Here is a 72089-nt window from a genome sequence, read left to right on the forward strand (position 1 = left end):
GCGAGATGTTTCAGGAGACAGCGTGATGTGAACAAAAAGGAGTCTTTAAATATTCAGTCAATTGGTCTAGTGTCCACTCTTGAGAGTTCCCAGAATTCTTTAACTGAGTTAACTGAACCTGCTTTGAGGGGTAACTTAAATTCTCTTGATGGAGCTCCTCTTTTGAGCAGTAAAGTGGGTGACACTCTCAAGAGTTCATGTGCTAATTTCCTGTCTGATGGTATTGTCAGTCCTCTGGACAGTAATGACAGGAAATCAGTTCAAATATATCGTGATACAGGTGCTTGCCAATCCCTTATGCTGACCAGTGTTCTAGGCTCTAATGTTAATTCCTCTGATGAAACTGTAATCTTACAAGGTGTAGGGAATAATTACTTCTCTGTCCCTCTGTGCAGAGTGAATTTAGAGTCTGGTTTTGTTAATGGTTCCGTTATGGTTGGGTTGGTTGAGACACTCCCAATGTCAGGTGTAACTTTCTTACTTGGAAATGATATTGGTGGAAGTCAAGTGTGTCCAGCTCCTCAGTTGTCTAGTGAGCCAGTGGCTGCGACCCAGGATTGTGATGTCCCTGATGTGTTCCCTGCATGTACTGTCACTAGGGCTAAGTCTAAAGTTACTGGTGATTTAGAGGATAATGATGATGATGATGTTATCCTAGCTGACACTTTTCTTGCTAATTTGGACCACTCACCAGATGAGGCAGTACCCCGTAGTGTTGATAATTTGTCTCGTCAAGAGTTGGTTGAGTTGCAGGTTGCTGACCCTGAGTTGAAAGGTCTAGCTAACTCTGCTTACAGTGAAGAAGAGTCAGCCGGTGCTTCTACTTGTTATTATGTAAAGTCAGGAGTACTTATGAGGAAGTGGAGACCCCCAACAGCATCAGCCGACTGTGAATGGGAGGTTGTACATCAAGTTGTCATCCCTCGTGTTTGTAGGCAGGATATCATTCGAGTGGCTCATGATTCCAGTTTGGCAGGACACCTTGGAGTGAGGAAGACTGTGGCACGCATTTTGAAACACTTCTACTGGCCAGGTATCTTCAGGGATGTTTCCTGGTATTGTAAGTCTTGTCACACCTGTCAAGTTGTGGGGAAGTGTAATCAGACTGAAAAGGTTGCACCTCTAGTTCCCATTCCTCCTTTTGAGGCGCCTTTCACCCGTGTGTTGGTGGATATTGTGGGCCCTCTTCCTAAGACTTCTTCAGGATTTTCTTATGTGTTGACCCTGATTGATATGGCTACTCGTTATCCTGAAGCCATTCCACTTAGAAATATCTCAGCAAAGAACGTGGTTAAGGAAATGCTAGGGTTCTTCACAAAGTTTGGTCTGCCCAAGGAGGTACAGTCAGACCGGGGAAGTAATTTCATGTCAAATGTTTTCAAGCAGTCTCTGAAAGAGTTGGGCATCACCCAGATCACGTCTTCAGCTTACCATCCCCAGACCCAAAGAATGCTGGAGAGATATCATCAAACACTCAAATCGATGCTCAAAAAATACTGTTTGGAACATCAGAAAGACTGGGATAAAGGTCTTCCATTCGTTGTGTTTGCCGCAAGAGAATCTCCAAATGAATCACTGGGCTTCTCACCTTTTGAACTACTGTTTGGCCATGAAGTAAGAGGACCCCTTAAGTTACTCAAGGAATGCTGGCTGTCGGAGGAAGATAACGTCAACCTGCTGGAGTATGTGATGAAGTTCAAAGAACGGCTGTCCACTGCTTTACAGCTGGCGAGAGAGAATTTAGGAGCTGCTCAGGAGAAGATGAAGACTTGGTATGATAAGAAGTCCAGGTTACGCCACTTTCAGCCAGGAGATCAGGTTTTGATTCTGCTACCAGTTCATGGGCAACCTCTTCAAGCCAAGTTTAGTGGTCCTTATTTCGTGGAGAAGAAACTCAGTGATGTCAACTATGTCATCGCCATACCAGATCGTAGAAAGAACAAGCAACTATGTCACATCAACATGTTAAAGTTATATCACAGGCGGGACGAAAATAATCCAGTCTGCACTGTAGCTGTTCCACCCGAGTCTGCAAGTGAAGCTCTCCCATGCAGTATGAGCCTGAGTGATAGTTTGGGGAAGAATCCTGATATCATGAATGATCTCCAGACTAAGCTTTCTCATCTACCTCCCGAGGAAAGGCAGGAGTTTTCGGCATTATTGCAGGAGTACCCGCAAGTGTTCCGTGCTACTCCAGGAAGAACCACTGTGTTGATGCATGATGTCGATGTTGGAGACGCAAAGTCAATTAAATTGCCTCCTTTCCGTGTGAACCCAGTGAAAGTTCCTCTCATCCAGAAGGAGCTTGGCTACCTGTTGGACCACAAGATGATTGAGCCCTGTCAGAGCGAGTGGAGTTCTCCTGTCACTCTAGTCCCTAAGCCAGGTGGGTCACAGCGGCTTTGCATTGACTACAGACGTGTTAATCAGATAACTAAAACAGACACTTACCCTCTCCCTCGTGTGGAAGATTGCATAGACAAGATCGGAAAGGCTAGGTACATAGGTATGTTTGATTTGTTAAAGGGATACTGGCAGGTACCTATGACTGAACGTGCTAGGGAGATGTCATGTTTTGTAACACTAGGAAAGACTTTTGCATGTTCAGTAATGCCATATGGTATGAAGAATGCACCAGCCACATTTCAGAAGCTCATGAATGTTGTAACAGAGGGTTTGGCAGGGTGTGTTGTTTATATTGATGATGTATTAATCTTCAGTGACAACTGGAAAGATCACCTATGCCATGTCAGTAAATTTCTTGAGCGTTTAGTTCAGGCTAATCTTGTAGCTAATTTATCAAAGTGTGAGTTTGGTCAAGCTAAAGTTCAGTACCTTGGGTATGTAATTGGTGATGGACATGTTGCACCACCAGGAGCTAAGGTTCAGGTTATAAGTGATCTTCCCAGACCTAAAAGTAGGAAAGAGCTACAAAGATTTTTGGGAATGGTAGGTTATTACAGGAGATTTGTTCTTAACTTTTCTATTCTTGTATCACCACTTACAGACCTACTGAAAAAGGGAGTTAAATTTGTCTGGACCGATAACTGTGAATCCTCTTTCAACAAACTTAAAGCTATTCTATTAAGTCAGCCAGTGCTCGCTACTCCAAATTTTGCTAAGCCTTTTAAGATGGCTGTTGATGCAAGTGATACAGGAGCTGGGGCTGTTTTGCTGCAAGAGGATGATCAGGGTATTGAACATCCTGTATCTTATTACAGTAAGAAGTTCACTCCACTTCAAAAGAACTACTCAACTATTGAGAAAGAGCTTTTGGCCTTGATTTTGGGTTTACAGCATTTTTCGTTTTATTTGTATTCTGGTTTTGACCCCATAGTCATTTATACCGATCATAACCCACTGAAATTCCTTAGTAAGTTTGAAGATAAAAATCAGAGATTGACAAGATGGAGTCTACTTCTTCAGGAGTATTCATTAGACATACAACATGTCAAGGGGAAAGAAAATGTTATTGCAGATTGCTTATCTAGACTTTAGACAGATTGTTTTAGAGTAATAAGAAATTTCCTTTGTAAATTTCTTTTTCTTTGTGGGGAGGTGTTACATAGCCTATGATTTCATCATCCTTTGTGTAATTTTAACGCACAGTATGCTGCATGTTTGATCACGAGCGTGTTCTGCCTCAGTTCCCCCCTTCTACCGTTATAGTAGAGTAAGTCGTCATTTCTGGAGTTCAGAGCAGGATTTTCAGCTCTTTGTCCCCATGGCTTCATTTGCGCGTCCTTCTTACAAGTTGTATCAAGCTCTGCTGGCCCCTATATAATGAGCTCAGTCTCTGCATCATTGCCACTTAGATCTGCTCCTCATTTTGTTCACATCTCTGTCCTCCCCTGTTATTATTATTATTGTGAGTGCTCAAGAAATCTCCAAACATCTAGCAGCTGTGTGTAATTTGAGTATAACTGTTGTTGCATTTTTTCTTGTACTGTGTAGCATAAGTTTAATTTGTAGGCCTAGTGAAGTTTTTGTAATTCACGTAGGGATCTTTATGTCGATCAGTTTTAATATTATTTTGTATCTGTAATAATTTATCTTGCATTAACTGAGCATTACCTGGTGTATTTTCATTTTATCAGGGCTGACTTAGATAAATTTACTCTTGCTAATTTCGTGTTAATAGAGGCTATTGCAGTTAACCATATATTTAACCTGTTTATTTGCCATTACATTATCCTTATGAGTTCTGAATGTTTTGTTGTTAGTTTGAGCATTAAACTTTAACTTGTAATTTTACCTAACTCTTTTGTTTTGAACCTGGAACTTTACGGGACAGTAGTGACTCTTAGTATTCTCACTTAATGTGTACATTATCTTTCTCTGTTCCGTAACAATATATATATGTGTGTGTGTGTGTGTGTGTGTGTGTGTATAATCCGGACCTCCTTTCTCACCCTAGGGCAGGGAGAGGAGTGGTAACGCCCAGGCAGCCAAAGTTTGCCCAGTTCAGTGGGCCATGCTTCCGTTCATTCATCATTCAAGCCCTTCAAATCCTAGCTCCATCTGATAGACCAAAAAAATTCAACATGCTCTTTAGCTTGACGTATACCTATCTGATAGAACCAATTCGAACTCTATCACGTTAAAATGGGGGTGCCAAATCCCTGGTCGTGCACTTCTCTCACAAAATTCATCCAGCCAGCTTGATCTCTTGTCAGTCCTTTTGCCTGTGCAACTTCCATACCTCTCTTCCCCACACTCACTCACCATATCCCTCCACCTCCTTCTTGGCCTACCTCGCCTCCTCCCTCCATGAAATTTGCTCAGATATTTCTTTTTCACCACTCTATTGTCGTCCATTCTCTCCACATGACCATACCGTCTCAGTACAATCTCTTCGATTCTGGTGGCCACAGTCTTTCACAAATCACATTATTCTGTATCTTATTCATTCTCTTTACTCACCACACATTCCTCAGCAGTCCCATCTTCACTGCTCTTACTCTTGACTTTTCATTTTCATAACACACCGTAGTCTCACATCCGTATGTAAAAGTTGGCACTAACACTATTTCATGTAGGCCTCACGCAGCTGCAACACTCAAGCCTCTGTTTCTTATCAAGGCCTTCATAGCACCAGCTATTTTCTTTCCTTGTGTCACTCTGTTTTCCACTTTTGCACATTTTCCTCCCTTTTCTATCACTGTACCCAGATATTTCAACTATCTCACAATTTCCAGTCTCTCTCCATTCACTGTAACATCACAAAAGGAGTAACATTCTCTCTCAGTAACCATCACTTTACTCTTTTCTATATGTACTCTCAAGGCACGACCTCACAGACAGTAGCAAAATTCTGCATTAGTCTAACAAGCTCTTGTCCGGTATTTGCAAGTAGCGCTGCATCATCAGCTTACAACAAATTTGAAATATTCCATCCATCACGTTTCATTACCAACGCCATCACTCTCTCCAGTACTCGTGTTTTTATTTCTCTTATCTCCATATCCATATACAGTATATATTGAACAACCATTGAGGCATCACACAACCTTATCGCACGCCTTCACTGATCGTGAACCATTCACTTTAATGTCCATTTACCCTAACACATGCTTCACTACCATCATAAAAACTCTTGACGGCACCTAGCAGCTTACCATCTACACCATACATGCGCAAAACTCTCCACAATTCTTCTCTGCCTGTTTTTTTTTTTATACTTTATCCAGATCTATAAATGCCATAAATAGGCTACCTTATAGTCGTTCTCACAAACCTTGTTCATTATCTGTCTCACTGTAAATATTTGATATACACGTCTTCTTCCTCTCATGAGCCACCATTTTCGTCACTCACTCCGACTTCTGATATCTCTCTTACTTTCTTTATAATATTTCTTCCATATACCTTCCATACAACGCTCAATAGCCTTATGCCACGATAATCCTTGCACTCACTTCGCTCACCTTTATTTTTGTACAGGGATACAATCACTGCCTTTTTCGACTCTACTGGCAGTTTCACTCACCCATGCCTTCTTACATATCTCCAACAAGCACTTCAGTCAGCTCTCTCCACCACACTAATTATCTCTCCATGCACCTCATCAACCCCAGTTGCTTCCCCATTTTTCAGTCCCATCACAGCGTTCCACACCTACGCGAATGTCACGTTTTCTGTCACTGCATTCCTTCTCTGGACATCCCCAAAGCCAATCATGTAAGCAGTCACTTTTCTCTTTCCATTCCCATTCATCAGACTTTCAAAATATGCTCTCCTTCTTGTCCTTACTTCTTTCCCATGGGTTAATAATCGACAACTTACTACCTTCACACTTTCACGTTTCTTTTCACGGTCACTTCTACATTCTCTAACCTCTTTCCTGAATAACTTCCTATTTTCAGAGGAATTTGCATTCATTTTACTCTCTAGAGCATCACTAACCTCCTTCTTCTACCTCTTCACTAGTCTCTTTACGTTATTCTTGCTCTCAGTATATTCAGTTCTTATTTCAACTGAACCCCGGTCCTGGATCCACTTTATCGGCTTTTCCTTCTTTTCTTCCACTGTTGTCTTAACCTTTTCATCCCATCATGCCGTGCCTTTCTTGTTTGTTGTTTCTCTTGCCATACCATACACCATTTTAGCTTTTCTAACTAAGCAAACCCCATATGCATTCCACAAGCTGTCCAGACCTATTTCATTCCAATTCACTGCTTGTAACTCCTCCCCTACTTTGGCCCTGTATTCATCTGCCATTTCTTTGATCCTCAGCTTCTCGACTTTCAATCTTTCTCCCTGACTGCTCCTCTCTCTCTTGGTCCACCTCACTCTTTACAGCTTGATCTTTCATACCACAACCATATGACCTGAAAACTCTCCACATCGTCCTCTCACTGCTCTCGTATCAACAACACTTCCCAGGATCGATTTCTCTACGAGCAAGTAATCAATGAAGCCCCTTTCAACACAATCTCCATTCCCTCTATACCATGTATATTTATGTGCACCTTTGTGTTTAAAATAAGAATTACAAATGCACAACCTCCTTTCCTGACACATGTTGTTCAGTCGCTTCCCATTATCATGTTCTCCTGGTACTTCATTTTTACCCATTATATCATTCACAGGACCAGTGCCTACTCTCCCATTCATATCGCCCATGACAAACACTATATAACTCCTGGGCATTTAAATCACTGCCACTTTCACTTTCTCAGACTTGAACTTGACAGACATACAGTAGATCTCGAGCTGACACATTTGTAGTCTTTCGTTCCACTCTGTCACACTTCATTCATCAACAAAGCAACTCCTTCTTTGCAGCTTCCTCTCCCATTCATGCCTGATCTCACACATTTCACACCCTCCCGCTCCTCCACTTCACACCCTTTCATCTATGTTTCACACAATGCCATCACGGCATATCTTGCACTCTTGAACACATTCGCTGTTTCCATCCTCTTGTTCTCCTCTTTCACACCTGTCACATTCCACATGGCCATGCGAATCTGCCCATTTGGCTGGGGCCCTGGGCAGGTATTGGGCCCTCCGAGGCTCTCCGAAACGTCTGCCATGGTTTTAGCTGAGGAAATCTGGGGGACACGTGATCCGGCCAAAAACCCCGGTTATATGGTTGCCTCCCAGCGTAGTAAATGGCTTCCTAGGTACAGGAAACCATTTGGTTTTCACTCAGTATAGAGACCATAAAGCAACACTACACTGACTGAGTGGATGATTGGCGCTCCCACCTACCGCAAACATTTATACATACATTATATATATATATATATATATATATATATATATATATATATATATATATATATATATATATATATATTCATTCATCATCCAATCCTATGTTGCCCCATGAGGAGCGTAGGAGCCTGGGGCTAAGCAAGTTGATCCTGACATTTAAGATAAAAGTGACCAGCCTCACTCATCCCTGAGTGGCATTATGTGAGCAATAATCCCCAACCCCCCTTTGGACATATACCTTCACAAGCTCAGTCCGACTCGAGCCCTGTAATTACCCACTAAACCACCAGGCGCCAAAATTTGGTTATATGGTTACCATCCAGCGTAGTAAATGGTTTCCTGGTGTACAGGAAACCATTAGGCTTGTCACTCAGTGTAGAGTCACCCACAGACAGAAGGAAGAGGAAAGAGTGAAGGAAAGAAAGACAGAAGAGGGAGCGTAAAGTCACCCGTAGGCAGAAGGACGAGGAAAGAATGAAGGAAAGACAGAAGAGGATGGAAGGAAAGAAGGATCAAGGAGATGAATATATATATATATATATATATATATATATATATATATATATATATATATATATATATATACAGTATACTATAGGCATACATACGGAGAGAGAGAGAGAGAGAGAGAGAGAGAGAGAGAGAGAGAGAGAGAGAGAGAGAGAGAGAGAGAATTATGAATCCGATCCAGTTTGTTTTCCTTTCTTTCTGCCTCTCTTTCTGTTTGTCTGTCTGTCTGTAGGTTAAAGGTCAATGACTGAATCAACTCTGTGATTATCCGAGTTTGTCCTAATTTGGTCGAAGGGTCGAAATGCAGGAATTACTGAAATGATCCCATTTTGAGGACAATCCGATTTTTTTTTTTTTTTTTTTTTTTACGTGTCCGACTCTGGGAAAAGGCTCAGGGCCTATTTCTTGGGGGCAGTGGCCTATCCCAAGGCCCAGTAGTCCTCCTACACCTCCACATGTCACCACTTCGGCGCTAACACCCACGTCCCTATTGAATACATGCTAGGGCTGTCTCATACATGACTGGTGTACTGGTATTAGCGGGGGTACTTTTACGACATGTTGGCGGGTCATCTGGTAGATCAGGAAAGTCTGCTTTTTAGGAAATTCATATCCTTAAACTGTTCCTTGCCCCAGCTGGGATTCGATCCTGGGTCCATTAGGAGTGCAAGCCGCGTGTCTACCGATTCAGCCTTTCTTTCAGCCTTCAATCAATTGGGATGAAATCTGGTGTGTTTAAGGTATGTTGAAGATGACAGTATTATATTTTCAGAACAACAGGCGTATAGGATAAGGCAAACACAAACAACCTTGTTCTGATTTGACCCACACTTGGTGAACTGGTCACAGGTTAAGTAAGAATGAAATAATGCAATTATGAGAGGAACCGGTTGAAGGTCAAGAGCACAGGGAAGGATCAAAGGTTCGGCCTTAAGATATTCAACACGATTAGTGCCCACGTGTCGTGTCCCACCTGGATGCTCTTCAGTTTCGCACCATGGTGATGAATCACGCTGTTTAAAACAGATAAGAGACAGTGAAGGCACTGCTGTTCTTCGTGTCAAATCGATTTTTTTTCCAACTTTTTCATATTACCATATTACAAAATAACAGACCCCCACTGGTTATGTGTAGGGCAAAGCCCTACACATATCCCTATACTGTACATGTGGCTGAGCTCGGCGGGGCTGCTGCATTCATATCAGTGCTTCCTATTGTCCTTGTTCTTTTTTTTCTTACTTCTTTGAGTACACTGCTGCAAGATTAATAATATCAAGTTTGGGTCATTTCTTGGGGACCATAATGTCTATGTGGTCTGTTTAGCTATGTTGTCCCCCCCCCCTCTTTCTCTCTCTCTCTCTCTCTCTCTCTCTCTCTCTCTCTCTCTCTCTCTCTCTCTCTCTCAACAATATTTATGCACTTGATCCCATCTTCCGATAAAGTTATATTCTTTGGCTCACGACTCTGCGTTAGTCAATAAAAATGACCTCAAAGTGGTACTAATCACGCGCCCCAGCACGAAAAATTAATAAAAAAATATTATCACTTTCCTTGTACACGTCCATCGAGATAAAAGAGCCAGTGTTCATGCCACTTTCACCCTCGGTTGCAACGCTAATTTTTCCCCCTGAAATGGCTGCACAGCTTCAACTGCAGGATAGTGAACGGTCCATTCCTAGCACCACACACACACACACACACACACACACACACACACACACACACACACACACACACACACACACACACACACAGGAACTCCCCCAACATGCACGTAAAAATAATACATACAGTCCCTTTCCCTTTTGCTCCCGAATCCAAATCTCTCCCAATCTTCTCTGCTGCCTTCTGTTTCCCTTTATCTTTTGTAATCTTCTTTCAGCCTTTCTTGTAAGCCTTCGTCGCCCATTTTTATTGCTGGAATTTCCATATAATTTTGTTTTTGCATGTTTAGGCTTCCAATCTACTTCGCTTTTTAATGTTGTTTTTATAACATGTAAAAGAAATACATAATCAATTTTCCACGAATTAAAAACTGCTGTCTCTAAGAAAAACTGAGAAAATTAGTCCGACAGTTTTGTGAGATCATTATCATCATCATCATTATCGTCGTCGTCGTCGTCGTCGTCATTAAGATCCTTAATCGGGTCTAAAGGTGGTAAGAATTAGGATTCTTAAACAAAGCAAAAGTGTGATAAATATCGACAGCATGGCTAGTGGAATGGGCTGCACAGTCACTCACAAGGAATTTTAGTGTTGGTAATCATGGTTCCAGCTCACAAGCATATCTATCTATGTTTATCTTATTTATACTTCTATTTTATTTATTTATTTATTTTTTTTTTTTTATACAGATGCAGGTCACACTCCTCCCAGAGAGTCTTTCCGTCAGGCAGCAAGAAGTGTCAGATCCCTGTGAAGAGCTTCTCCTAACATACTTTATTCAACTTATACATGCATCTTCTACAGTGCCGGTAAATTTTGTTTCCACCGTCTTGATCCTGTTAAAAAGCAAACAGGATCTTGCTGACTAAAAACGTTCAGTCCAAGGATGTACTTTTTTGTAAAGCTGTCAGATTTTCTTCTTTAATCTGCTTAGTAGAAACTTTTCGAACAGGAGGGATCAAATACAACATTTGTTTTGCCTCTGCACTGCAAGGGACGTCCCCTAAGCTTAGTGATGTTGTGTGGAGGCGGCTGGAGGGAAACAGATATATCTCCTGCACTAACACTGAAGCAAAATTGAGGGGATGAAACTTCGTTTTACAAAACCGGAATCCTAGTGATGTTAAAGAATTATTTACTGTCACTGTAATTATAAAGGGTAGTTCCTGTATTGCGCCCCCCTTGTCACACCTTGAGGTATCTTGTGTGATACGGGGACGGCTAACTCTGCTTGTGGGAGGACTGCGAATATTTTGGCTTCCTCATGAAATTAGCATTCAACCATGCAAGCTGTGGACGTAACAGAGCAGACACTACAGAGCATGAAAAGGATTATGAGATGTAGATGACGATGCAAGGTGGACTCTGGTATCACTGGGTGAGCCATCCCATCAGCATGCAAAAGTTCGTCAGCAAAGAGGCAAACGGGTGCAATATGAGGACCACCTTCTATATCTTCACTTTCCCTTTCTCGATATTTCTGAAATACACTTCCTTGAACTTTCAAAGTATTTCCTCCAACAAAGGCCACTTCCAATATACGGACCTCGAGATCAAAGAAGAAAGAAGCCGATAGCGTTATCGACAGTGTAGCCGCCGGATTATATACACTGTGTTGCCCTTCTACCCACTGATGAAAATCAAGTTGTCATGGAAAAAGATAAGTGATAAAGACTGTATGCACATTATTCTAGTTCCACTCATTGTTTTATAAACATTGGCAGTTAAACAAGAATAAAGGGATAAGTAAAATAAAATTTAAGTCCTTTCTAATATCTCACCTTCAAGATATAGGCTGTCAAAGTTAGGTTACCTTAACAGCGTACATTCAAGAGCAGGTGACCAGACAACTTTCATTGGTGATATCCATGATCGAAAACCTCCAGTCACCTTGTGGGGATAAGATCTATGGAAGGCTGTCATTCCGACTATGGAGTTCTAACTCCTTTAACGAGTCTAACCTGACGAAAAGCCCTAACCCCCTTCAACTGAATTTTTGGGTTGATTGGCTAGGAGTGCAGGGTCAATCTGACTCATAACCAAGGAGACTCATCAGTACCCTATAATTAAGGTTCATCGATGTTAATATCACTACATAACATTCAAGTCGTAGGAGTGGACCAGTTCAGTCAGGTAAGCACAAACCGCCTTAATACCAGAAGGCCTAATATGTAATTGTCAGAAAAAGTAAATAATGAAGGCTTAGATTCATGGCTATCATCTTCTCTAGGGGCATTATAGCAGACAGTCAATTTTTGGAAAGTCTCTGTTTTAAGCGTATATTAGAACACGACCTCCAGTATTAGGATTACATTAACACACCAGTACTATACTGGTGGGTAATGGGACCAGAAAGGGAACATAACTAACACGGGGAACACCAATCGAGCAGGGCAGTACTCCCAAGGTGGATGGAAAGCTGATGACTGGGAGAGCTGGAGCTCCCTTTTCATCAGCCCTCGGGACTAGGTCCCGACCATCCCCCTTTGCTGAACTTTTTCAGTGTCTCAATAACACAGAGGGTAGGCCAGCATGCTCTCCAATACAAGTTTCTCTAACTATCAACACCAAACTACATGCACAGTACACACCACACTTACTTTAAAAAAAAAAAAAAAAAAATGGCAACAAAAAACGTGGCCTGGGAGTCCCCAGGGGGGGGACTATAAATGTCCCCACCTTCCGCTCCTCTCCCGGTGACGACTCCAGCTGGCTGGAACCACTGTCTGACTCCTTCTTCATTTCCGCAACATTCGCGGCCTTTCGTCTAACTTTCGCTTTGTTGAGCACCACCTCTCCTTCTCTAAACCTCACCTTCTTTTTCTAACTGAGACTCAGCCGTTTGAGGCAACTGACAGCAGACCCTTTTCTGTATCCACCTGCTTTCTCTATACTCATTTCAAAGCCAAAGGTGGCTGTTGTGTGTATATTCGCAACAACTTATCTTGCTCTCGCGTTCCTGAACTCGATCCCTCTAAATTCTCTACGCTCTGGCTTTGGCTTTCCTGTCATTCTCTGACTAATTATATCTGTGCTGTTTACTTATCTCTTAATTCTACTGACTATCACAAATTCTTTGACTATCTCACTTCTACGATGGAACCCATTTTATCCATTTCTCCTCTCTCTGAAATCTCCATTCTAGGAGATATCAATGTTCACCATCATCTTTGGCTCTCCTCTCCTTTCACTGATCCACCTACACCTTTTCTATCAATGATCTAGAGCAGCTTGTACAGCACCCTACCCATATCCCTGATCACCTTGGAGAGAGCTCCAACATACTTGAACTCTTCCTTACAATTAATCCTTCTGCTTACGCTGTTAATTGTTTCTCTCTGTTGGGCTCCTCCGATCACAACCTTACCACCTTAACCTGTCCTATTGCTCCGGTACGGCCTGCGGATCCTCCAAAAAAACGTCGTCTGTGGCACTTTGGAGCTGTGGATTAGGAGGCCCTCAGGCAGTACTTCTTTGATTTTGCTTGGAATTATTATTGCTTCCATGGCCAGGAGCTATCCGGGCGTGCCTTGCGCATTACAGAGGTTATTCTCTCGGGGATGGAAGCATACATTCCTTTCTCATATCCTTCAACTAATGCAAGAAAGCTTTGGTTTAATCACACTTGTTCTAATGGTATGTGCAACAAGGAGAGTGCCTATAAAAGGTACCGGAGCCAACCCAATCCTGAATCACATCTTTTATATGTTTCTGCCCGGAATTGTGCTAAGTCTGTTCTTCGCTCTGCTAAGAATATTTTCATCCGTACTAAATGCTCTCAACTCTCTATCTTGAAATCTTCCCACTCCTTCTGACACTTTGCCAAAAACCTTTCTAACACCTTTACCTCATCATCCTTACCTCCTCTTTTCTACTCCGATGGCTCTGTAGCTATTTCTTCTACCGATAAAACAGATCTCATCACTCAAACTTTCTCCTCCAATTCCACCTTAGACGATTCCGGTGCTGTTCCTCCATCACTTCCCCCCTCTGACTTCCTCATGGCTGACATCAAAGTTTCTTCAGCTGATGTATTTTCTGCCATCACAGGTCTCAGTACTAACAAGGCATATGGGCCTGATGGAGTCCCTCCTGTTGTCCTCAAGAACTGTGCTTCTGTGCTTACACCCTGCCTAGGCAAACTCTTTCGCCTTTGTCTATCAACTTGTACCTTTCCTTCTTGCTGGAATTTTGCTCTCATTCAGCCAGTCCCAAAGACGGGTGACCATTCCCAACCCTCTAACTATCGTCCAATTGCTTTAACATCCTGTATTTCAAAAGTTTTCAAGTTAATTCTTAACAGAAAAATTTTAAGGCATCTTTCCTATCACAACTTTCTTTCTGATTGTCAATATTGGTTCCGTCAGGGACGATCCACTGGGGATCTTCTCACCTACTTTTCAGACGCCTGGTCATCCTCCTTTCGGGACTTTGGCGAGAGCTTTGCCATTGCACTTGACATCTGAAAGACTTTCGATCGAGTCTGGCACAAATTTTTAATTTGTGCCCTCTTACGGTTTCTATCCTTCTATCTGTGCATCCATCTCTAGCTTCCTTTCTGGTCGTTCTATAGCGTTGTTGTAGACGGCCATCGTTCTTCTCCTAGATCTATTAACAGTGGTGTTCCTCAGGGCTCTGTCTTATCAACAACTCTCTTTCTTTTATTCATCAATGACCTTCTAAGCTGTACATCTAACCCTATCCACTCATATGCTGATGACTCCACCTTTCTCCTTTCCATTCGGTTCCCGCAACGTCCATCTCAGCAGTTACTTCAACAAACAAGGAATGAGGCTATGGCACACCTAATGTCTGACTTGGCTCATATCTCTGACTGTGGTAAAAATAATCTGGATGTTTTTAATGCATCAAAGACAGTTTTTACACCTATCAACCTGACAAAATCTTCCACAGGGAAACCCACTAATGTTTAATAATATTCAGCTTGATCCAGCATCATCCTTGAACATGCTTGGAGTTTCATTTACTCGGGACTTATCTTGGAAAGATCATATTATCACTTGTAAAATCTGCTTCCAAGAGATTAGATGTGATAAGCCGACTCCATTCCTTCTTTATCCCTGCACAATTCTTGACTCCATACACGGATTTTATCCTCCCCCATGTGGAGTACAACTCTCATGTGTGGGGAGACTCCCCAAATACAGCTCTTCTCAATAGGGTAGAGTCAAAGGCTTTTCGCCTCATTAACTCTCCTCCTCTTACCGACTCCCTTCAATCTCTGTCTCTTCGTTGCACTGTTGCATCTTTATCGCTTTTCTGTCGCAACTTCAATGGTCACTGCTCCTCTGAACTGCCTGCATGCATTTCTTCACCTCTACGACGGGTGCGTAGCACCCGTCTAGCAGCAAAAAGTTTCTAGAGAAGGGAATGAAGTTGTATGCGGCCTTCAGGGATTTGGAGATAGCATATGACAAGGTGGATAGACAAGGATTGTGGAAAGTATTAAGAATATTTGGAGTAGAGGGAAAGTTGTTGAATGCTATGAAGAGTATGTATGAGGGTGCTAAGGCTGCAGTGTGTGTGGATAGTGAAATGAGTGAATATTTCTATTTGAAGGTTGGATTGGAACAGGGATGTCATGTCTCCATGGTTGTTCAGTCTGGATATGGATGGGGCTATACAAGAGATACAAGGTAGGGCAGTGGATGTTGGAGTGGCCCTGGTGAGAGAGGGCAGTGTTTGGAAACTCCCTGTACTGTTGTTTGCAGATGATACTGTGTTGTTAAGTGAAGACGAAGGGGAGCTACAAGGCTTGCTGCATGAGTTTGGGAGAGTATGTAAGAAACGGAATCTAAAGGTGAATGTAAGGAAGAGTAAAGTTATGGTCTTCTAGAAAAGTGAAGTCAGTGAATGTACAGTGAGGTTGGATGAGGAAATGGAAAATGTGAGTGCGATTAAGTACTTGGGTAGTGTGATGAGTAAGGATGGAAGTTTAAAGGATGAAGTGCTTGAAAGGGTACAGCAAGGAAGAAAGGTTGCTTGTTCCTTGAAAGCAGTGATAAGAAACAGGGAATTGAGGATGGAAGTGAAAAAGCTACTACATGACAGCAATGTGATACCAGCTCTAACGTATGGAAGTGAAGCTTGGACCTTGTTGGAGGGACAGAAGTCAAGAGTGAGAGCAATGGAAATGAGTTGAGAGGAGCATGTGGAGTCACAATGAGAGACAGACTGACAAATGAGTACGTGAAGGAGCGTTTTTCTGTGGATGTGATAGGAAGCGTTAGGTGAAACACATTTAGGTGGTTTCGCCATATGGAGAGGATGGAGAGTGAGAGACTAACGAGGAGAGTGTATGTGAGTGAGGTGAATAGGGGGAAATGGAGGGGGAGGCCAAGGATGAGATGGAGGGATGGAGCAGAGAGGTGTATGAGAGATGGGAATGTGAGCTGGGAGCCTAGCAGTGAAATGGCGTTGGACAGGGCGACATGGAGGCGATTTGTTTGTGATCACTCGTTACGGGATTTACGCGTCTGGCAATAAAGAGATCGAAAGATAGATAGGAGTCTCACCTTACTCTACGCCTTTCTGGTAGGTGCAAATGTAGTCTTTTAAATCTAACTTCATACGAAAACTTCATTAAATCAAATTCATCAGTCTTCTCTGTACATTTTCTGCCGAGTTTATAAACACTATATAGTAAGGACACCAGAATAGTGCAGTAAAGTCTAAAGGTCGCCTAACTAAACTTGTAGTATGGGCAGGGAAGATCCAATTGTCATGGTCCAAGAAATATATCCGAGTTCCCTCTTTGCTTTATTTCTCGAATTAATACATTGTTGCCTTGATTTAAGGGCTTGACTAACCATGACTCCTTGATCTTTCTTGCATTCCTATTTATTAGTTTCATAATTCTGTACGATGAATATAATATTAGCGATGATCTTGCCCAAGTTAAGCACTTTTCATTTTTCCCCACTAAATTCCATTTCCCAATCCTTAGACTCTTATTACAATATATCAAGGTGCTTTTCAATGTTCACACTTTCATCAGCTGAATTAATGCTACGTCCAGTTTTTCGTGTGATCATTATATTTATAATATATAACAAACGGCCGAGTCCTGATCCCTGAGGTATACAGCTGGTTACTAATCCCTAGTCCGATGCAGTGTCAGTTATTAAAACTCGCTGCTTTCGTCCCTTCAGCCAGTATTCTATCCATTTTATGATGTCACCGTCTATACCGTGTGCTCAAACCTTCCCAACTAACCTTTCGAAAGCCTTACAGTAGTCGAGATAAATAATACCGAAAGCTTTACCGCTGTCTACTATCTAACAGACCTTCGAGAAAAATTATAAAATTGTGAGGCAGGATCATCCTTGCGTGAATCCGTGCCGGCTTTCATTTACAAAATTAAATCTTTTTAGGCGTTCTATAATTTAGTTTCTAAAACTTACTCCGGAATTTTTTTCTACTACTGATGTTAGACTTATCATTTTTGTAAAAAAAAAAAAAAAAAAAGTATGTTCGCTTCTTTCATCCGTGTGGAAGTTCTTCTGATCTTAAATTATTAAATATGTTTGTAAGTGGCTGACATAATTCTTTTGGTTTCCTTTATAATATTTCCATATATATCAAGTGGCATTGAAGATTATTGATGTTTTAGCTTATTAATTTCTTTCAGTACTTCCTCCTTACAAATGGTTATCTTATTACAAATATTGTTCTTATTACCATCGTAAATGTCTGTTTTTCGAGGGACTAAGTCTAGATTTTCCTTTGTACTGTATATACCGATATGAAATAACTACTTAGGATAAAGCACATTTCTTTATATTCACTGGTAATGTCATCTGATTTTGTTCTAAGGAGACCTATCCCATATTTATTTTTCGTACGGTATGATCGATAAAAACTCTTGTGGTTTTCTTACATTTCTGGGGCAAACATAATTTCATAACCTCCTTATCTCCCTCTTTACCTTCCTACTCAAAATCTCATATTGGTTTCATAAGTGCTCCTTTCCTCTATTTTTTTTTTTTTGTGTGTGTGTGTGTATTCCATTCATTTGGCCTATGAAAAGTGTTAATCTGCTCTTTAACCATGTTGGCTATGAATTATTCATTCTAAAAGCTTTATGAAGCAATATGTTTACCTTGACCTCTCTGTATTATATTTACTAACTCAACTCACCACTTTTCTCGCTGACTGAAGTTACTTTGTACCTGACCTGAAATAATCTCAAGGAGTTGAACTACGCCCCCACTTATATCCTGTCCTTCACCTATGACCTGAGCTACTCCTGTTATCTCAGTGGCCTGACGTACACTCCCACCCAAATCCTGTTGATCACCTATTACCTCATTTTCTAATTGACCTTACTCTCTCTAAAGTAACCAGTCTGTCCATGGTTTATGGTTCTGAAATAAACTCTTAATCTATTAAAATCCGCTAGACAAAAATTCAAAATGGTCAAGCATTTTTCAGTAGAACAAACATTCCAACTAAGTTTGACCTGTATTTCTTCATGATGACTATTACCGAATCGTCCACCAACTTCTCTTACGACTGACAATTTCTCAATTCAATAAAACCAAATCAAGTCTATTATTACTTCTTTGGATCTCCCTGGTATACTGATACAGGAAATTACCCGACACTAGAACACCCTCTGATTCTGCAGCCCCTCTCTGATTCTGAAGGTCAATCTCCTATAATAAATGCTAAGCTGGACACTAAGGCTTTCCTAATTTCTGTCAAAAGGTATTAGCTATCTGCTCTGCTTAATTATGGAGATTTGTTAACAGCTCATAAAACTAATTTCTCTCTGTTGTTACTATTTTCTTCCAAGGCACTTCCCGAATTCCGATTTACTTTACTGACAGTTTTTGTGTAACAATTTAATGAATCCTTAACATAAATAACTACCACACCTCTCTTTCTTCCCCAAAATATTATAATCTTTTACATGATACTCTGAAAAAAATTCAGTTGTCACTGTATGCGTCCATGTTTAGCTAATAATGGCCACGTCTACTTTCTCTGTGCAAATTCAATCCCTTAGTTCATTCATTTTGTCATGTAAGCTCCTGCTGTATGTATAGCACACTTTGAGATTATTTTGCTACTGTTTTTGCTAATGATAAGGAAACTTTTCTTTACTATCATAACTATTTTTTGTACTATCACTTCTCGCTCCTCTTACATTGCTTGTTTATTTTGAGGGGCCTGGGTGGATGTATCTACAAAAATGGTTAAACTTTTCTCCTAATTTCTGAAAGTTTCGATGCATGCATCAAAATATAATGCTAGTGATCCCTATTTCGAGTTGTTACAAATTACATGTAACGCTTGACCTAATAAAAAAAGCTCCTAACTACGTATCTAACATCCTAGCTAAAACAGTAACCCCCTGTCTACAAATATGAGTCCTACCTCGGCTGTACAAGGAACTCCATCCAAAAAATCGGTCCCATATATCTACGAAAGATATTGCCTCACCCTTGCAACACCTTTCCAGATGCCACTTACAACCTATCGCCATGCTCAGCCTTTCACTCCCAACCCCCCTTCTGGGCAAATACTGAAAACTTCTGGGTTACCTCCCCTCTCCCTAACCTAATTTAACATATACTTGTACAGCTACATGCAGAGTACACACTACACTTCCTATTCAAAATTCACCATAATGGCGTCGACTCACCAAGTCTCGGAGTCCCCGGGGGGGGGGACCATAAATGCCCCCGCCATCTGCCCCTCTCCCAGTGACGACTCGAGGTGCCTGGAACCACTGTCTGACTCTCTTCTTCTTCATTTCTGCAACATTCGTGGCCTTTAATCTAACTTTCGCTCTGTTGAGCACCACCTCTCCTCCTCTAAACCTCACCTTCTCTTTCTAATGGAGACTCAGCTGTCTAAGGCAACTGACAGCAAACACTTTTCTGTATCCTCCTACTTTCTCTATACTCATTTCAAAGCCAAAGGTGGCTGTTGTGTATACATACGCAACGACTTATCTTGCTCTCGTGTTCCTGAACTTGATTCTTCTGAATTCTCCACACTCTGGCTTCGGCTTTCCTGTCATTCTCTGACTAAATATATCTGTGCTGTTTACTTATCCCCTAATTCTACTGACTATCAAAAATTCTTCGACTATCTTACTTCTACGATGGAACACATTCTGTCCATTTCTCCTTTCTCTGAAATCTCCATTCTTGGAGATTTCAATGTTCACCACCACCTTTGGCTCTCCTCTCCTTTCACGGATCCACCTGGTGAACAAGCCTACATCTTTTCTATCCTTAATGACCTAGAGCTGCTTGTACAGCACCCTACCCGTATCCCTGACCGCCTTGGAGAGAGCTCCAACATACTTGACCTCTTCCTCACAACTAATCCTTCTGCTCACTCTGTTAATCTTTTCTCTCCGTTGGGCTCCTCCAATCAAAACCTTATTACCTTAACCTGTCCTATCACTCCGGTACGGCCTGTGGACCCTCCAGGGAAACGTCGTTTGTGGCATTTTGGAGCTGAGGACTGGGAGGCCCTCAGGCAGTACTTCTTTGATTTTCCCTGGAATGATTATTGCTTCCATGGCCGTGAGCCATCTGAGTGTGCCTTGCGCATTACAGAGGTTAATCTCTCGGGCATGGAAGCATACATTCCTTTCTCATATCCTTTGACTAATGCAAGAAAGCCTTGGTTTAATCACGCTTGTTCTAATGCTGTCCGCAACAAGGAGAAGGCCTACAAAAGGTATCGGAGCCAACCCACCCCTGAATCACATCGTCTTTACGTTTCTGCCCGGAATCGTGCTAAGTCTGTTCTTCGCTCTACTAAAAATAATTTCATCCATACTATAGTCTCACCAATCTAAAACCAAGGTTTGGGTGGAGTCCAGCCGGGGATTTCCCTACGTACAGCGTTGCCTTGTTTCCTATACTCTAATTGGCTAGTGGCTGACCTGACACCGTTAGAGTTAGTCCTCTCACATCTCGCCACCTGGCCTGACATGACTTCACCCACTTCTGTGTGTGTGTGTGTGTGTGTGTGTTTGTGTGTGTGTGTAAAGACAAACTAATTTAAGTTATAAATATAATTTAAGTTATATATATATACATATATTGTAACGGAACAGAGAAAGATAATGTACCCTCTCAAACAACTGAAAATACTTTGTTAAATCAGATTCATTAAAAGGAGGGACAAGTTTAACATTTTTAGCCACATCAAAATCATCAGAGCTAGATGATCCAGTTCCACCTTGTTTCATGCGATACTCATGGTCTGCCTGAATCCTAGCAATTTCAACTTGTGCCTCAGCCTCTTTAGAACGGGCCTCCGCCTCCTTAGCACGAGACTCCTGCAGGGCTAGCTGTAACTTAGCTAATTCAATCTGCGTTTGCTCATTTGGAGGAGTTACATTAAACAAGCTTTCATTAATCATGGCAACAATTTGATCTTTAGACTGATGAGAGCGAACAACAAATCCCAATTGTTGAGCAACAATCTTAAGTTCATTCTTTGTTCTGTTTTCTATATCACACACTCTTTGCACATTTGACAAAAAATATTTGGCTTCATCAAGTGTAGTAATAGTAGACATAATTAATAAGTAACGGTCACAAAATATCAAGCAATATCCTTATGATAATATCCTGAATATCCTGATATGAGGTCGCCAAATTTATGTTACGGAACAGAGAAAGATAATGTACACTTTAAGTGAGAATACTAAGAGTCACTACTGTCCCGTAAAGTTCCAGGTTCAAAACAAAAGAGTTAGGTAAAATTACAAGTTAAAGTTTAATGCACAAACTAACAACAAAACATTCAGGACTCATAAGGATAATGTAATGGCAAATAAACAGGTTAAATATATGGTTAACTGCAATAGCCTCTATTAACACGAAATTAGCAAGAGTAAATTTATCTAAGTCAGCCCTGATAAAATGAAAATACACCAGGTAATGCTCAGTAATGCAAGATAAATTATTACAGATACAAACTATTATCAAAAATGACTTACACAAAACCCAACACCAATCAAAAAACCTCACTAGGCCCAAGAATTAACCTTATGCTACACAGTACAAGAAAAAAATGCAATAACAGTTATACTCAAGTTACACACAGCTGCTAGATGTTTGGAGATTTCTTGAGCACTCACAATAATAATATCTGTACAGGGCAGAACAGAGATGTGAACAAAATGAGGAGCAGATCTAAGTGGCAATGATGCAGAGACTGAGCTCATTATATAGGGGCCGGCAGAGCTTGAAACAACTTGTAAGAAGGACGCGCAAATGAAGCCATGGGGACAAAAAGCTGAAAATCTCACTCTGAATAACAGAGAGAACGACTTACTCTACTATAACAGTAGAAGGGGGGGACTGAGGCAGAACACGCTCGTGATCAAACATGCAGCAACTGTGCGTTAAAATTACACAAAGGATGATGAAATCATAGGCTATGTAACACCTCCCCACAAAGAAAAAAGAAATTTACAAAGGAAATTTCTTATTACTCTAAAACAATCTGTATATGGCATTACAGAACATGCAAAAGTCTTTCCTAATGTTATAAAACATGAGATCTCCCTAGCACGCTCAGTCATAGGTACTTGCCAGTATCCCTTTAACAAATCAAACTTACTTATGTACCTAGCCTTTCCGATCTTGTCTATGCAATCTTCCACACGAGGGAGAGGGTAAGTGTCTGTTTTGGTTATCTGATTAACACGTCTGTAGTCAATGCAAAGCCTCTGTGACCCACCTGGCTTAGGGACTAGAGTGACAGGAGAACTCCACTCGCTCTGACAGGGCTCAATCATCTTGTGGTCCAACAGGTAGCCAAGCTCCTTCTGGATGAGAGGAACTTTCACTGGGTTCAGACGGTAAGGAGGCAATTTAATTGGCTTTGCGTCTCCAACATCGACATCATGCATCAACACAGTGGTTCTTCCTGGAGTAGCACGGAACACTTGCGGGTACTCCTGCAGTAATGCCGAAAACTCCTGGCTTTCCTTGGGAGGTAGATGAGAAAGCTTAGTCTGGAGATCATTCATGATATCAGGATTCTTCCCCAAACTATCACTCAGGCTCATACTGCATGGGAGAGCTTCACTTGCAGACTCGGGTGGAACAGCTACAGTGCAGACTGGATTATTTTCGTCCCGCCTGTGATATAACTTTAGTATGTTGATGTGACATAGTTGCTTGCTCTTTCTACGATCTGGTGTGGCGATGACATAGTTGACATCACTGAGTTTCTTCTCCACGAAATAAGGACCACTAAACTTGGCTTGAAGAGGTTGCCCATGCACTGGTAGCAGAATCAAAACCTGATCTCCTGGCTGAAAGTGGCGCAACCTGGACTTCTCATCATACCAAGTCTTCATCTTCTCCTGAGCAGCTCCCAAATTCTCTCTCGCCAGCTGTAAAGCAGTGGACAGCCGTTCTTTGAACTTCATCACATACTCCAGCAGGTTGACGTCATCTTCCTCCGACAGCCAGCATTCCTTGAGTAGCTTAAGGGGTCCTCTTACTTCATGGCCAAACAGTAGTTCAAAAGGTGAGAAGCCCAGTGATTCATTTGGAGATTCTCTTGCGGCAAATACAACAAATGGAAGACCTTTGTCCCAGTCTTTCTGATCTTCCAAACAGTATTTCTTGAGCATCGATTTGAGTGTTTCATGATATCTCTCCAACGCTCCTTGGGTCTGGGGATGGTAAGCTGAAGACGTGATCTGGGTGATGCCCAACTCTTTCAGAGACTGCTTGAAAACGTTTGACATGAAATTACTTCCCCGGTCTGACTGTACCTCCTTGGGCAGACCAAACTTTGTGAAGAACCCTAGCATTTCCTTAACCACGTTCTTTGCTGAGATGTTTCTAAGTGGAATGGCTTCAGGATAACGAGTAGCCATATCAATCATGGTCAACACATAAGAAAATCCTGAAGAAGTCTTAGGAAGAGGGCCCACAATATCCACCAACACACGGGTGAAAGGCGCCTCAAAAGGAGGAATGGGAACTAGAGGTTCAACCTTTTCGGTCTGATTACACTTCCCCACAACTTGACAGGTGTGACAAGACTTACAATACCAGGAAACATCCCTGAAGATACCTGGCCAGTAGAAGTGTTTCAAAATGCGTGCCACAGTCTTCCTCACTCCAAGGTGTCTTGCCAAACTGGAATCATGAGCCACTCGAATGATATCCTGCCTACAAACACGAGGGATGACAACTTGATGTACAACCTCCCATTCACAGTCGGCTGATGCTGTTGGGGGTCTCCACTTCCTCATAAGTACTCCTGACTTTACATAATAACAAGTAGAAGCACCGGCTGACTCTTCTTCACTGTAAGCAGAGTTAGCTAGACCTTTCAACTCAGGGTCAGCAACCTGCAACTCAACCAACTCTTGACGAGACAAATTATCAACACTACGGGGCACCGCCTCATCTGGTGAGCGGTCCAAATTAGCAAGAAAAGTGTCAGCTAGGATAACATCATCATCATCATTATCCTCTAAATCACCAGTAACTTTAGACTTAGCCCTAGTGACAGCACATGCAGGGAACACATCAGGGACATCACAATCCTGGGACACAGCCACTGGCTCACTAGATAACTGAGGAGCTGGACACACTTGACTTCCACCAATATCATTTCCAAGTAAGAAAGTTACACCTGACATTGGGAGTGTCTCAACCAACCCAACCATAACGGAACCATTAACAAAACCAGACTCTAAATTCACTCTGCACAGAGGGACAGAGAAGTAATTATTCCCTACACCTTGTAAGATTACAGTTTCATCAGAGGAATTAACATTAGAGCCTAGAACACTGGTCAGCATAAGGGATTGGCAAGCACCTGTATCACGATATATTTTAACTGATTTCCTGTCATTACTGTCCAGAGGACTGACAAAAACCATCAGACAGGAAATTAGCACATGAACTCTTGAGAGTGTCACCCACATTACTGCTCAAAAGAGGAGCTCCATCATGAGAATTTAAGTTACCCCTCAAAGCAGGTTCAGTTAACTCAGTTAAAGAATTCTGGGAACTCTCAAGAGTGGACACTAGACCAATTGACTGAATATTTAAAGACTCCTTTTTGTTCACATCACGCTGTCTCCTGAAACATCTCTCCGTAGTATGACCAAGCTTACTACAATAAGTACATTTACTTTTCTGAAATCTAGAGGTGAAGCTAGTATTTACTTCCTGAGAAACATCATCTTTATTCTCTTTCCTGTTACCTGTACTCTGAGTAGAGGCAACGTACTTACTCTCAGCTTTCCCTTTTTCTCTAGAATATCTCTTGTGAGTGAGAACATACTCATCAGCTAAAACTGCAGCATCAGACAAATTATCTATTCTTTTCTCATCAAGATATAGGCTTATATCTTTATAAATACACCTTTTGAAGTCCTCCAGCAAAATCATCTGCTAAATTTACCAAAATCAGAATCCACATTCTTATAATTTAACCACTGCTCTAACAGATCTTCTTTGATTTTTGCATACTCAACATGGGATTGCTTATCTTGCTTGTAAGTTGTCCTAAATTTTACTCTATAAGCTTCAGGAACAAGCTCATAGGCCTTAAGAATCAAGCTCTTAACTACATCATAATTATCAGATTGATCCTGAGGCAAAGATGCATAAGTTACTTGAGCTTTACCGGTGAGAACAGTTTGAAGGAGTACTGGCCAATTCTGTTTGGGCCAATTAAAACCTGTAGCTACCCTCTCAAACAACTGAAAATACTTTGTTAAATCAGATTCATTAAAAGGAGGGACAAGTTTAACATTTTTAGCCACATCAAAATCATCAGAGCTAGATGATCCAGTTCCACCTTGTTTCATGCGATACTCATGGTCTGCCTGAATCCTAGCAATTTCAACTTGTGCCTCAGCCTCTTTAGAACGGGCCTCCGCCTCCTTAGCACGAGACTCCTGCAGGGCTAGCTGTAACTTAGCTAATTCAATCTGCGTTTGCTCATTTGGAGGAGTTACATTAAACAAGCTTTCATTAATCATGGCAACAATTTGATCTTTAGACTGATGAGAGCGAACAACAAATCCCAATTGTTGAGCAACAATCTTAAGTTCATTCTTTGTTCCGTTTTCTATATCACACACTCTTTGCACATTTGACAAAAAATATTTGGCTTCATCAAGTGTAGTAATAGTAGACATAATTAATAAGTAACAGTCACAAAATATCAAGCAATATCCTTATGATAATATCCTGAATACCCTGATATGAGGTCGCCAAATTTATGTTACGGAACAGAGAAAGATAATGTACACTTTAAGTGAGAATACTAAGAGTCACTACTGTCCCGTAAAGTTCCAGGTTCAAAACAAAAGAGGTAAAATTACAAGTTAAAGTTTAATGCACAAACTAACAACAAAACATTCAGGACTCATAAGGATAATGTAATGGCAAATAAACAGGTTAAATATATGGTTAACTGCAATAGCCTCTATTAACACGAAATTAGCAAGAGTAAATTTATCTAAGTCAGCCCTGATAAAATGAAAATACACCAGGTAATGCTCAGTTAATGCAAGATAAATTATTACAGATACAAACTATTATCAAAAATGACTTACACAAAACCCAACACCAATCAAAAAACCTCACTAGGCCCAAGAATTAACCTTATGCTACACAGTACAAGAAAAAATGCAATAACAGTTATACTCAAGTTACAGCTGCTAGATGTTTGGAGATTTCTTGAGCACTCACAATAATAATATCTGTACAGGGGAGAACAGAGATGTGAACAAAATGAGGAGCAGATCTAAGTGGCAATGATGCAGAGACTGAGCTCATTATATAGGGGCCGGCAGAGCTTGATACAACTTGTAAGAAGGACGCGCAAATGAAGCCATGGGGACAAAAAGCTGAATATCCCACTCTGAATAACAGAGAGAACGACTTACTCTACTATAACGGTAGAAGGGGGGGACTGAGGCAGAACACGCTCGTGATCAAACATGCAGCAACTGTGCGTTAAAATTACATAAAGGATGATGAAATCATAAGCTATGTAACAATATATATATATATATATATATATATATATATATATATATATATATATATATATATATATATATATCAGAAAGTGAACCGTGGAAGCACGTGACAGAAGCTTAAATCTCCCTCCAATGGGTCAATTCCCAGTATGGGCCTGGATGTTGCCGCTAGTGAGTGTTTTAACTTATTTATTTCTATTAAGAAAATAGCGTATGTTCTACTGATTCCTTCAAATTATATTATAAACGTAATTGTTACATTACTTATCCAACTTAGAACTACCGTGAAAGTCGGTAAAAGTAACTACATTTTTTTCAGCACCACTGTAAAATATGTATGCCACGTTTCTTTATTGATGTACAAGAGCCATATGCATGACAAGTTTACCTTCCTTTGATATGCTAGAATACTTACGTTTATATTGTATTAGTATGTGTGTACCTATCTGTGATGCCTATTACATATATAACAGAATCTACTCCTCGCTCGTTTAGGAAGTATGGCATGGCTGCACCCAGCGCCAGACCCCACCCAAACCTTGGTTTTAGATTGGTGAGACTATAAATGCTCTCAACTCTCCATCTCGAATTCTTCCCGGTCATTCTGGCACCTTGCCAAAAATCTTTCTAACAACTTTACCTCATCATCCTTCCCTCCTCTTTTCTACTCTGATGGTTCTTTAGCTATTTCTTCTACTGATAAAGCAGATCTCTTCGCACAGACTTTCTCCTCCAATTCCACCTTAGACGATTCCGGTGCTGTTCCTCCATCACTTCCCCCCTCTGACTTCCTCATGGTTGACATTAAAATTTCTTCAGTTGATGTATTTTCTGCCATCACTGGCCTCAGTACTAACAAGGCATATGGGCCTGATGGGGTCCCTCCTGTTGTTCTCAAGAACTGTGCTTCTGTGCTTACACCCTACCTAGGCAAACTCTTTCGCCTTTGTCTGTCAACTTGTACCTTTCCTTCTTGCTGGAAGTTTGCTCTCATTCAGCCAGTCCCAAAGAAGGGTGACCACTCCCTCCAACTATCGTCCAATTGCTTTAACGTCCTGTATTTCAAAAGTTTTTGAGTCAATTCTTAATAGAAAAATTTTAAGGCATCTTTCCTATCACAACCTTCTTTCCGATCGTCAGTATGGGTTCCGTCAGGGACGCTCCACTGGCGATCTTCTCACCTACCTTTCAGACTCCTGGTCATCCTCCTTTCGGGACTTTGGCGAAAGCTTTGCCATTGCACTTGACATCTCAAAGGCTTTCGATCGAGTCTGGCATAAATCTTTAATTTCCAAACTGCCCTCCTACGGTTTCTATCCTGCTATCTGTGCCTTCATCGCTAGTTTCCTTTCTGGTCGTTCTATAGCCGCTGTTGTAGACGGCCATCGTTCTTCTCCTAGATCTATCAACAGTGGTGTTCCTCAGGGCTCTGTCCTATCACCAACTCTCTTCCTTTTATTCATCAATGATCTTCTAAGCTGTACATCTAACCCTATCCACTCATACGCTGATGACTCCACCCTTCACCTTTCCATTCGGTTCCCGCAACGCCCATCTCAACAGTTACTTCAGCAAACAAGGGATGAGGCTATGGCACACCTAATGTCTGACTTGGCTCGTATCTCTGACTGGGGTAAAAATAATATGGTTGTCTTTAATGCATCTAAGACTCAGTTCTTGCACCTATCAACCCGACAAAATCTTCCACAGGTATACCCACTAATGTTTAATAATATTCAGCTTAATCCTGCATCATCCTTGAAGATGCTTGGGGTTTCATTTACTCGGGACTTTTCTTGGAAAAATCATATTACATCTCTTGGAAAATCTGCTTCCAAGAGATTGGGTGTGCTAAGCCGACTCCGCTCTTTCTTTACCCCTGCACAATTGTTGACTCTATACAGGGGTTTTATCCGCCCCTGTGTAGAGTACAACTCTCATGTGTGGGGAGGCTCCCCACATACAGCTCTTCTCAATAGGGTGGAGTCAAAGGCTTTTCGTCTCATTAACTCTCCTCCTCTTACTGACTCCCTTCAACCTCTGTCTCTTCGCCGCTCTGTTGCATCTTTATCTCTTTTCTATCGCTTCTTTAATGGTCACTGCTCCTCTGAACTGTCTGCTTGCATTCCTCCACCTCTAGGACGGGCGCGTAGCACCCGTCTGGCAGCAAACTCTCATCCCTTTTCTGTCCAAGTCTCTAATGCAAGAGTTAACCGTTACTCCCAGTCTTTCATTTATGCAACAGGTCAGCTCTGGAACTGTCTCCCTCTGTCTGTATTTCCTGCTGCCTATGATCTCCAGTCTTTCAAACGCAGTGTGTCCAGGCATCTCAAAATGGTCGGATCTTGAGTTTGGCTCTCTGTTGTGTTTTGTTTTTCTCTTGGAGGGAACTGTTGCTGCGGGCTCGTGGCCTTTGGTTCCTTCTTCCTCGCATTAAAAAAAAAAAAAAAAAAAAAAACTGTCACAGTACTCTTCTATGCCTACCAATATTGTTGCCTCCTATACTTAAACAATGGGTTCATCTCCACTGTACTTAGCAATACTATAAATTTTTCCTAACTCATTAGACTTACCCACCCTGGCCTCCCAGAAGACAGATTGGACTTTGTTGGATGGACACAAGTTAAGGATGAGAGCAGAGGAAATGAATTAGTTAAGAAGAGAGTGTGGAGTGACGCGGAGAGACCCAGAGACAAATAAGGTAGCGAAACAGCAGTGTGTTGTTGATGTGGATGCGCTTGAGACTGATTGGCTGTTTGGAGTGGATGAAATATGATAGACTGACTAATGGAGAATCAGTGGGAAGGATGGAGGAGGGAAAGATGGAGACATTTGATTTGATAAAGGGAGGATTTTGGAGAGAAGAGGTTATGAGTTAGAGGTCAGTCTGATGCCAGAGGACAGAGTGGCATGGAGGCATTTTGTTTGTGGCCTACCCTCACAGGATTAAGGCGTCTGGCTACAGATATGAGGATAAAATAAATTTTTTTACATTGTATAGATACTTTGTGAAAAGCTATTGAGATCTTTGATATTCCACTCCCTTACTGATCCAAATGGGATGTAGGTTTCCGGAGACAGATTCAGACATTTGAAACGCCGAGAGGTTTCGTATGAGCAATAAACCCGAACCTTTTCTCGAGTGTAAACCCTTAATGGACCACATCCTTCTGTAAAGCCTTAACAAAGCCTTACCAACAAGACAACCAGGTGTCCAATTGGGAATATGAGTAACACACAACAGTGTTTATGGTTAATCAAGGGCTACAAGAAACCATGTGGCTTTCAGTCACTTATTGTTGAGTCACCTGACCCCAAGTGATGGATGTTTCTGCAATAACCCGTAATAATCAAGGCGTGTCAGAAGGATTCAAAGTATTAGCTTCATTACCTCGGAACCCCAGACGTGTAAAAGGATTATTGGCCTTAACATTATGAATACATGCCGCCCCGTAACCACAATGTTTATTAACACTGCATACTAAAACAAAAATTGCAAAATAATGATTACTCCACTAAGCAGTACAAGGGAATTAATTTTTTACACGCAGTATTTCAAACATTAAACAATCATAATATATTCTCTGTGTGAGACCTATATCAGGCGGATTTTGTGCATAATTGCATGTAGCTAGAAACTGCCCTACCAGTCTAAATAATTAGTGAAATATTGCCAGTTCCACTGATTAACGCACTGGGGTAGTCTGCCCTACAGAATGCGAATCACATACTTGTAAGGAAAACAGGTACAGGTATTGTCAGCAGAGTAAGTCTTAAAAAAGGGGAAGTGGGGGTGGGCTGAGGGGAATGGAAGAGAGAGGGGGAGAGGAGGGGACGGACAAGAAAACCCTGGGTTCAAATTTTCACCCATACCAATCTTTGTTACCCTTCCCACCCTTTCTTGCCTTCCTGGACCAAACAATGGATTACTATGTGAACTTTGCTCCTAAGCTCGCTCCATATCCAGACCCTACCTTCCAGATTGCCTTCCTATTCTTTCTTCTCCCTCGAACTTCCCCTCTCCCCACCCTTCCTCCCTTTTCTCCTCCCAGTTCCATCCTCCACTCTCTCTCTCTCTCTCTCTCTCTCTCTCTCTCTCTCTCTCTCTCTCTCTCCCCGTTCCTCCTCCTCCTCCTCTTCCTCGCCTCTCCCATTCAAACTTCCTGCTCCTCCTCCTCCTGTTCCTCACTCTTCCGCTTTTACTTTCTTCCTATTCCAACAACTTTCCACACCACCACATCCTCACCTCACTCATCCTTTTCCTCTTGTCTCTTCAACATTTTCCTGTACCCTTTTCCAACACCTTCCCTCCACTCCTTCCTCCTCCTCCCACCTATTTCACTTTTTCCTTCTCCCTATTCCAGCACCTCCTTTCCAATCCATCTTATGCTTCCTACTCACCCTTTTTATTCCTTCTCGTCACTCACCCGCCTCATTACCACTCTCCATCCCCTTCCTTCTCCCCAGTCAACCTCTCCTTTTTCCACACTCCCATCTCATCCTCCTGACTTTCCACTTCCTTTGACTTCCCCTTTATCCCCTATCCTCCTCACTCCCCTTCTTTCTTATCCTCTCAATACTTTCTCTCTCCCTCACTTTCCCTATTCCTTTCAACTCCGTTCCTCATCCTTATTGATCTTCGTCCCTACCCCCGTCTTCCATATCCTCAATCACTCATTTCCTCCCCAGTCTCCCTTCCCCGCATACATTCTCTCCACTTCACTCTTTCTTCCTACTTCCCCTAATTCTTCCTATTTTCCTTCCTCCTCCTCTCCTTTCCTCATTTCCACTCATTTTCACATTTTCCCATTACGTCTCCTCCTTCTCGTTCACTATCCTTCGGGATCCTTTTCCTCCATTCTCCCATTCCTCCTCCTCCTTCTCCTCGTCTCACCCTTTCTTCTTCCTTTTCCTGTCCTCCATATTCCCGCCCATTTCCCTTCTTCCCCATTTCCGTCTCCTTTTCCTCCCACGTTCTTTTTTTACTTCGCCTTATTTTTATTATGAAATGACCATCTCTTTTATGTCAAATAATATGAGCTACTAGACTACTGCAGATACCCTTCTTTATGTTCTTATTATTTTATGTCCTTATCCCTCTTTACTAACATCCCTATTCGTCCTCCTTTCTTTCTCTTTTCCTCTTCTCTACTCCCCCCACATCCCCTGGAGTTTGGCAGTTTATTGATGAAGATGCAGGAAAAGTCAAGACAATAAGATGATGTGTGCTAGAAGAAGATGAGAATGTTTTGAGCAGAGAAAAAAAAAAAAAAAAAAAAGGAGGGGGGATGGGAGCGAAGGAACGAAAGGGAAGAAAAGAGTTAATAAAAAAAAACGAAGAGGAGGAAGAGCGGAAGGATGAGGAGTTCCTTGAGGAAAAGAAGAGACAGTGGAAGATGAGAAGAAGGTGACAGTGTGCTGAAGGATTAGTTTTGCAATAGGTGGGGAAGGATGAAAAAAAAGACAATAGCAAAGAAAAGGAGTGGACGAGGACACATTTTATCTGTTCAAGAGAAACTTTTAGAACTAAGGAATTTGATATAAAAGTTTTAATGAAATTCTTCAATGCTAGAATGTTTTCCTTATTTGAACAGAATCGCTTGACTGCAGTAATACTGATTATCAATGACGCTTTCTGGCAGAAAGGGGTTAAGACGAACACGAAATTAAGAAAATAGAGAAGGATAAAGAGAGAGAGAGTGATTAGACGCTGTAAAGGAAGGTAGGAGATCTGTGTGACAAAGGCAAAGAGAACAAGCGTGAGAAGCGAAGATTAACTACACAGATCCAACAAAACAGTTCGAGTCTCTCTCTCTCTCTCTCTCTCTCTCTCTCTCTCTCTCTCTCTCTCTCTCAACATATACTAGGGAGTCCATTCTCAATACAGCTCTACAATAACTACGGACGTAGGCGGGAACTGTTAGCAGAGGGATAAGTAAGATCCAGATACAGGTAAAGGACATCATTAATGTATAAGAACCATCAAATCAAATAACCTTAAATTTTTCCCCTCACCATTGTTAGCTATTATCATTCCTTTGAATCATTAGTGTTTTCCCGTCTTACTGGGGAGATGTCTTTGTATTTTATTTTTGCCACCACCCTTTAAATCATTACATACCTATTTTTCAACCGCTACCGACGTATAATTACTGCCGACCTTATTGGTGAAAATGGTCTTCCTCTTAATTCACGACAGGGACATTAGCATTTGCACTTCCGTAACTGGTAAGAATAGGATCATTATTGTTACAGGATTTTCACTCAAGACTAGGCAAATTTTGACACATATCTGAGAGACCCTATTTCTATCTATCTAGACAGGTAAATAGATAGCTAGATGAATATACAGATATAGATATAGTCATTTATCAAGAGACAAAGGTGCACATGAATATGTATATACGTTTAATATTGCTAGGATCAGACGATTTATTCAGCTTTGACACAGAGAGTTAAATGTAGAGAAGAGAAGAGAGGTGAAAAGAGTAAGATTAAGGAGATAGTGAATGAGAAGTTTCCAAGGACTTTGAAAGTAAAATGGAGGGAGTGTAAGAAAATGTGCTGGAAGGAGGTTAAGGGAGCTAGAAAGGGTGATAAGCAAGGTAGTAGGGAACTGAAAGACAGAGAAGAAAGGAGAAGGAGGTAGATGAAAAAGGAGGAAGGGATCAGTAGGATGACAGTAGCGGATGTAATGAAGAAAGTCAAAATGTTGAAAGCCCCAGGAACTGAAGGAGTGTTTGGGAAATGCTGAAATAAGGGGGAGGGATAGTTGTAGAATGGATATGGAGGAGGTGCAGATTGGCCTGGGAGGAAGGTAGAGTCACGGGGGATTGGAAGTCAGGTATACTTATATCTCTATACGAAGGGAAAGAGGTAAGAGATGTGCATAACATTCATAGGAGCATTTGCTTTTTTATTGTGATAGGAAAAGTATATGCAGGGATATTACTGTCACAGTTAGGGAAATGACAGTGGAATTAGCTGAAGAAGAACAGGGAGAATTCAGGAAGGGAAGATGTTGTGTAGATCTGATCCTAAGGTGTTTATTGGAAAAGTTTCTAGAGAAGGGAAGGAAGTTGCACGCTGCTAAGAAGGACAGTGTATGTGAGTGAGGTGAAGGTGGGAGCGGGAGGGGGAGATTGAGGGGGAGATTAGGGGATGGAGCAGAGAGAGGTGTATAAATTCGGGGGAAGGTAGTGAAATGACAGGGGATAGAGAGACATAGAGGCGATTTGTTTTGGGCCACCCTCTACAGGATTATGATGTCTGGCTATAGAACGATAGATAGATAGGAAATATTATATTAATGAAAGGACACTAAACTCATTATCGCTTCACATTAGGAAGAATTAGTCAAAAGTCAGTATCGTAGGAAAGGGGTAGATCCAAAATAACAAGGCAAAGTGAACTCGAGAAATTTAGTGTGATGTAAACAGATCTTGATGGAAGTGTTAAGGGTTAGGCACAAATGACGGAAATCACTTTTGAGAATATTTAGTAAAAGATGAAGCTCACAGGGCTAGGTCGAAGTGTGTGTGTGTGTGTGTGTGTGTGTGTGTGTGTGTGTGTGTGAGAGAGAGAGAGAGAGAGAGAGAGAGAGAGAGAGAGAGAGAGAATGTGTTATGTATTTATGTGTGTGTGTTCTTACCTAATTGTTCTTACCTAATTGTATCTTTACAGGAATGAGTCAAGCTCGTACTGTCCCGTGTCTTAAACCATATTTATCGTACATATCCTTAAATTTGTGAATTGTTTTGGCACACACAATTTTATTCGGTAGTGCATTCCACTGATCAATTACTCTGTTTGGGAAACTGAATTTCTTCACGTCTTTATCACCTCTCTTTTTATGCAGTTTTTTGCAGTGTCCTCTTGCTGATGCTTCCCCGTATGTTAAGTAACCATTTATGTCTATTTTCTTCTTCCCTGATAAGCATTTATATAGCATTATCATGTCACCTCTTTTCCTTCTCTCCTGTAGTGTTGGTAGATTCAATTTATTTAGTCTTTCTTCGTAGCTTAGATCCCTTAAGCTTGGTATCCATCTTGTAGCGGCCGTTTGAACTTTTTCAATTTTGTCTATGTGTTTTTTGAGATGAGGACTCCAGACTACTGATCCATACTCCAGGGTTGGTCTGATGAATGTTGTTATTAACCTTCTTAGCATGTCTTCATTTATGTATGTAAACGCTATTCTCATATTTGCAAGCAGTGTATACATGTTCCGTACCTTCTCTCTGATGTGGTCACCCAGAGATAGTCTGTTATTGATAATCACACCTAGGTCCTTCTCTCTTTCTGCTGTGTGTAGGGTTTTATTTCCTAACGTATAATCCCAATCAGGCCTTTTTCCACTATTACCAAACTTGATTACATGACACTTGTCCACATTGAATTCCATTTGCCATGTATTACTACATTCATGAAGTTTATTTAATTCTTCTTGTAGCTCTTTACAAGAGTCTGTGTTAGTAATTCTCCTTTGTATTTTTGCATCATCTGCAACCATATTTAGATAGCTTTCATTTCCAGTGTTACTGTTTATATCATTCATATACACTAAAAACATGATTACTCCACTAGTCACTTCTTTCCATGATGAGTAGTTTCCCCTTAGTACTGTTCTCATTTCTCTTTTTATAAGAAAATCTTGCATCCAACAAAACAGTTTGCCTCGAATTCATCCTTGATGGTAAAGTTTCCATAAAAGTCTTTGGTGTGGTACCGTGTCAAATACTTTCTTGAAATCTGAATAGATACTGTCCATCCATCCTTCTCTTTCCTGTATTGTGTTTGTTACTCTGTCATAGTACCTCAACAGATTAGTAACACATGATATTCCTTTTCTGAAACCAAACTGTCTTTCTGTTATCATATTGTGTTCTTCTAAATGATTTACCCAAGCTTTTCTTATAAGCTTTTCTAATACCTTGCTTACAACACTGGTCAGTGATACTGGTCGGTACTTGAGTAGATTTTGTCTATTCCCTTTCTTGAATAAGGGGACAATATTTGCTTTCTTCCAAATATCAGGTAGTTTACCTTGACTCAAGGATTTCTTGAAAATTAAAAATAATGGTTTACTTAACTCCTTTGCACATTCTCGTAGCACCCAACATGAAATGATATTTGTATATCTGGTAGTATGTGTGGACATGCATGTTCCACATAGTCCCTCTCAAAATTTTTTTCTTCTGTAAAAACTGATTGGAAATTCTTATTTAGTGCTTCACAAATATCTTTCTCTTGTGTATAGGTCATTCCCTCGTCCGTAATGGATTGTATTATATGTTTTACTTTGGTTTTGCTTCTGATGTAGCTGTAAAATAGCTTCGGTTGATTACTACTTTTATTTATTATATCCTCCTCAAACTGTTTTGGGGCTTCCCTCCTTATTCTTGTATAATCGTTTCTTGCCTGTTTGTAATTATTATATGCCCTTTCACTATTGTGTCTTCTGTATCTATTCCACAACAAATCTCTTCTTTCTTTTGATTTTTTACATTCTGTATTGAACCATTTCTTTATTTTCTTTTCTGCTTCTTTGTGCTGAGGGATATACTTCTGGAATCCTATTTCATAAAATTCGCAGAATTTTTTATATACAGCATTTAAATCTTATCCTCTTAGCTCTTTTTCCCAATCAACTTCTAAGAAATACTTCCTTAGGTCCTGATAATTTCCCTTTTTATAGTTTAGGCTCTTTTTGTAACTTTCATTGCTGTTAACTATGTCATATGCTATCCTGAAGGTGCAATTTAGTACTGCATGATCGCTTTTGCCGAGTGGAGGGTGATATATTAAACTGCCAATATCATTTTCTTGCCTAGTAAATATGAGATCTAGCATTGAAGGTACATCGAGTCCTCTTTTTCTGGTGGTTTCCCTTACATGTTGCTTAGGAAAAACTTTTGCACGAGATCCAGGCTTTGGTCCCAACAGCTTTCTTGGCTAATTATATTTAGAATATTCCAATTTATATTTGTATTAAAATCTCCAGTTAGTATAATTCTTTCCGATTTCTCTTCCATTTTATGTAGTAATGCTCTTAAACTCTGAATTGTACTCTCTGCCAGGTCCTCATATTCGTCTCTTTCCCATGTGTTTGATCTGGGTGGCATGTACATATTGGCTATAAATACTTTCCCTTCAGATGTGTTGATCTCTACTGCAATCATTTCTACTTGTGAGGGTATATCTAGTTTTATTTCATTGACTTTTAGATTTTTCTTAGTTAATATTATAATTCCTCCTCCTTTTTTTAAGTTTCTATCTCTTCTCCATATATTGTATTCCTCTAAGTTTAGTATGTCATTGGATATCCTTGGTGTTAATTTTGTTTCAGTTAGGCGTATTATATGTGGTTCATTTTCTCTGACACAATCATTCATCTGTAATAATTTAGATACCATTCCAACCACATTTGAGTACATCAACTTTATCATCTTGTTTATATACTTGTCATGACAACGTTCTACTACCTACCTCCTTTTTATTCCATCCTGTTTATGTACCACTTTCGTACCTGCAATCCTATTACTTTGTAAAAAAAAAATGTGTTCTTCTCCTCTTCTGATCTTCCTTCATTTTTTGTTTTTGCTTCCTCCCTCTTCTCTTTCAGTAATTCCAGTTCCTCTTGTGTTAGGCATCTTTTATCCATACATTTTTGAACTCCTCTTTTTCCATAAGATTCTTTGCGTTTTTTAGTATCTCCTCCACGGTGTTTACACTGGAAAGTTACCTTTAGAGGTCTTGATTTGTTTTTCTCATATTTCCCTAACCTTTTGTGTTCCTCTATGTCTTTACTAAAGATTTCCTCTGACACGTCTTTCAATAAGCTCATTACATTTGCCATCTCCTTTTTGTCTCTTGAGATCTTGTTTTTTACTTCTTCCTCTTCTCTACCAGTGATTACTATAGATTTGTTGATATCTACTGAATGTCTGACTAACTTTGGATTGTTTTGGATTATTCTTTTCACTTCCTTTTTAATGCTTTTTTCTTCCACCCTTGTTTCTAAGTTTTTCTTTACTTTCACCATTTCAGCATACGTGGTTTCCACATCATTTTTGTAGCTTTGCACAGCTTCATTCACCTGTGTTATCTTCTCCTTAATATCACTGCTCTGGTCTATCAGACTGCTTACTTGCCTAATTGTCTCTGTATCATTTTTGAACTCTTCCATAATACTCTCGTGGTTGACTATGGTACTTGCCATTTCACTCATTTTCCTCCTACGTGTACTCAATTCCACTGTTAGTTCACATATGGTTGTGTCTTTCTTGTTGACCTCCCTTCCTAGTTTTTCTATTTCTTCCTTTTGCAGGTGCATCTGCTTCTTTATTTCATCAGTTTCATTCTGGAAAGCCATCTCCAGTTTGTGTACACGTTCAACCAGTCTATTGTGAGTCTCCATTTCAACCAGTTCTTGGTAGAAATCATCATCTCGCTTTCTACCTTTATCCCTTTTCTTTTCAAAATTTGCTTTACTAAAGTATGTGGCCATTTTGCAATACTAAAAGCACAGAATACTTACATTCCCTGGGGCAGTTGTAGTCTAAACAAACATCAGCTGACTGAGCACATTCTTTCGCCACTTGGTTCTCTTTTATGTTTGAACAAGTCTTGTTTAAACTTCTTATTTTTTTTTAAATAATAAAAATCCATTTAGTCTAACCTGGTACAGAGCTTGACTCATATAAAGATACTAATTAAGGTAATGCCACTGGCCATGCTGGCTCGGAATGGAGTGCTGTCGCCCACGACTGTTTTCCTTTGTAGCTGCTGTGTGTGTGTGTGTGTGTGTGTGTGTGTGTGAGAGAGAGAGAGAGAGAGAGAGAGAGAGAGAGAGAGACAGACAGACAGACAGAGACAGAGACAGATACAGAGAGAGAGAACAAACTAAACTAAAACTAATCAGCCTTGATTTGACTAGGATGAAACTTGGTGGATGGGTTATGTTTGAGAACAAGAGGTCAAAGTTCAAAGGCAGTAGATCAAGTAATAAACCTTGTGCAGTGATTCACAATGTAACAACAGTAAAATTATTCGACTTTGAGGAATATCAATAAAAAAGGAGGGTCGTTGAGCAAAGTCAACTGAGACGGTTTTAACCTTATTTTAACCAATTTTGGTGGCAAAAGTTAAGGGTTTAGCATAAATGAAATATTTCGATTTTAAGGGCATTATGTCGAAGGTCAAGATCACAGGACATTTTTAAATATTCGGCCTTTAATCTACTTAGTGGGTGCTGGTGCCATACTCTCTGAGTGCCCCATCGTGTTGCGCTAGTGTTTGTGGCTTATAACGTCCACCCAACCATGCTCAACAGCAGGTTCAGTAACAGCGTCAGTCATAAAAAGACATATGCACATGTTCTTGCATTAAGTGTATACACTGGCACACCCTAACAAACGTACACACATACACATCTACCACCTCAGACACACACACACACACAAGGCACGGAGGAGACCAGACGCACGCCGACATCGCTCTATACAGTACATGGCCAACCTGGCCAGAGGCATTACCTAAATTTGTATCTTTATATGAGTCAAGTTCTGTACCAGGTTAGACCAAATGGTGTTCTAATATAAAAAAAAAAAAATTTTAAAGCAGGACTTGTTCAAACAGAAAAGAAAACAAATTAGAGTAAGAATGCGCACAGTCAGCTGATCTTTGTTTTGTCTACAATCTGCCCCAGGGAATGTAAGTACCATATGTGTTTTTAGTACTGCAACATGGCCACATACTTTAGTAAAGCAAATTTGGAAAAGAAAAGGGATAAAGGTAGAAAGCAGGACGATGATTTCTACCAAGAACTGGTTGAAATGGAGACTCATAACAAACTGGTTGAGCGAGTACACAGGCTTGAGACTGCTTTTCAAAATGAAATTGATGAAATTAAGAAACAGATGCACTTGCAAAAGGAAGAAATAGAAAAATTAGGAAAGGAAGTCAACAAGAAAGACATAACTATAGGAGAACTATCAGTTGAAGTGGGTACACTTAGGAGAAAAATTAGTGAAATGGCAAGTACAGTAGTCAACCACGAGAGTATTATGGAAGAGTTCAAAAGTGATACAGAGACAATTAGGCAAGTAAGCAGTCTGATAGATCAGAGCAGTGATATTGAGGAGAAGATAACACAGGTGAATGAAGCTGTGCAAAGCTACAAAAATGATGTGGAAACCACATATGCTGAAATGGTGAAAGTAAAGAAAAACTTAGAAACAAGGGTGGAAGAAAAAAGCATTAAACAGGAAGTGAAAAGAATAATCCAAAACAATCCTAAGTTAGTCAGAGATTCAGTAGATATTAACAAATCTATAGTAATCACTGGTATAGAAGAGGGAGAAGTAAAGAACAAGATCTCAAGAGACAAAAAGGAGTTGGCAAATGTAATGGGCATATTGAAAGAAGTATCAGAAGAAATCTGTAGTAAAGACATAGAGGAACACAAAAGGTTAGGGAAATACAAGGGAAGTAAATCAAGACCCCTAAAGGTAACCTTCCAGAGTGTAAACGCCGCGGAGGAGATACTAAAAAATGCAAAGAAACATATGGAAAAAGAGGAGTTCAAAAATGTATGGATAAAAAGATGCCTAACACAAGAGGAACTGGAATTACTGAAAGAGAAGAGGGAGGAAGCAAAAACAAAAAATGAGTGAAGATCAGAAGAGGAGAAGAACACTTTTTTTTTTACAAAGTAATTGGATTGCAGGTACGAAAGTGGTACATAAACAGGAGGGAATAAAAAGGAGGAAGGTAGTAGAACCATGTCATGACAAGTATATAAACAAGATGATTAAGTTGATGTACTCAAATGTGGATGGACTGGTATCAAAATTATTAGAGATGAATGATTATGTCAGAGAAAATGAACCACATATAATATGCTTAACTCAAACAAAATTATTACCAAGGATATAGATTGACATCCTAAACTTAGAGGAATATAATATGTGGAGAAGAGATAGGGACTTAAAAAACGGAGGAGGAATTATAATGTTAACTAAAAAAATCTAAAAGTCAAAGAAATAGAATTAGACATACCCTCACAAGTAGAACTCATTGCAGTAGAGATAAATACATCTGAAGGGAAAGTAATTGTAGCCAATTTGTACATGCCACCAAGATCAAACACATGGGAAAGACACGAATATGAGGACCTGACAGAGAGTACAATTCAGAATTTAAGAGCTTACTACATAAAATGGAAGAGAAATCTTAAAGAATTATACTAACTGGAGATTTTAATACAAACATAAATTGGAATACTCTAGATATAATAAGCCAAGAAAGCTGTTGGGACCAAAAGCTTCTGGATCTTGTGGAAGAGTTTTTCCTGACGCAACATGTGAGGGAAAGCACCAGAAAAAGAGAACTCGATGTACCGTCAATGTTAGATCTCATATTTACTAGGCAAGAAAATGATATTGACAATTTAATATACCGCCACCCATTCGGCAAAAGCGACCATGCAGTACTAAATTGCAAATTCAGGATTGCATATGACATAGATAACAGCAATGAAAGTTACAAAAAGAGTCTAAACTATTAAAAGGGAAAGTATCATGTCCTAAAGAAGTACTTCTTAGTAACTGATTGGGGAAAGGAGCTTAGAGGACAAGATGTAAATGCTATATATGAAAAATTCTGTGAACTTTGTGAAATAGGAGTCCAGAAGTACATCCCACAGCACAAAGAAGCAGAAAAGAAAATAAAGAAATGGTTCAATACAGAATGTAAAAAATCAAAAGAAAAAAAAGATTTGTTGTGGAATAGATACAGAAGACACAATAGTGAAAGGGCATATAATAATTACAAACAGGCAAGAAACGATTATACAAGAATAAGGAGGGAAGCCCAAAAACAGTTTGAAGAGGATATCATAAATAAAAGCAGTGATCAACCAAAGCTATTTTACAGCTACATCAGAAGCAAAACCAAAGTAAAAGATAAAATACAATCCATTACGGACGATGGAATCACCTATACACAAGAGAAGGATATTTGTGAAGCACTAAACAAGAATTTCAAATCAGTTTTTACAGAGGAAAAAATTTTTGAGAGGGATTATGTGGAACATGCATGCCTACACATATTACCAGATATACAAACATCAGAAAAAGATTTACAGGAGGAGCTAAGTAAATTAGACAAAGGAAAAGCAAATGGTCCTGATGAAATTTCATGTTGGGTGCTATGTGAATGTGCAAAGGAGTTAAGTAAACCATTATTTTTAATTTTAAGAAATCCTTGAGTCAAGGTAAACTACCTGATATCTGGAAGAAAGCAAACATTGTTCCCTTATTCAAGAAAGGAAATAGACAAAATCCACTTACCTACCGACCAGTATCACTAACCAGTTTTGTAAGTAAGGTATTAGGAAAGCTTGTAAGAAAAGCTTGGGTAAATCATCTAGAAGAACACAATATGAAAAGAGAAAGACAGTGTGGTTTCAGAAAAGGAAAATCATGTGTTACTAATCTGTTGAGCTACAATGACAGAGTAACAGACACATTACAGGAAAGAGAAGGATGGGTGGACAGTATCTATTTAGATTTCAAGAAAGTATTTGACACAGTACCACACCAAAGACTTTTATGGAAACTGTACCATCACGGAGGAATTCGAGGCGAACTGTATTGTTGGATGCAAGATTTTCTCATGAAAAGGAAAATGATAACAGTACTAAGGGGAAATTACTCATCATGGAAAGAAGTGACTAGTGGAGTACCACAGGGCTCAGTGCTGGCCCCAATCATGTTTTTAGTATATATAAATGATATAGACGGTAACAATGGAAATGAAACCTATCTAAATATGTTTGCAGATGATTCAAAAATACAAAGGAGAATTACTAACACAGACTCTTGTAAAGAGCTACAAGAAGAATTAAATAAACTTCATGAATGGAGTAATACATGGCAAATGGAATTCAGTGTGGACAAGTGTCATGTAATTAAGTTTGTAAAAGTGGAAAAAGACCTGATTGGGATTATATGTTAGGAAATAAAACCCTACACACATCAGAAAGAGAGAAGGACCTAGGTGTGATTATCAATAACAGACTATCCCCAGCTGACCACATCAATGAGAAGGTATGGAACATGTATACACTGCTTGCCAATATGAGAATAGCGTTTACATAAATAAATGAAGACATGCTAAGAAGGATAATAACAACATTCATTAGACCAACCCTGGAGTATGTATCAGTAGTCTGGAGTCCTCATCTCAAGAAATACATAGACAAGATTGAAAAAGTTCAAAGGGCCGCTACAAGATGGGTACCGAGCTTAAGGGATCTAAGCTATGAAGAAAGACTAAATAAACTGAATCTACCAACACTACAGGAGAGAAGGAGAAGAGGTGACATGATTATGCTATATAAATGCATATCGGGGAAGGAGAAAATAAACATAAATGATTACTTAACGTATGGGGAAGCATCAGCAAGAGGACACTGCAAAAAATTGCATAAAACGAGAGGTGATAAAGACGTAAGGAAATTTAGTTTCCCAAATAGAGCAATTTATCAGTGGAATGCACTGCCGAATGAAATAGTGTGTGCCAAAACAATTCACAAATTTAAGGATATGTACGATAAATATGGTTTAAGACACGGGTTAGTACGAGCTTGACTCATTCCTGTAAAGATACAATTAGGTAAGAACAATTAGGTAAGAACACACACACACACACACACACACACACACACACACACACACACACACACACACACACACACACACACACACAAGCACATGAAAATACATACACAAACACACACACATACGCAGACAAACACGGATATAAACACTCAAACACACTCACAACCACATACGCGTTAGCAAACCCACATGAAAATACATACGCACACACACATAAACATACACACGCACGCACACACGCACGGGCACACGCAAACACACACACGCACACACACACAGACACACACACACACGTATGAAAGTATACTTAATCGCCCAGTTTCATACTAGATATTCATACTCGAAATTCACCTTATATTTTCGTAAATCCTGTGAAAAACTACACCTTAAACTACGAAACAGAAAAGTGTAACACTATATTAGACAGAGTCTCGGTAGAAATTCCTGAGGCACCTAACTTACAAAATTAGTTTTGTTAGGGTCTAAGCTAATTAAGTTTAATGGAATATAATCAAGCTTGGAAACATGGTAAAGGCCTGGGGAAGGACTGTGAAGAAGTGGGGGAAAAATGAGGAGGCGAGAAGAGGAAGGAAGATAAAAGGAGGGGAGGAGACGAAGCATGGAGAATAAATGAAGAAAGAGAAAAGAAACTGAAAAAAAGGAGCTATGAGAAATATGAGGAAGACAGGGAAGGAAGATGGAGAAGTAGAAAACGTGAGGAAAGATGAAATACCTCAAAGAAGGAAGGGAGGAAGGGGAACAAAGGGAACTGTGGGAAAGTAAGAAGAGGATATAAGGGATGATAAAAAGATGAGGGAGAGAGGAAATGGAGAAAGGAGGGAGATGAAGAAAAACTGATAAGAGAGAAGCTGGGAGGTTGGGGAAGGAGAAACGTGAGGTAGAGAAAAGAATTAGTATAAACAGGATAGGAGAAGCTGATGAAGAGGAACGTGGAGAGGAAGAAAGAAAGACAGAACGGTTAAAAAAAAATGTTCAGGTGGGAATGGATGAAGCAAGAAGAGGAGGAATTTGTTGAGATCAGACGAAAGAAGAGGGAGGAAAGTAATATGCCAATAGATAGATATATACACATTGATTGATGAACTAGTATATAGAAAAACAAAGAGATAGCTATAGAAATAGATATGCAGGTAGATACATACATACATTCATACACAGATAGATGGATAGAAGGGTTGATTTGTCAACAGGTAGGAAGGGAACCTAGTATATAGATATAGTATATATGTATATAGATTGACTGATAGATAAATAGATATACAGATATTGTAGATGATAAAAATAGTCAGACAAATAAATATATATGGAATGCGCAAAAAAAAAGGTATCTAATAAGACAGATCTCGCAAAAGTTAAAAATTTTACCTTCTCTCAGAAGTCAGAAACTTGCGAAGCAATGATATATATAAAGAAAGGAAGAAAAAAAAGCAATGTTTCTCAGTTCTAACAAACGAGTTCTTTGCTGTCTCAGAATATACTCGTAAATGAAATTAATATTATATAAAAAAAATACACACACACACACACGGGGAGACTGAAGAGTCTCTGAGCATGAAATGTTGAATGTAGTACAGATAATCGCGTTAAGAAATGAAATCAGGATTAGGAAAGAAATTTGGAAGGTAAAACGACGTAATTATATTTGATATTTTCATCTCTAGAGAATTATGTTATTTCATTCCCTATAAAATAATAGGAGTCCATTCACTTCAGGAGAGACTTTCGAAATGGAAGGAATAGAGATTGGCTTCATTAACCACAGATAATTTTATTTTGAAGTCTACTCTAGCAGTGATGGGATTAACAGAGGCAATATCTAAACCATCCACTTAGAAAAGTCTCTCATGACCTAATTAACGGTACCTGAAGATAGCGGAAATAAAAAATACTCATCGTAATGAGATGACTTTAAGTCCGACCGACGCGAATTAAAATGAGGTGATAATAAAGAAGTCCAACTGATTCGAATTACAATGCGCTGAGTAAAGGGAAGTTCCTCTGACCCGAGTTAAAGTGAGATGAGTAACCTGAAGTTCTGCTGATGCGAAATAACATGTAAATTACACTTTTTAGGCAGACGGAAACATTGTGTATATTAAGCACTACAATGGAACTGCAACTTTTTTTCCTTATAAAATATGGACGAATCAGGTCCTCAATCTGGTCGTTCTGTACCGGTGATTTTGATATTGCTGGGCACACTGCACAGGACATGAACAGTGGGAAAGAGAGATTGAAAAAGACAGTGTCAGAGCTGACCAGTTACACACACACACACACACACACACACACACACACTGGAGGGGAGCCTCCAGCTGCTCCCACACACTTGTTTTCCACCAAATTTTGCACAAGCCTCTGGATGGGCCAAAAAAGGTCACATGCAAAACTCGTTAAACACTGCTCATTATGATTTTTGTTTTAGGGAGTTAAAGTTTTTCACCCAAGCCGGCGTCGACATGAATGACCAAGGTAAAGAGAATATGAGGCAGTTTCACATCGGGGGAGTCGAGAGCAAAAATATGTCTCGTTCTGCGCATGACGTCACAGAAAATCCAGACTGAGGGGCTCAACCTGGTAGTGTTACCAGTCACTCACCTACCTGCCCTGTGATATGAGATCCCTGTCCTTTATGGATTACTTTTATTTGCATCCTAAACTACATGCAGAGCAATGACGAGGTTAATCCTATCTTTCTGAGATATAAAAAAATATGTCTTCAAGAAGAACTATCTGTTTTTGGAGAATATAGGAATGTCGTAGACAGGGTCATATAGATACTGATCCGACATCACAGGTGCCTGTAAGCCAGCTGATAATGAGGGAAAAAAATGAAAATATGGACAGATCACTGGTTCAGAGCACAGCAACACCAAACACATACCAAATGATCCAGAAATTGCCAGTTTCCATTTGTAAACCATTAGATTCGTTTACTTTCATGCTCCCATTCTCTCTCTCTCTCTCTCTCTCTCTCTTGTTATCCTTGACGTCACACCCCCTGCACGAGCCGGGGGCAGTGAACCTAACTCTCATATTCTCCTTACCTTGGGTGTGACATCACCGCGCCGGCCAATGGCCATGCCACTAAGGTTGTTCTTCCACTTGCTAACAGTGCCCACAGCGCCATAAATTTGCTGGCCTGCTGCTGGCTCAACATCTCCAACTTCCGAGCCTTATAGGTATACTACATCCATTAACCGAATTTTATTTTAAAATTTTTGACAATTTACTTACTGCTTCGACTAAAGATTGAAACAATGGAAGCTTGACTTTGCCAGTATAAAGTAAGCACAGTAGATATGCATTTCAAGATTAAATGTGAGTGTAACGGAGTGTATGAAGAATCAGTGGCAATAGCAGTGAGCGAAATTCTAAGACACAGCATATATATATATATACATAAGTTAATAAGTTTTGTGGGACATGAAGCGCCGGCTTTTCTCCCCTCCCCCCCTGCCTGCCATGCGCTCCAAAAATGTGCATTCTCGGCTTATTTTCACCATCCAAACATATTTATTTTGCCACAAAACCCACATATTCCTATTCATCGATGTTTGTTTTACACGATTAACAAAAACAAACAAAAAAAAAACTATATGTACATTAGGGCTATGTGAATAAATATTCAGGAGCATACATTTCATTTCCAAACATTATAAGTCGAATGTTTACTTATCAATCTCTACATGTTATACATCATTGGGAAGAGAATTTTATTAGCTTTCGAATGCCGGAGGTCTCAGTTTGATACGAGGTATGGTGTTTGAGTAATAAGCGAAAAAGTAAAACCCATTTCCGACAGATGAGATTTTTTATTCGGGGAACTGTAGTGAAGAACTTTTCTCACCACTGTTATGTTTTCAATTTATCATCCTATGTAGAATTTCACTGACTTTCATTTGAGCCCACAATGGAGATCCTAGGCCTCAAAATTTATGAGTAAAATGCAAAAAACTATGGTGTACCCACACCATGTCATGACTTTAGGGCGGTTTCCTGCCTTCCTCTAAGCTACTGCACGTATTTCACCAATTCTTTGTACACTTGATATGCACACTATATTCACATGATTCACTGTCACTATTTTTATAGGTGAATACTCACATTTGATGCAGGGTAGAGGCATATTGTAGTTGATTAGAAACAGTAGTACAATCTTTGTTGGGCCACTGGTTGATAAAGACCAGGATTGCTTCACAAACACCAAATTTCCTATTGCAAACACCAAATCTAATCACAACAATGCCCAAACACTATACACAAGCATTACTGGTATAGTGAAATATGTTGCACAGCCGGGACGGGGGTAAGAATGGAAATTTAAAGGGACAGAACCGCACAGTACCTTCCCCACTCACAGCTCGTTTGGTACTGAATAACCTGTCTGCTCTCTTGCTTGTATTGGGACCCACAGTTGCCAACTCATTTCTTTTGACAAGGAGCAGGGAAGTTATGACGCCTCCAAAAATGACGCCGATTTGCTGAAAACTTTTCCTCTGACGAAAGTTTTTATGTTTTAATGAAGCCGAAAGTGTCAATGAGTATAGCTCCAGCCACACCCATATGACAACAAATGCGTCATCATGTGCAGAGGGGTTAACAGAAATCAGTCCATACATCAGACTACAGGTGTCCTCCATTCATAAAAAAAAACTGCTACAGTTGGACTTGAACAGTTTGGGGGGAGACCACATTCAGGAAGTGAGTTCCAAAGAGATGTATTTAGGGGAATAAAAGGATTTTGACAGACAGAAATTTTGCAGTATGGAAGTGTGTGACAGTCCTGTCATGACCGCTACCATGCATGATGCCCGTGTAGTGTGGGGGAAGGCATGGAGAGGTGGCACAATGGATGCATCTTCTTCTGATCATTTGCCATAAAATTATCAATAAATGAATGCAAGGGAGGCAACATTCCATCTTACTTGAAGGGGAGGTAGTTCGTGTGTAATAGTAGAGTTAATAATAATTCCAACAGCCTTGTTCTGAACTTGTCTAGTTGTTTTTGTGCTACCTCTCCACATCCATTCCACAAGGGTGAGCAATATTCCAGGTGAAAACACACATGACTTATAAATTATAGGTAGCTGCTCATCAGTGAAGGAATTATGGACTGTACAATAATCCAGGTTTCTCTGAAGACATTTCAGCAAGTGATCTAACATGAGAGATCCAGCTAAGGGTACTGTTAAGTGAAACACCAAGAATTTCCATGCCTTTAGAGAAAGGAATATATAGGAACCAGGCTATACATGTCTGTTAGTAAACTGTATGTATTTGGTTTTATGAGCATTAAATTATACAATGTTTTTTTTTTTTTCTTCGTTCTCATTCTGTGATCCTAGATAAGTTTTGATTCATGGAGATTGCTGTGCTGAATTGTGAGTTAGAGATAATGAACTTTGTGAGTGGGTGTTTAGGTGTGAATGAACTGTGAAGTGTTGTCATCTGCATATGAATGGATGGGATTATGGGTGACCGATAAGAGATCATCAATAGGAATTAGGAATAGGGTTATAGCCAGAACTGATCCCTGTTGCACGCCAGCATTAAACGAGTAGAAATTGGAATATACATCCCCTACTTTAACTTCTGTCTCTCTGTATATATATAGCTACCGCAAACTGACTTAGGACCTCCCGCCAGAAGGTATTAAAAAACAAAGAAATAATACTATATCACAATGTTTGTTCATGATATGCCATTCATTAATATGAAATCATGTTTCCCTTGTTTATCAGGACCAGTTGGATGCATTTTGGCATGGAATCACTTAGATCTCTAAAGTAATCTAAGGACATTTATTTGCACCAAACATTTATCAGTTCAGTCTTGAGGTTGTCCAGATTGGGTGTCTTCTTCTCTGCCATGATTTTCTTCATGTTTGCCCAGCAGTTTTCTATCGGATTTAATCCGGACAGTTGCCAGGCCAGTCGAGGACCTTAATCCGATTATACTGAAGCCATTTTGTCACTTTTCTTGACTTGTGACATGGAGCTGAATCGTGAATGAAAAAGTCGCATCCATGAATAGCAAAAGTGTTTAACAAATGATCTTTCAGAACTTGAATGTACCGGCCACCATTCATCATCAAGTTCTTAGGAAGAAAGTAGAGGTGGTATGGTCATGGTATGGTCATGTGGAGAAAACAGATAACAAGAGAATGGTGAAATTATATATATGAGCGAATTTGGAGGAGGGAGAAGGCAAGGTAGGTTAAGGAGAAGGTGGAGGGATATGGAAGTTTGTAATGCTAGGGGACTGACAGGAGATCGAGATGGCTGGATGAATGTTGTTTGAAAAAGACCATGATCAGGGATTTGACATCCCTTTTAACGTGACAGAGTTCGGATAGCTTATATACAGTATATATATATATATATATATATATATATATATATATATATATATATATATATATATTGTTACATAGCCTATGATTTCATCATCCTTTGTGTAATTCTAACGTACGGTATGCTGCATGTTTGATCACGAGCGTGTTCTACCTCACTCCCCCCTTCTACCCTTATAGTAGAGTAAGTCGTTCTTTCTGTTGTTCAGAGCAGGATTGTCAACTCTTTGTTCCCTATGGCTTCATTTGTGCGTCCTTCTTACAAGTTGTATCAAGCTCTGCCGGCCCCTATATAATGAGCTCAGTCTCTACATTAATTGCCACTTTGATCTACTCCTCATTTTGCTCACATCTCTGTCCTCCCCTGTACAGTTGTTATTATTGTGAGTGCTCAGGAAGTCTCCAACCATCTAGCAGCTGTGTAATTTGAGTATAAGTGTTATTACATTTTGTTCTTGTACTGTATAGCATAAGGTGTTGATTCGTAGGCCTAGTAAAGTTTTTGTAATTCATATTGTCACCCAGTGGCAATAATATTTTGTATCTGTAATAATATATCTTGCATTCACTGAGTATTATCTGGTTTTCTTCTTATTATCAGGGCTGACTTAGATAAATTTACTCTTGCTAATTTCGTGTTAATAGAGGCTATTGCAGTTAACCATATATTTAACCTGTTTTTTGCCATTACATTATCCTTATGAGTCCTGAATGTTTTGTTGTTAGTTTGAGCATTAAACTTTAACTTGTAATTTTACCTAACTCTTTTGTTTTGAACCTGGAACTTTACGGGCCATTAGTGATTTTTAGTATTCTCACTTAAAGTGTACATTATCTTTCTCTGTTCCGTAACATAAATTTAGCGACCTCTTATCAGGATATTCAGGATATTATCATAAGGATATTGCTTGATATTTTGTGACTGTGATTTATTCATGATGTCTACTATTACTACGCTTGATGAAGCCAAAGATTTTTTGTCAAATGTGCAAACAGTGTGTGATGTAGAAAACAGAAAAAAGAATGAACTTAAGATTGTTGCTCAATAATTGGGAATTGCTGTTCGCTCTCATCATTCTAAAGATCAAATTGTTGACATGATTAATGAAAGCTTGTTTAATGTAACTCCTCCAAATGAGCAAACGCAGATTGAATTAGCTAAGTTACAGCTAGCCCTGCAAGAGGCTCGTACTAAGGAGGCTGAATTTCAGGCAAATGCTCGTATTCAGGAGGCACAGGTACAGGCTCAGGCACAAATTGAACTTGCTAGGATTCAGGCAGACCATGAGTATCGCATGAAACAAGGTGGAACTGGATCATCTAGCTCTGATGATTTTGATGTGGCTAAAAATGTTAAACTTGTCCCTCCTTTTAATGAATCTGATTTAACAAAGTATTTTCAGTTGTTTGAGAGGGTAGCTACAGGTTTTAATTGGCCCAAAGAGTATTGGCCAATACTCCTTCAAACTGTTCTCACCGGTAAAGCTCAAGTAACTTATGCATCTTTGCCTCAGGATCACTCTGATAATTATGATGTAGTTAAGAGCTTGATTCTTAAGGCCTATGAGCTTGTTCCTGAAGCCTATAGAGTAAAATTTAGGACAACTTATAAGCAAGATAAGCAATCCCATGTTGAGTATGCAAAAATCAAAGAAGATCTGTTAGAGCAGTGGTTAAATTCTAAGAATGTAAATTCTGATTTTGATAAATTTAAGCAGATGATTTTGCTGGAGGACTTCAAAAGGTGTATTAATAAAGATGTAAGACTATATCTTGATGAGAGAAGAATAGATAATTTGTCTGATGCTGCAGTTTTAGCTGATGAATATGTTCTGACTCACAAGAGATATTATAAAGAAAGAAGGAAAGCTGAGAATAAGTACGTTGCCTCTACTCAGAGTATATATAACGGGAAAGAGAATAAAGATGATGTTTCTCAGGAAGTAAATACCAGCTTCACCTCTAGGTTTCAGAAAAGTAAATGTACTTATTGTAGTAAGCTTGGTCATACTTCGGAGAAATGTTTCAGGAGACAGCGTGATGTGAACAAAAAGGAGTCTTTAAATATTCAGTCAATTGGTCTAGTGTCCACTCTTGAGAGTTCCCAGAATTCTTTAACTGAGTTAACTGAACCTGCTTTGAGGGGTAAATTAAATTCTCATGATGAAGCTCCTCTTTTGAGCAGTAACGTGGGTGACACTCTCAAGAGTTCATGTGCTAATTTCCTGTCTGATGGTTTTGTCAGTCCTCTGGACAGTAATGACAAGAAATCAGTTAAAATATATCGTGATACAGGTGCTTGCCAATCCCTTATGCTGACCAGTGTTCTAGGCTCTAATGTTAATTCCTCTGATGAAACTGTAATCTTACAAGGTGTAGGGAATAATTACTTCTCTGTCCCTCTGTGCAGAGTGAATTTAGAGTCCGGTTTTGTTAATGATTCCGTTATGCTTGGGTTGGTTGAGACACTCCCAATGTCAGGTGTAACTTTCTTGGAAATGATATTGGTGGAAGTCAAGTGTGTCCAGCTCCTCAGTTGTCTAGTGAGCCAGTGGCCGTGGCCCAGGATTGTGATGTCCCTGATGTGTTTCATGCATGTGCTGTCACTAGGGCTAAGTCTAAAGTTACTGGTGACTTAGAGGATAATGATGATGATGATGTTATCCTAGCTGACACTTTTCTTGCTAATTTGGACCACTCACCAGATGAGGCAGTACCCCGTAGTGTTGATAATTTGTCTCGTCAAGAGTTGGTTGAGTTGCAGGTTGCTGACCCTGAGTTGAAAGGTCTAGCTAACTCTGCTTGCAGTGAGGAAGAGTCAGCCGGTGCTTCTACTTGTTATTATATAAAGTCAGGAGTACTTATGAGGAAGTGGAGACCTCCAACAGCATCAGCCGACTGTGAATGGGAGGTTGTACATCAAGTTGTCATCCCTCGTGTTTGTAGGCAGGATATCATTAGAGTGGCTCATGATTCCAGTTTGGCAGGACACCTTGGAGTGAGGAAGACTGTGGCATGCATTTTGAAACACTTCTACTGGCCAGGTATCTTCAGGGATGTTTCCTGGTATTGTAAGTCTTGTCACACCTGTCAAGTTGTGGGGAAATGTAATCAGACCGAAAAGTTTGCACCTCTAGTTCCCATTCTTCCTTTTGAGGCGCCATTCACCCATGTGTTGGTGGATATTGTGGGCCCTCTTCCTAAGACTTCTTCAGGATTTTCTTATGTGTTGACCCTGATTGATATGGCTACTCATTATCCTGAAGCCATGCCACTTAGAAATATCTCAGCAAAGAACGTGGTTAAGGAAATGCTAGGGTTCTTCACAAAGTTTGGTCTGCCCAAGGAGGTACAGTCGGGCCGGGGAAGTAATTTCATGTCAAATGTTTTCAAGCAGTCTCTGAAAGAGTTGGGCATCACCCAGATCACGTCTTCAGCTTACCATCCCCAGACCCAAGGAGCATTGGAGAGATATCATCAAACACTCAAATCGATGCTCAAGAAATACTGTTTGGAACATCAGAAAGACTGGGATAAAGGTCTTCCATTCGTTGTATTTGCTACAAGAGAATCTCCAAATGAATCACGGGGCTTCTCACTCTTTGAACTACTGTTTGGCCATGAAGTAAGAGGACCCCTTAAGTTACTCAAGGAATGCTGGCTGTCGGAGGAAGATGACGTCAACTTGCTGGAGTATGTGATGAAGTTCAAAGAACGGCTGTCCACTGCTTTACAGCTGGCGAGAAAGAATTTAGGAGCTGCTCAGGAGAAGATGAAGACTTGGTATGATAAGAAGTCCCGGTTACGCCACTTTCAGCCAGGAGATCAGGTTCTGATTCTGCTACCAGTGCATGGGCAACCTCTTCAAGCCAAGTTTAGTGGTCCTTATTTCGTGAAGAAACTCAGTGATGTCAACTATGTCATTGCCACACCAGATCGTAGAAAGAACAAGCAACTTTGTCATATCAACATGCTAAAGTTATATCACAGACGGGACGAAAATAACCCAGTCTGCACTGTAGCTGTTCCACCCGAGTCTGCAAGTGAAGTTCTCCCATGCAGCATGAGCCAGAGTGATAGTTTGGGGAAGAATCCTGATATCATGAATGATCTCCAGACTAAGCTTTCTCATCTACCTCCCGAGGAAAGGCAGGAGTTTTCGGCATTACTGCAGGAGTACCCGCAAGTGTTCCGTGCCACTCCAGGAAGAACCACTCTCTTGATGCATGATGTCGATGTTGGAGACGCAAAGCCAATTAAACTGCCTCCTTACCGTGTGAACCCAGTGAAAGTTCCTCTCATCCAGAAGGAGCTTGGCTAACTGTTGGACCACAAGATGATTGAGCCTTGTCAGAGCGAGTGGAGTTCTCCTGTCACTCTAGTTCCTAAGCCAGGTGGATCACAGCGGCTTTGCATCGACTACAGACGTGTTAATCAGATAACCAAAACAGACACTTACCCTCTCCCTCGCGTGGAAGATTGCATAGACAAGATCGGAAAGGCTAGGTACATAAGTAAGTTTTATTTGTTAAAGGGATACTGGCAAGTACCTATGACTGAACGTGCTAGGGAGATCTCATGTTTTGTAACACTAGGAAAGACTTTTGCATGTTCTGTAATGCCATATGGTATGAAGAATGCACCAGCCACATTTCAGAGGCTCATGAATGTTGTAACAGAGGGTTTGGCAGGGTGTGTTGTTTATATTGATGATGTATTAATCTTCAGTGACAAATGGAAAGATCACCTATGCCATGTCAGTAAATTTCTTGAGCGTTTGGTTCAGGCTAATCTTGTAGCTAATTTATCAAAGTGTGAGTTTGGTCAAGCTAAAGTTCAGTACCTTGGGTACGTAATTGGTGATGGGCATGTTGCACCACCAGCAGCTAAGGTTCAGGTTATAAGTGATCTTCCCAGACCTGAAAGTAGGAAAGAGCTACAAAGATTTTTGGGAATGGTAGGTTATTACAGGATATTTGTTCTTAACTTTTCAATTCTTTTATCACCACTTACAGACCTACCGAAAAAGGGAGTTAAATTTGTCTGGACCGATAACTGTGAATCCTCTTTCACCAAACTTAAAGCTATCCTATTAAGTCAGCCAGTGCTCGCTACTCCAAATTTTGCTAAGCCTTTTAAGATGGCTGTTGACGCAAGTGATACAGGAGCTGGGGCTGTTTTGCTGCAAGAGGATGATCAGGGTATTGAACACCCTGTATCTTATTACAGTAAGAAGTTCACTCCACCTCAAAAGAACTACTCAACTATTGAGAAAGAGCTTTTGGCCTTGATTTTGGGTTTACAGCATTTTTCATTTTATTTGTGTTCTGGTTTTGACCCCATAGTCATTTATACCGATCATAACCCACTGAAATTCCTTAGTAAGTTTAAAGATAAAATTCAGAGATTGAAAGATGGAGTCTACTTCTTCAGGAGTATTCATTAGACATACAGCATGTCAAGGGGAAAGAAAATGTTATTGTAGATTGCTTATCTAGACTTTAGACAGATTGTTTTAGAGTAATAAGAAATTTCCTTTGTAAATTTCTTTTTCTTTGTGGGGAGGTGTTACATAGCCTATGATTTCATCATCCTTTGTGTAATTCTAACGTACAGTATGCTGCATGTTTGATCACGAGCGTGTTCTACCTCACTCCCCCCTTCTACCCTTATAGTAGAGTAAGTCATTCTTTCTGTTGTTCAGAGCAGGATTGTCAACTCTTTGTCCCCTATGGCTTCATTTGTGCGTCCTTCTTACAAGTTGTATCAAGCTTTTCCGGCCCCTATATAACGAGCTCAGTCTCTACATTAATTGCCACTTAGATCTACTCCTCATTTTGCTCACATCTCTGTCCTCCCCTGTACAGTTGGTATTATTGTGAGTGCTCAGGAAGTCTCCAACCATCTAGCGGCTGTGTAATTTGAGTATAAGTGTTATTACATTTTGTTCTTGTACTGTATAGCATAAGGTGTTGATTCGTAGGCCTAGTAAAATTTTTGTAATTCATATTGTCAGCCAGTGGTAATAATATTTTGTATCTGTAATAATATATCTTGCATTCACTGAGTATTATCTGGTTTTCTCATTTTATCAGGGCTGACTTAGATAAATTTACACTTGCTAATTTCGTGTTAATAGAGGCTATTGCAGTTAACCATATATTTAACCTTTTTTTTGTCATTACATTATCCTTATGAGTCCTGAATGTTTAGTTGTTAGTTTGAGCATTAAACTTTAACTTGTAATTTTACCTAACTCCTTTGTTTTGAACCTGGAACTTTACGGGCCAGTAGTGATTTTTAGTATTCTCACTTAAAGTGTACATTATCTTTCTCTGTTCCGTAACAATACACACACACACACATACACACACACACACACACACACACACACACACACACACACACACACACACACACACGCATGCATGCTTGCATTCTGAATATCCAATGTTCCCCACCTAAATCTCCTAGAATGGAGATTTAAGAGAAAAGAAACATTGATAGACTATGTTCCATCTCAGATGTATGATAGCCCAAGAATTTTCCATTGTCGGATATATTTAGTCTGACAATGACAGGAAAGCCAAAGCCAGTGAGTAGAGAATTCAGAGGGTTCAAGTTCGGGAACACGAGAGCAAGAAATGTTGTGGCGTCCACATGCACAACAGCCACCTTTGGCTCAGTGTGGCTAACCCCCTAAAACCTCTGCACCCTACAAAGACACTGAAATTACTCTTCATTTCCCCTCATTACCCTATGGCTCAGGATGAAACTCTTTCTATGCTAGTTGGTACTGCTTTTATTTATGTCCTGGTATAAAGCAACGACAATAAATGTGGTTTATTTTGTTTCGTGCAAGATTAGACCTACATCTTATCTTCCTGCAAAGCCAATAACTTGAAAATAGTTGTAATTATAATTTCTTCCAACAAAAGTAATAATCTGAATATAGAATGTAGATGTTGAGACTGTCTAATCAAAATCAAGCTTTTTTTTTAATAGAAATAAATATTCTTAAAGTTTAATTAGAAGTAATTATATATCCGTTTTCAGCCCAAAACAAAAACATTGGAGCCAACCATTATTTATATAGAAATAATTTCATTGATTTGTTAATATTTTGAGCATACACCATACTCATATGCTATAAGTATCACTCATACCCATACTCATATTCTATAAGTATCACTCATACCAAAAATTCGCAATTACCCTACGTTTTGCTCAGATTTGTAAAAATACCTTACTTTTTTATGCAAGGAAGAAGGAACCAAAGGCCAGAAGCTCGCAAATCGTTCTTTCAAAGAAAAAAACAAAAACAATACAAAAGAGAGCCAAATTCAAGATCCGTTCATTTCAAGATACCTGGACATACTGCATTTGAAAGACTGGAGATCATATGAAGTAGGAAATACAGACAGAGGGAGACAGTTTGAGTTGACCTATTGCATAAATGAAGGACTGAGAGTAACGGTTAACTTTTGCATTAGAGAGCTATACTGGTGCAATGTGCCCGCCGTAGAGGTGGAGGGATGCAAGCAGACAGTTCAGAGGAGCAGTGACCATTTAAGTAGTGATAGAAATGAGATAAAGATGCAACAGTGTGACAAAGAGACAGAGGTTGAAGGGGGCCAGTAAGAGGAGAGGTAATGAGATGAAATGCCTTTGACTCCACCCTATTGAGATGAGCTGTATGTGGGGAGCCGCCCCATACATGAGAGCTGTATTCTACCCAGGGGCGAATAAAACTCTTGTATAAAGTAAACAACTGTTCAGGGATAAAGAAGGTACGGAGTCGGCTTAGCGCATCTAATCTCTTGAAAGCAGATTTTACAAGCGATGTAGTACGATCTTTCCAAGATAAGTCCCGAGAGAATGAAACCCCAAGTATGTTTAAGGATGTTGCAGGATTAAGCCGGATATTATTAAACATTAGTGGGTACTCCTCTGGAAGATTTTAACGAGTTGATAGGTGTAAGAACTGAGTCTTTGATGTATTAAAAACAGCAAGATTATTTTTACCCCAGTCAGAGATGACAGCCAAGCCAGAAATTAGGTGTGCCATAGCCTCATCCCTTGTTTGTTGAAGTAACTGCTGAGATGGACGTTGCGAGAACCGAATGGAAAGGTGAAGGATGGATTCATCGGCATATGAGTGGATAGGGTTAGATGTACAGCTTAGAAAGTCATTGATGAATACATGTTAGAGAGTTGGTGATAGGACAGAGCACTGAGGAACACCGCTGTTGATAGATCTAGGAGAAGAATGATGTCCGTCTACAACAGCAGCTACAGAACGACCAGAAAGGAAGCTATAGATAAAGGCACAGATAGAACGATAGAAACCGTAACAGGGCAGTTTGGAAGTTAAAGATTTATGCCATACTCTGTCGAAAGCCTTTGAGATGTCAAGTGTCCTGCAGAATAGGAAAAGAGGCTGAATTACTCTACGTATACGATAATTACCCTACGGTTGGAAACACTGGGCTTTGAAATGAGTATGGAAAAAGTAGGGGGATACAGAGAAGAGTTTGCTATCAGACGTTTCAGACAGATGAATCTCAGCTGGGAAGAGAATGTGAGGTTTAGAGGAGGAGAGGTGGTGTTCAACACAGAGAGTTAGAGGAAAGGCCGCAAGTGTCACAGAAATAAAGAAGTTGTGAGTCAGACAGCGGTCCCAGGCATCTCGCTTGGTCGTCACCGGAAGGGGGTCCGATGGTGTGGGCTTTGATGGTTCCCCCCTCCCCTTCCACCCCAGGGACACCAAGGCTTGGTGATGGGATGCCATTTTTTGTTTAAATTTTGAATAAGAAGTGTACTGTGTAATGTGCATATAGTTTGCTGCTGACAGTTAGAGAAACTTGTACTGGAGAGCATGTTGGCTTTAGTACCTGTGTTACTGAAACACAAAAATTTCAGCAAAGGGGGACGGTCACAAGCTATTCCCATGGGCTGATGAAATGTGAGCTCCAGCTCTCCCAGTCATCAGCTTTCCATCCACCTTGAGAATATATATATATATAGGCTGCTTCCCCCAAGGAAAGGGAGGTAGCCGAGACAGGACGACACAGTCCCCATTTACTCATCCATTCAAACACATTCATTCGCATCTTAGCCCCAATGGGGAGAATGGACAGATCCTCACCGCACCACACCGCACCAGGGTCAACTGCGCAGTGCAGTCAGTGACATCCACAGCAGAGCCCGACAGCAGAGCTGGTTTACCCCTGCCACATCATAACAGACCCATCCCCTTACCTGCACCTGACCTGACTAGCTGATGAGACCAAATGCGGGAGGATATCCCCTCAGGGCTGCGTCATCATTTATTCATTCACAGTTTCTCTCCATTTATGGCTGTCACGCACAGCCACTCTTCCTTGCTCAACAGACATCCCTCTCGCATCCAACGCTCTCTTCACACTGTCCATCCATCCTATTCGTGGTCTCCCTCTCAGCCTTACGTCTCTCACATCAGATCTAGTTATCTTTTTCACCAATCACTCATTATCCATTCTCTCCAATGCCCAAACCATCGCAACACCCTCTGCTCAAATCTACCAGCCATCTCACGAACAACTCCAGTTCTCCTTCGCACTTCATCATTTCTCACTCAATCCATACGCGTCACTCCACACATACTCCTCAGACACCTCATCTCCATTACATTCAAACTTTTCCTCTCTGCTACACCCATATTCCATGTTTCAGCCCCATATAATGCAGTCGGTACCACAACACCCTCATACAGCCTTCTCTTTACATCCATTCTAAGTGAACGACATCTAAACACTTTTTTCATTCCTCCCAGCATCATACCTACTTCATTCATTCTAAACTTCACTTCTGCATCTATTCTTCCGTCCACAGCAACATGTGACCCTAAATATTTAAAACACTCTACCTCCTCAAGCAACTCATCATTCAGAACTCTATTCATCCCCCCACCATCTACCAACCTCATACACTTCATGACTTTACTCTTATTCTCATTTACTTTCAATTTCCTCCTATGACACACCCTTCCAAACTCCTCTACCAACTGTCTCAAACTCTCAATCTCTCTTCTGAATCAGCCACCAGTGCAGTATCATCTGCAAACAGCAGCTGCTTCAGATTCTACTCTCCACCATCAACATTCACCAGACTCAGACCTCCACCTAAAACTCTTGCATTCACCTCCCTTACAACACCATCCATGTAAATATTAAACAATCAAGGCGACATCACACATCCCCGCAGCTCCACTCTCACGGGAAACCAATCACTCACAGCATTTCCCACTCTGACACAAGCTCTACTATTTACATTAAAAATTTTCACCCGTTCTAGTAACCTACCATCAGGTCCATACAATCTTAAAACAGTCCACAAAGCCTCCCTATGAGTTCTATCATACACTTTCTCTAAATCTATGAATGACCAAAACACATCCTTGCCTTTTGCTATATACTTTTCATACACTTGTCTCACAGCGAACACCTGATCCACGCATCCCCTCCCTCTCCTAAAGCCACACTGCTCATCTCCAATCACTCCCTCTGTACCCTCTTTAACTCTCATAATTAACACTCTACCATACACCTTACCTACAACACTCAACAGACTTATACCCCTAAAGCTAGTACATTCATACTTATAACCCTTGCCTTTATACAACGGGACCGCACAAGCACTTGCCCAGTCAATTGGCACCATACCTTTCACAAAGCACACATTCAACAGTCTTACTAACCAGTCATCAATAGTTACTCCACCACCCTTCACCATGAAGACATGTATGCAAAATAACAACAGGAGAAATCAAAGGTGCGGCAATGAGTACAGTATATATATTAGGCTGTACTCACTGTCGCTCCTTTCATTTCCCCAGTGGTTATTTTGCGTAAACGGGGTGGTACCCAAAAGTTCCAGTAATTTGAATATTGTAGGAAAATAAGTTACCTTACCTCCTAGTTCTCTCTGTCGTCTTAGAACTAGTCCCATTGGGCATGTATACAGTGGTCCCAGCGTTTTTTCCACGAGTCCATGCATCCCTGGAAGGCTTCAGGCATGATGGTCTTGAGCACCACCTGTGATTCTGTGTGGATCTCCTCAGTCTAGTCAAATCGGCTCCCTTTCAGTCGTAATTTCAGCTTGGGAAACAGGAAAAAATCGCAGGGGGCAAGGTCAGGCAAATAGGATGGATGTTGAATGACTACCCTGTTAGTGGACGCCAGGAACTGCCGGACAACAATTGATGCGTGGGCGGGGGCATTGTCATGATGCAGGACCCAGTCCTTGTCCTTCCACTGTTCTGGACGTTTGTGGCGGATGTTCTCCCTCAGAAGCTGCAAAATTTCACAGTAAAACTTTCCGCTGACAGACTGACCAGGTGGGAGGAATTCCTTGTGAAGAATCCCTTGGATATCAAAGAAAACGATCAACATTGACTTGACGCTGCTGCGCCATTGGTCTGCCATTGCAAAACCTCCAAACCACTTATACACCATGTTATAATAGTAAGCGTAGCTCAACAATACGGCCACTCACAGACACGGTCGGGACCACACTGATGCATAAGGGGTGCCGCTGACTCCTCCTAGAGGCAAAAGGCAAAACTGCAAACTGTTGGCTCCCTCTGTTGAAATTACTGGAACTCTTGGGTAGCACCTCATGTGTGTGTATATATATATATATAGGGTGGCCAACCAGTATATGGGGATTTTACTTTTTTTTTTCTTTGACAGCTTTGCTCTCACCCTTAATTCGAAGAGATATTGGATTAAAAAAATATCTCCTGAAAGTTTCAGTATCATCTCATTATTGAGAGTGTGCTCAAAGCTCTCCTTTTCTGAAATGTTATAAAATACATATTTTTTTCCTTTGGAGATGAAGACTGCAACGCTGGCAAAGAGTGAATTATATCCACTAAATAGTAGTGCCCCATATGTTCCAGAGCTGAAGCTCCCCTCCAGAGGTGATGCCTTCCTCCACTACTTGTTCGACATGAAATACTTCACGATAACAAAACATGAAGCAGCCCAGGACGTCATCTCTGTGTTGAAAATCACACTGGACAATGCTGGGATACCAATAATTCGTCCACTTCAGCATGCTGTTATCCAGCCTGAGAGATACACATGGAAGTGTGGGAGGGCCTGATGAAGAACAGGCGTCGTCGAAGCAATACTCACCTGAAATTATGAGCAAAAGTTTGGCATAACTGGAAGACCTTTTCGATACTCCTCATCAGGACGTTGAGGGACGATCATAAGTTCCTTCAACTTCAAATGGAACCTCGTTGTCCTGGCTGTATGTCTCGGTTGTACCGCGTGATGATGCAGAAAGACAATGACAAAGGGGAGAGAGAAGCAACAGCTGTAAACAGGAGAACAAAAAGCGAGAAAGAAAAATCCAGGTACCTCCAGGATGTAGTTCTCAAGACATCATCTCTGGATCCCGAAGATACCGACAGTGACGTCCAGCCACCCGGTGCTGTTGGAGGGGCATGTTCTCGAATCAAAAAGAAGAAGAATGTCGTCACCCCTCATGTTTTGGCGGAAATGAATAGAACGAAGTTGAGTAATCGAAAAGGAGTTCATACAGTCTCAGGTGATCTCCATGCACCTGGGCAGGATGTTGCTGAGTACAATGTGAGCCGCTTCTCCATTCAGAAACATCGAGATATGTTTGGGGAACAACACGTTCTAGATCCGAAACAACAGTTCCATTTAGAGAAACCCCTAACAAGAAGCTGATGGAAGAACTCATGGAATTATGCAAGCAGATCGACTTCCAGTCATGGTGTCCAGATTAGGAATTGAGCAGCTGCTAGCTGCGCTACCATTTCCTAGTAGTCAAGGAAAGATCACTGCCGACAAGTTGCTGGAAAGTGTGAAAGACTGGAATATCGAGGACCACGTGAAAGTACTCAGCTTCGACCTAACAGCCAGCAACACTGGCCTCCTTAGTGGAGCCTGCAACCTGTTCTCAGGAGTCTTGAGCTGGGACCTTCTCTTCTTTGCTTGCTGGCACCACATCTTGGAGATCTTGCTGCAAGATGCCTTCAGTACCATGATAGGCTCGTCAAAATGTTCTGACATTCAGAGCTTCAAGAGGTTCTGGAATATTGGCCCCATATCATCTTCACAGACTTCAAGGCTGGTGTGGAGGACGAAGATGTTTTTCCAGCCTTCCAGGAACGAAAGGAAGAACTCATCACATTCCTATCACGACAGCTGGACATTCTGCAACTTCGCGATGATTATAATCACCTGAAGAGAGAGCTCCAACAAATTCTGATAATTATCAGAAATTGTTGGAGCTCTCTCTTCAGAGTCTCGGGGTGAAGTTTCCATTTGGACCCCACTTCCGGAAGCCTGGAGGCTTGCACCGTGCGTGATTCATGGCTCGCCTCCTCTACAGCTTCAGAATCATAAATTTTTGAGATATAGGATTCAAGATTGCTGGAAGCCAGCTTCGAAGCCTGAAACAATTCTGCATAATAATTGGAATCCTTTTCTATGTGAAGCCTAGGTTCGAATCACTTCTAGCTACTAAGGCTTCTTTGATGGACTTGAACCTGCTACAGATTCTCCATAAGTTTCCCATCCCCACAGCCAAAGGGGCATTGAAAAAACTGCTCAGACACTTGTGGTGTTTGAGTGAGCAACTAGTTGCCCTTGCATTCCTTGACCCAAGTGTGAAAGAAGAGGAAAAAAAAAACATGCTTCAAGCAATGGAACGTGAGGAAGAAGAGGAGGAAGTGCCGAAAAGAATCTCTATGCTCCCATTAGAGATCCCCAGGAAGACCCTCTAGGGATTCGTCTCCTGCAGAACGAAGAGCTTCTTCAAGATTCTGCAAATTCCTGATTCATACCTTAACAATGATCCATAGACCTGGCAGGACAGCAACCACTTCTTGGAGGCCCTAGAAGGTGTTCAGGAGCTACGTGTGGTCAACGATACCGCGGAGAGGACAGTAGCTTTGGTCCAAGAGTACAATGGACTCTTGACAAAGGACCCAGAGCAACACCAGCTCCTACTTTAAGTGGTCTATGACCACAGGAAACGATTCTCGGTCACCAAAATGTCCATTACTGCAGGGAAACTTGTGTAAAGGGTAGTAATATCAGTATTTTTTTCATTTTCTTTCCCATGGGCTGTGCCAAGAATGTTCAAACTTGGGAGGCAGAAAAGTTTTAAATTTTAGCATAAAAATAGCAAAAGACGAGCCAAAGTAATTCAGTCTTATACATATATCTCAAAAATATGAAGGTGGCTGGTGAAAAATGGGGGTCAAGCCCCTACTCTACCACCCCTGGTGCCGCTCATGCTCTCTTCAAATTCTTATGTTCCTCAAGTCAAAATTAAGAATTTTTCAGTTACTGTTGTGTTGTTATTATTGTCCAGCATCGAAGTTCATGAGCTTAGCTTTATATTTGCTGTCAAAGCCAAATTTTGTTTGGTTACTTTTCTTCTAAAATGGAACAAATTGAGGGAGTGAGATGAGGAAGAATAAAACACTGTTTTGGGGCTTTCTTAATAAATAGTCAAGCTGTGTACGTCTTCTGTGCTTCTCGTTGTTTCTTTCACGAGAACGATAATAAATATCGACAGAATTCTTTTGGGGGGGTAAGTCCAAGTAATGTCAGAAAAATACAAACACACACACACACACACACACACACACACACACACACACACACACACACACACACACACACACACACATTTTGACGATCGAGCGCGACTGCACGGCGCGAATTGTTGAATTCTGTGTTGGAAAGGTTTTTAGTTTGTTAATTATTACAGCAAATTATTGCGGGCAATAACTAATTTCTATCTATCTATCTCTATATCAATCAATCTACACACACACACACACACACACATATATATATATATAGAGAGAGAGAGAGAGAGAGAGAGAGAGAGAGAGAGAGAGAGAGAGAGAGAGAGAGAGAGAGAGATAGATAAAGATAGATAGATAGATAGATAGATGGATAGATATGTAATGCTCTGCATTGGGTAACTCCTCTATGGGTGTTGGACAGAAAATATGTGGGCGTATGTAGCGGGCTTACGTGCAAGTGTTGGTAATTAAGTAGTAAAACTCGCATACTTTCTGGGTTAAGAGTTTCCTAGAACCTGTTCAGGAGACTACGGTACTTGTGCAAACTATGTATTCTATTAATCCTTTGATTGTGAAAGTTATATAGCTTACACATAACTAGAAAGAACACATAATATTATACCCTTCATTGTCATTGCGACCTAAGGAAAATCCTGTGCGCTCCTTAGACATTTTATTTAGCAAAGGGAGATTTTCCGAACCACAGGGGTTAGATGTGTTCCTTAGCAAGCTCACTACAAGAGATCCTTACTTAAGTTTACTAAAAAATATTTAGTGGTGGCCTGATTGAAAATGTAAATTCCTCACAGAAGTAAAGGGATAAAGATAATCGCAAACTACAGTTCCTTAATAAGTCAGAGCAGCTTAAAAAGAAAAAAAATAAAGCCAGAGTAGAGAAGACATAAAGAGTGTAGCAAGAGGAAGGAGGGACACTAAATCACAAGTAAAGTAGGAGTCTTGGCAGGAAAATCGAGAATAATACTACAATGGGGTTTGATGATGGAATTCAGAGAGACCGGCAGGCAGTGAGGATATGGCGTAAAGACGAAGAGGAAATGAAGGGAAAAGAGGAAGAAAGGGATAAAATAAGGAGGAGGAGGAGGAGGAAGAGGAAGAGGAGCACTCGCAAAAGGAGCAGTACGAGGATGAGAAACAGGAAGAGGAAAAGGAAAGGAGGGGGAAAATGAGAGGAGGAGGAGGACGACGACGAGGACGAGGAAAAGAGGAAGAGTTGTTGAAAGAGAAAAATAGAATGGAAAGGAAGGAAAAGGAGAAGGGGAAGGAAGAGGACGAGGAGAAGAATGGTGGATGGTGATGGTGTTAGGAAGATGTGAAAACCTGAGAGCCTATCCTACCGGCACTTTGCAGCAATTATACTCCTTGTCTCCGTCATCAAGAGATGGAACTATTCACTTACATGACGTATTCTTAACTTTATTTTTCCTTTCTCCATTTATATTATTCTCGTTAAGATAGATTTCTCGTATCAGAAGTGTTTGGTACAGGCTTCATTATCCATATCGCTACAAGAGTGACCACCGAAGTTCAATAAAATAGTCAGTTGGCAGCAAAGTATATAGGTGACTTACTTTGTGTGAGGATGATTAATTCCTCATCTTCGCTTTCGTCACTAACACCTTTCTATAATATGATAATTGCTAATATCATAAATTTAGGAGCAATAGTTATAAAAATTTCCTTAAGAATAACCACAACCATCTTGCAGTTCGTTATCATCACCTTTGGTACCACCGTCAAAACAATACAACTTTGTCATTCATCATCTTCACCCTCAAGTCTGCCACCACCTCCATCCTAACAATACATCTCTCATTCATCACCTTCGCTCTCAACTCCGCCGCCACCATCACCACATAACATAATTGTCATTCATCACCATCACCCTCAGCCCTGCCACCATCACCATCACCACCACTACAGTGCATTGCAATAGTTCATCATCTTCACCGTTAACAATGTCTTTGCCAACAACCCGTCACCAAGCAACCGCTGCCCCTAACGAGCAAAATTAAAGTCGTTTGCGCCATTACTAAGGAATGTCGATGGCGAAATTGTAAAACACAGAGTTCCATACTTTCCTGCAACAAGTGTCCCAATGTAAATACTTTTCTTACATTTTGTAATCGTTTTTTTTTTTTTTTTTTTTTCTGAGCTCAACTTAAATCTCGCTCTCCCTCTCTCTCTCTCTCTCTCTCTCTCTCTCTCTCTCTCTCTCTCTCTCTCTCTCTCTCTCTCTGGCAGTACATGTCGTAGACTCATTATAGTATCGACTAAAACTGCTTGAGTCAAAATATTATGCCTACCGGTATGTTATCGTTCAACTGGATATCATATACCCAAGCTTTCACAGTGTATCAGTGAACGTGAATTATTATAATCTCATACTTGATATTAATGTTATTGTTATAGAGGTTTTACTCTAACCTGTCTCAAGATAGCCATCTCTTTTTTTTGCATGATGAGCTGTAATAACGGATGAACATTAGTATACGACGCTAGTCAAGAAGATGGGCTACGGAAAGGATGTAGAGTCGCAGTATTGTCTGATTCTGATACTGACCTTTGTGAAATAGGCTGCAAAAGGAAGAAATCTGAAACAAGTTAAGGTGAAAGAAGTATAGCAACACTCCGCTGCTCTGACTCATATCCAGTGGAAAAATATCTTTTATCATTATCTGAAACAGAGTACTAGAGTCGTTTCAACTAGATTGGATTAAAGGTGTGAGTATTTACATCCGCGGGCTCCTATTTTCGCCGTACGGACATGTCGACGTAGGAGGTGAACGGATATCGGTTAGTGAGGATGAGGACGTGCTGGCACAACTAACTGATGTTACTTTTTTTTTTTTTTTTTTTACCCGCGCTCGCAAAGCGAAAACGGGTATTGTGTGTGTGTGTGTGTGTGTGTGTGTGTGTGTATGTGTGTGTGTGTGTGTGTGTGTGTGCTGGAACAAAGTAACTCAACGTTTTCATCCGTTTTTAAATAAACTTGGTGGAAGGGTTCAGGGTCAGCCACCGAGTTAACCTTTTGTTTTTGAAAATAGGACAAGAACACAGGACAAGGTCAAAGTTTCACCTGCCATAATCAACCCATTCATTTTTTTTTTTCTTTTAATCATACCCAACTCTTTGGAAGGATCAAAAGTAAGGTAAGGACGAAGGAATAAGATTTTAGAGCAATCAGTCAAATGTAAAGATCATCGGTATCACAATGCAAGGAAAATTTTGTCGTGTTGCAGATATGAATGAGTTTACTAAAACAATTCTGACCTAAATCAAATCAAATCATGGCGAGTGATGAGAAGGGTGGGTGGTGAATTGAGTGAAAGGAAGGCAATGATTGATTATGTGTGTGTGGATGAAAGGATGCGAAGATGTATATTGGATGCAAGAGTTTATAGAGGTTGGGGGAGTGGACTTTCTGACCACTACTTGGTGGTGGCCAGAGTTAAAGATCAAGTAAGATGGAGGAATAGAAGAAGGGAAAGACGAGAGGAAGGAGTAGTTGCAAGGAGAGTGGAAAGGTTACAAGAGGATGAGAAAAAGGCAGAGTATAAGAGAGAAGTGGAGGAACGATTGGGCAAATATGAGTTGGAGCAGATGGGGGACGTGGAAGGTGTGTGTAGAATATTTACAGAAGAAACATGTGCAGCATGTGATGTGGTGTGTGGAAGGAAGAGAAGACGGAGGGGGTGCAAGGAACAGCGTGGTGGACTGAAGAGGTGAAACGGGCTGTGGCACAAAAGAAGAAAGCATACAATGAATGGATGAGAAATAGGGACGTGGAAGAAGTTGAGAGGCGGAAGAGAGAGTTATATGTAGAAAGGAAGAGAGAGGTGAAAAGATTAGTAAGAGAGAGTAAGAAGAGAGTGGATGAAGAATTTGGAAGGAATTTGAGTGTAAAGTGGAGGGACTGTAAGAAAATGTTCTGGAAAGAGGTGAAAAGAGTAAGACAGGGTGGAAGTGAAGTTAGCAGGGGAGTGAAAGATAAAAATGGTAGATTACTAGTGGAGAAGGGAGAAAAAGTGAGCAGATGGAGAGAACACTTTAAGGAATTGTTGAACGTGGAGGATGGAAGTAATGCAAGTATAAGTGGCTTGGGAATGGCTGGGAGAAGGAGGGAGGTGAGAAGACAGGAAGAAATCAGTAGGACAGACGTTGTGGAAGCAATGAAGAAAGTTAAATCAGGGAAAGCCCCAGGAATTGATGGAGTGTGTGGTGAAATGTTGAAGCATGGGGGAGAGATAGTAGTAGAATGGATGTGGAAGATGTGCAGATTGGCCTGGGAGGAAGGTAGAGTCCCGGAGGATTGGAAGTCAGGTATAATTATTCCCTTGTACAAAGGAAAAGGGGAAAAAGAAGTGTGTGGTAATCATAGGGGCATTTGTCTTCTTAGTATAATAGGAAAAGTGTATGGTAGGATACTTATTGACAGAGTTAGAGAAAGAACAGAGAAATTTGTTGGAGAAGAACAGGGAGGCTTTAGGAAGGGAAGAGGTTGTGTAGATCAGATATTCATTCTCAGATCTTTAGTGGAAAAGTTTCTAGAGAAGGGAAAGAAGTTGTATGCGGCTTTCATGGATTTGGAGAAAGCATATGACGGGGTGGATAGACTAGGATTGTGGAAAGTGTTAAGAATATATGGAATAGATGGGAAGTTGTTGAATGCTGTGAAGAGTATGTACGATGGTGCGAAGGCTGCAGTGCGTGTGGATGGTGAACTAAGTGAATTTTTCTCTTTGAAAGTTGGGTTGAAACAGGGATGTGTCATGTTTCCATGGTTGTTCAATCTGTACATGGATGGGGTAATAAAAGAGGTACAAGGTAGGGTAGTGGATGTTGGAGTGGCCCTGGTGAGAGAGGATAGTGTTTGGAAACTCCCTGTACTGTTGTTTGCAGATGATACCGTGTTGTTGAGTGAAGACGAAGGAGAGCTGCAAGGCTTGGTGGATGAGTTTGAGAGAGTGTGTAGGAAACGGAATCTAAAGGTGAATGTAGGGAAGAGTAAAGTGATGGTCTTTGAGAGAGGTGAAGTCAGTTAATGTACAGCGAGGTTGGATGGTGAGGAATTGGAAAATGTGAGTACGTTTAAGTATTTGGGTAGTGTGATGAGTAAGGATGGAGGTTTGGAGGGTGAAGTGCTTGAAAGGGTACAGCAGGGAAGAAAGGTTGCTGGTTCTTTGAAAGCAGTGATAAGAAACAGGGAAGTGAGCATGGAAGTGAAAAAGTTACTACATGACAGTATTGTGATACCAACTCTAACGTACGGAAGTGAAGCGTGGACGTTGTTGGAAGGACACAAGTCAAGAGTGAGAGCCGTGGAAATGAGTTATTTAAGAGGAGCCTGTGGAGTCACATGGAGAGACAGGCTGACGAATGAGGATATAAAGGAGCGTTGTGGTGTTAATGTGGATGTGATAGGAAGCGTTATGAGGAACACACTGAGGTGGTTTGGCCATGTGGAGAGGATGGAGGGTGAAAGACTGACGAAGAGAGTGTATGTGAGTGAGGTGGAGGGGGAAAGAGGGAGGGGGAGGCCGAGGATGAGATGGAGAGATGGGGTGGAGAGGTATATGAGAGAGGGGGTGTGAGTTGGGAGCAGGGGAGTGAAATGGCGGGGGACAGGGCGACTTGGAGGCGATTTGTTTGTGGCCACCCCAAACGGGATTGAGGCGTCTGGCAATAGATAGATAGATAGATTATTATTATTATTATTATTATTATTATTATTATTATTATTATTTTTAACAATAGGACTAAAGTCAGGGTCACCTTGCAAGATCGAATTTTGCAGAGTTTTGGGATAAAACATGGATATAATATTTTGGGTATGCAAACTATCACTTAACTGGCAAGATCAAAGAGAAAGTCCAAAGCCAAGGTCACAGCAAGGTCACCTTAAACAGCTTAGATCCTATTTGGTCTGCCATGATGAAAAGTTTACTGGTCAGGTCAGAATGAATTGATTTAGTTTTGAGAGCAATCGATGGAAGGTAAAAGTTACTGAGAAAAAATTAATTTTCAGTCCTTAGACTAGCTGGTGGGTGTAGGTATTGCACTCTATCAGATGTCCTTGTTATCTCCAGGCCACTTACAGGACAGTGTATTGAATGTTCTCTCCCTTTATTTGATATTTGGTTCATTGCAAATAAGTGTTTGAGTGTAACACCAGCTGTGGTCTGCACTGTATCCATAATGCTGTTGTCTGTATATCTGGAAGCAAGAAAAGTTAACTTAGGTCTTCTTGTCCGCGTCCGCGTTGGCTCACATTTTCGCACGTATCCTCCCACTACCAGGGTGTCCACCTATTTTGGCTCTAGTGCTGTAAAGCTTCCTGCCCGTACCCTAGTTACCCTGATCTTTTCCTCACGACCTTCATACTCCCACTTGGTATTCAGTATATGTGGTCAAGATAATGTTATGAGAACAGACTTATCAACACTTAGAGCCAGAACAGAGACATACAGACAGGCACATAGACAGACGAGGAGTAAACCACGACTCGGACATTACTTAGTCGCTGCACCGGCAGTAGTGAGTTAAGTAAGCGATAATGAATTAATTTATTATAGGAACACCGAAGAAACAGAAACAATCTTGCTTGTTGACCATGTATAGCCCTGAACAAAATTTCATCTACACTTCCCTGCATTTGTGGAGATGGAAGGTGTTAAATTAATTATTAATTTTCTATGGCTAAATAATTTGAAGCACACAACAAAACAACAAATGGAAGAAAAATACCTGCCGTTTAGGAAGGGATAAAAATGTGGTTGGCCGGGCACAGCGGTGATAGAGGACTGCCAGCGAACTTTTGCTCATGGTTGTGCTGGCGTCGTTAAGGCATTTTCATCTCCGGTATAACTTTTAAAGAGCAGATAATCGTCAGATGAACATCAGCTCACCCATTCAGGCAATTCAAGCCCATTCCCACTGTCCACCTTCATTCCAGCTCATTCAGATAAGTTTTTATGGTCTTATTCAACAACAACAACAACAACAACAATAACAACAGAGTAAGTACGCAGCGCTCTAATGTCTTGCATTTCATCACCCAAAGGAAAAAATATGACCATCTTTTGTCGGTCATTTATGGAAGATCCAATTCCATTACCGCTTGCTATGTATGGTACTTTAGGGATGAAGTCCAACAGGGAGTCAGCCAGAAATGTTATATATCGTAAATTTCGGGCGCATTATGGTTTATACAGATGGCAGTCAAAAGCTAAGGGCTTATCTTCCACTTTCGTGATTTGAATTTTAAAAGACGGAACACTCAGACTGTGACAAACCCGCACTCCCACAAGTTAGTATAGGAACCGAACACTTGACTTTGTTTTGTGACCTTCACCTTTGACTACATGCTCTCAAAACCGACTCCCTTCATTCGAGTTTTACAGTGAACCTTCCCACAAAGCTTTGTCTTAGTCAGAACGAAAAATTTAAAATTTCAGAACGAAA

The sequence above is a fragment of the Coenobita brevimanus genome, chromosome 113, assembly GCF_032717465.1.
Source record: "Coenobita brevimanus isolate Jiangsu-jjx chromosome 113, ASM3271746v2, whole genome shotgun sequence".
Lineage (NCBI taxonomy): Eukaryota > Metazoa > Arthropoda > Malacostraca > Decapoda > Coenobitidae > Coenobita > Coenobita brevimanus.